A 71780-nucleotide genomic window follows, 5' to 3' on the forward strand; every position below is an offset into this window, starting at 1 on the left:
ATACAGAGTCGTCCTTCTTAGGTCTTCACATCATCTGTTTCTTAGGATTATTTAGAGTAAACTTTGGTGATTTCAGGCCAAAGGTGCATAAAAGTATTGTTGCTTAACTCTGATATTTGATGAGAGATGTCTTGAATAAATTAAAGGGGCATGACACATTCCTATTTCTGAGATTTTAAAATTATTTTCAAATATGACACCAAAGTACTATATCAAGAAAATACTATCAAAGGTCTGTCTTGCCCTGGCTGGTGTAACTCATTTGGCTGAGCATAGTCCCAGGCACCCAAAGGTCGCCAGGTCAGGGCACATACCTGGATTGCGGGTTCGATCCCTAGTCAGGTCAAGGTCAGGGTGCATATGAGAGGCAACCAATCGACGTTTCTCTCTCTCCCCTCCCTTCCCCTCTGTCTAAAATTAATAAAAAACAATTTTTAAAAAATAAAAAAGCCAGTCTATTCTCATTCTTGCAGGTAATTATAAATTATTCACTTCAGTCATTCTACTGTACATGAGCATGTATTCAAAACTGAGGTGGCACACTGCCTCTCATAAATGCCAGTTCTTGCTAAGACACCTTAGAAGTCCACCCAACAGCAATCTGGAGGCAATGCTAATAAATCAGTCAACTAAAAGAAGCAGTTCTTGCTATCAGGTATAGCTGAAAATAAACATATGCCCATGACCCAGTAACTCCATTACTAAGTATAAACCCTGAAAACTATATACACAATGAGACATGCACTAGAATGTTCATTGCAACACTATTTGTAGTAGCATAACTGGGGAAACTCTGAAAGTCCACCAGCAGGAAATTAGATGCACATATTGTGATGTAGTTATAGAATAAAATACACATACACATTAAATAAATAATTATTATATATACTAACTTAGCTCTTAAAAACATAATTTCAGTGGATAAAAGCAAGTTTCAGACTATTTCATTTAGTATAAGACCATTTATATGAACTTTAAAGTCAGATAGTCACCCGGCCGGGCATGGCTCAGCGGTTGAACGTCCACCTAAGATCCAGGCGATCGGGGTTCGATTCCAGGTCAGGGCACATGCCCTGGTTGCGGACTCAATCCCCAATAACTCTCTCATCATTGATGTTTCTGTCTGTCTGTCTCTCTCTCTCCTTTCCTCTCTCTGAAATCAGTAAAGATACATTTAAAATAAGTAAATAAAAAGAAAAGATTTTTTTAAAAAAGTCAGATAGTCAAAACAGTAAAAATTTAGAAATGACTTAAGTGCCTATAAAGAAGAGATTGGATAAATCAAGACAATATGTTTACACAATAAAGGAGACCATTATTTTTTAAATGATAGTGTAAAGCTCTATTGATTCATATTAAAAAGGTCAATGATATTTTTCTAAATGAAAAAGCAATATGTATACTATGATCTGATTTTTATTTTCAAAAAATATATATGCATAAAATATGTTAACTCTCTGGATGGTAGAATAATTGACAGGCTTTATTTTCTTATACTTTTCTGCATTTTCTGAAAATATTTTGTAATTAGTAGCATTACTTTAATAATTAGAAAAAAAATTACTGAAAAAAAATAACCAAATCACAATGTGGCAGATTTTATTTCCAAAGGTGGCATGCTTTTATTACAGTACAATATTGACACTGCTCCACAAAGAGTGGAGCCTCCATTCCCGCCCCTGGAACATGGGCCGGGCTTTTGGAATTGCTTCTAATGAACAGAACACAGTTAAAGTAACTGTATTGCTTCCAAGGGGAGCTCTTAAAAGACGAGCAGCTTCTACCTGGCTTGTTCTGTCCCTCTCTCTCCCCTCCCCCGCTCACCCTTGGAACCCAGCCATGAGTCATGAATCAGCCCAGGCCACATGGAGAGGTTTCACGGAGATGTTCTGGCCAACGGCCCAGCTAAGGCCTCCTCGGAGCGCCAGCATCCGCCACGAGACTTGGGAGTGAACTAGCCTTTGAATGATTCACCCCCAGCCTCTGAGTCTTCAGGCCAAGACCCCACAAACCTCTGTGCCTTGCCCAGGATCTGTGAGCATAATAAATGGTTGTTTTGTGCCACTGTAGTTTGGGGTAATTTGTGATGCAGTCCTAGAAACTGAAACACATGCCACAAGCAATATTACATATTGTTTAAGGCTATGTAAATATGTGATAAGAGTAAATCAATTGACAAAAATAATCGGTTCTTGCTATCTAGTATAACTGAAAATGAGCATATTCCACGACCCAAAATATGCATGTCTAGGTATAAACCCTGAAAAATAAATGCACAATGGGATATGTACTAGGATGTTATTGTAACACTATTTGTAGTAGGATAATTAGAAAACACCTAAAAGTTCATCAGCAGGAAATTAGATACATAAATTGTGATGTAATTGTATAATAGAATACTCATAGACATTAAAATAAATAAATTACTGTATGTACTAACTTAGCACGGATTGGGTACATACCAAATTCTTTATAATAATTGCTTCTAGGAGGGTGAGAGGAGAATAGGACCAGAAAGAAGACCCCAGGGGACTTCAACATGTGTGGTATTTTTAAAGGTCGAAAGGTAAAAAAAAAAAATTTTAATATCTGTTTGAAGCAAATATGACAAAATGCTAACATTTATTCTGATTATGAAAACCCAGGTGATTATAATTGCCCATGTACTTGTCTGTATTCACTTTCTCCCCACCGCACCAAAAATAAATCCAGTTTTTAAATCATATTCGTCCCTCAGAGAAAACAGAAAAATCAGGTTATCCTCTATGCTAATGATATAGTTTTGGGTTTTTTTAAATTTATCTTTATTGTTGAAACTATTACAAACATCCCTTTTTCCCCCACATTGACCCCTCCACCCTGTACCCCTCCCCCCAGGCCTTCACCCCACTGTTGTATGTGTCCATAGGTTATGCATATATGCATATAAATTCTTAGGTTAATCTCTCTCCACCCACCCACCTACCTCTGCCTTCCCTCTGAGTTTCGTCAGTCTGTTCCAAGCTTCTCTGGATCTATTTGGTTGATCAGTTTATTTTGTTCATTAGATTCCGCATATGAGTAAGATCATATGACACTTGTCTTTCTCTGACTGGTGCATTTTGCTTAGCATAATACTCTCCAGTTCCCACCATGCCATCTCAAAGGGTAAGGAATCCTTCATTTTTACAGCTTCTTAGTATTCCATTGTGTAAATGTCCGAGAAGATGCTTGATATGATTTCAATCTTCTGGAACTTGTAGAGACTTCTTTGTGTCCTAACACGTGATCTATCTTTGAGAATGTCCCGTGTGCACTTGAGGAGAACGTCTACTCTGCAGCTTTCAAGTTGGAATGTTCTGTAAATGTCAATTAAATCCATCTAATCTAGTGTATCATTTAGAGTCACTGTTTCCTTGTTGATTTTTTGTCTGGAAGATCTATCCAGTGAAGTCAGTGGAGTGTTAAAGTCCTCTACTATGACTGTATTGCTGTCGATCTCTCCTTTAAAGTCCTCCAGAAGTTTTTGGTTTTTGTTGTTTTTTTTCCCAGCCTGTGTGAGTCTTTTGTTCTGAGGTGGGTCTCTCGTAGACAGCATATATTTGGGTCTTGTTTTCTTATCCATTCAGCTGCCTTATGTCTTTTGATTGGGACATTTAATCCATGTATATTTAAGGTTATTATTGATAGGTACTTATCTATTGCCATATTATTTCTTTATTCCTATGTTTCTCATTCTTTCTATTTCAACTTCTTATTACATCAGTCCCTTTAACGTATCTTGCAATGCTGGTTTGGTGGTGATAAACTCCTTTAGTCTTGTTTTGTCTGTGAAGCTCTTTATTTCACCAACTATTTTGAATGATAGCCTTGCTGGATAGAATAGTCTTGGTTTCAGATCCTTCTTTTGCGTTACCTTGAATAAATACTTCATGCCATTCCCTACAGGCCTGTAGATTTTCTGATGAGATATCAGCTGACAACCTTATGGGAGCTCCTTTGTAGGTAACAGATTGCTTTTCTCTTGCTGCCTTTAATATTCTCTCTTTGTCTTGGATTTTTGGCATTTTAATTTTGATGTATCTGGGCATGGGCCTCTTTGGGTTCTTCTTGCTTGGGACTCTCTGTGCCTCCTGAGCTTGTGTGACTTTTTTCTTCACCAGGTTAGGGAAGTTTTCTGCCATTATTTCTTCAAACAGGATCTCTAACCCTTGCTTACTTTTGACGTCTTCTGGTATTCCTATAATGCGAATACTGTTACGTTTCATGTTGCCCCACAGCTCCCTTAAATTGTCTTTCTATTTTTTAATCGTTATTTCTTTTTGGTTCTCTGATTGAGTGACTTTTTTCTACTCTGTCTTCTAATTTGCTGATCTGATCCTCAGCTTCCCCTAATTTGCTATTCATTCCTTCCAATGTTTTTTTTTTATTGTTATTTCTAATATGTCGTTCTTAATTTCCTTCATAGTTTCTATATCTTTTTTCATGCTGTTGAGTATCTTTATGATCTGTATTCTGAACTCTATAATCTGATAGACTGCTTATCTCCATATCATTTAGTTCTTTTGGAGAATTCTTTCATTTGGGGCTTGTTTTTTGTCTCCCCATTTGGGCTGCCTGTTTGGATTTGTTTCTATCTATTAGGTAGATCTGCTAGGACTCCCAGTCTTTTGAATGGTCTCTGGTGCAGGCCAATGGCAGAAGCTATTTGTGACTGGCCTCAAGTACCTTGTTTGAAGTTTTCCACATTCCACAGCTTCTGGTTTCCTCTGCTGGGTCTGGGTGTGTTTGGAACAGGACCAAGATGTGCCCCAAGGTCTGCTTTTCCATGTCCTGGGTCTAGAAGCAAATTAGGCAAAGACTCAAAGCACCCAGAGGCTGTTATTCAGTCTCTTAATGAGCTTCACACTGAAGAAACTCCACAGGGTGGGGCAGCTGATTGTTATCAATCTCTTAAAGAGCCTCAGGCTGTAGAAACTCCACAGGGTGGGGCACCTATTGTTATCAGGCTCTTAAGGAGCCTCAGGGTGAGGCCAGAGGTTTACCAGCAGGGTGGGGCAATTGCTGGAGTGGCATGTTCATATCCACCTCCTAAGCAAGTCTGGTAGTCAAGGCAAAATTTTGTCCAATGTTGGCAGCTTGAACCTAATTTTTCTGAGGTCTATATTGTGCTTGCCAGGATACAGACTCTGTCTGCTGCCCTCTCCCCTACCCTTTTTTCCATTTAACAAATATTTATTGAACACCTACTATATGCCTGGCACTGGGAATACAGTGGTGAATGAAACAGGTGATACCCTATTCTCCTGGAGCTTGTGATTTAGCACTGAAAGCACACACAAAACCATTATTATGTTCTAAGTCATGTCTGTGGTGAGTGCTGTGTGAGAAGATATTCTTGTGTTCACTCATTCTGCCCTTCCTGCTTGGGTGCTGGGTCTTTCCCTCCCTAATTGGGATAACTCAGGCAGCCTTGTTTATTTTACTTTATTTGTAGCCCCTTTTATAACATTCTACCCTCATCTGTAAAGTTTTTCCGTTCCATTCCTTGTATTATAACAACTGTCCACATGTCTATTAGCTGCTTGGAAGGTAAATGTCTACCTGAGAAAGATGTCCTCTGATGCATGGGGGAATGATAGCACCAAGGTCCAGATGGGTGCCTTCTGATATGTATTCCCCCAGCCAGCCCCCCTGGATTCTCCTCACACTGCTCTAGTCCACTCTGCCTTCCCTCTGCCGGAGCCCAAGATGAGTGACTGCACTCAAAACTTTGTGTGTTGGCTCTTTAAGAGGGTGCCTGCATTTCCAGCAGTCTCTCTCTGGCAGACAAAAATCCTGCTGCTTTTCACAGCCAGATGTTGTACCTTTCTCAGTTCTGGTACTCTTGGCAGGGAAGTCCAGCTTGGGGTTTAGACCCCAGTGTTCTCAGTGGGAACCCTAACAGCTGAGATATCCTTCCCGACCTTCAGCTGCTGCCTGTAGGAGCCCGGCCAGCCCTCTCACACCTCCACACTTCCCACCAATCTCTATGCCGTCTCCACTTTTTATCCTTGGTTATGAGGGTGCTCCCCAGCTAGTCTTCACTTGCAGTTGATTATTCAGGGTGGTTTTTCTATATTTCAGCTGTAATTACAGTTTGGTCCTGGGAGAGTGTCAGTGTAGCTTCCGCTCAATCTGCCACCATCTTGGATCTCCTGCTAATGGTATAGTTTGATTGCCAAAACGTACAAGTGGCAGAGAAAAGGGGTGAAGATAAATATTCTAAAACCCCCAACTCCATGATCTGTAGAAAACCTACAGAACAGTTCATGTGTAGGAATACCTGGTTACTTAGGAAAACAGTTGAAATCATTTTTAGAAGTGTACTGTAAGTTAAATTACTTAACATTGGCTATTCTACTGATTGCAATTCTATTATTTATTCTATATGTTATATAGACAGATAAATAGATATAGATAGACAGAGATAATAGATAGGTACATAGATAAAGATATAGTCATAGAACATATAGAAAATATAGAATTCACTTTATATAGAAAGAATATATAAGGTTACACATTATATATGTATATAGAAAAAGCACATCATATATGTATATATATTTCTATAGATAAAAATATTAATGGCTGTAGGTGAGTGATTGGTAACTTCTGCTTCATAAAATAGTCAAGCTAAAATGACTGCATGCTGGGAATGGAAATTAATATGACCTTTCTGTCAGATAGTGGAGCAATGTATTACCAAAAACCTTAAAAATGTGCACACTAAAAAAAATTTTCATTGATAATGTCCAATGCAAGCACTCTTATAGGCTGTTAAGGGAAGTATACATTGGTGCAGCTTCTCTGGATGTCAATTTAGCAGTGCCTACTAAAATTTTCCATGCATATACATTTTGACCTATTAATTTCACTCTTAGGAAATTGAATATGTGTACAAAATGCGTGTATAAGAAGAATGCTTACTGTATCATTGATTATAATAGCGCTAAGTATGTGTGTATGCAAGTATGTGTGTACGTGTGTAAATATACATATATAAATACATATGAAAACCGTTTAAATATCCATCAATAAGAGAATAGTTGGAAACCTGATCTTCGAGGGTTTCCCATTTCAGAGATCATGCTATCCATTCCCTTGTGCACCCTGAAAACTTAAGACACAACCTGCACCACTCAGTGTCTAGAAGAGAGAGTGGCTGGCATAGAGAAAGTGTTCAATCAATATTTGATCAATAAGTCCACTCTTCACCTGGCTTCACCCCATCTGCTGCGCTTCTCCTTAGCCTTAATCCAGGATATCCAATCCATTATAAAAATGTCTCTTGCCCTAGCTGGTTTGGCTCAGTGGTTTAGAGCGTCAGCCCTCAGACTGAAGGGTTCTGGGTTTGATTCTGGTCAAGGGCACGTACCTTGGTTGCAGGCTTAGCCCCTATAGGGGTGTGTGCGGGAGGCAACCAATTGATGTGTCTCTTTCACAGTGATGTTGCTCTCTCTCTCCCCCTCTTCCTTCCACTCTCTCTGAGGAGCAATGGAGAAAATATTCTCAGGTAAGGATAAAAATAAAAATGTCTCTTAAATCCATCCACTTTTTTCCTCCACTGCCAGAAGTGGAGTCTATTCATTTCTCACCCAGATTATAAAATAGCCTATTTGGTGTCTATACTTCTACTCTGGCCGCCTTCTAATGAATGCTCAGCTGTAGGCAGGCCATTCTTTCCAAAACAGAGATCTGATCATGTCACCCTGAAACCTTCATGTTTTCCATTTGTGTTTGCTGTAACAAAATACCACAGATTGGGTGGCTTAAACAACAGAAATTAATTTTCTCACTGTTCTGGAGGCTAGATGTCCAAAATCAAGTTGTTGTCAGGGTTGATTTCTTCTGCGATCTCTCCCTTTGGCTTGTAGATGGCCACCTTCTCTCTCTCTTTACCTGGTCTTTTCCCTGTGAACATCTGTGTCTTAATCTCTTTGTATAAGGACACCAGTCATATTGAATTAAGGCCTACCCATAAAACTTTATTTTACCTTACTTACCTCTTTAAAGGCCCTATCTTCAAATACAGTCACATTCTGAGGTACTAGCTGCTAGGACTTCAACATCTGAATGGGGGATGGAGTGTACAATTCAGCCCATGACACCATGCTCTTAGGATAAAATCAAAATTGTGTCTACAGGTGTGTTGGAGATCTTTACTTTGTTCCTTCAAGCTCACTCTTCACCTGGCTTCACCCCATCTGCTGCGTTTCTGAAGGCTGACTTATACGGACAGCCTCCAGGATTCCCATGCTCTTTGGCTTCCAGGAGGGTTTGGCAGGTGGGAGGTACCAGCAGGAGATCTGGAAGGTGGAAGGAGAGTAAAGTTGAGGTCCTTTTCTCCTGCTTCCTCTCTGCCAAGTTACCCAGGTTGACTTCGTCCCTCTACTGAATGCCACAGCTCCCATCAGGCAGCCTTCTCCACAGGGTGCCAGACTGGATTCCAGTAACTACTCCTCCAAGTTTGGTCCTGAAGGACTCCCTGCTGGATCCAGCCCCAAGATAATGTTTATCCTTCTTGGCCTTTACTAAACCCTGCCCACAGCTCTGTAAATTGTCTCTACATTACACTGTCTTCAAATTACCTAACTGAATGTGTTATCTGCTTCCTGTCATACCCCTCATACAACAGGTTGCAAAGTCCTTTATGGTCTGGTCCTTGCAAAACTCTCCATTTTCTTTTTTTCTTTTTTTTGCAAATACCTCCTGAGTTCAAGATCAAGCATGGTGCTAAGCAGAGTAAAGAAAAGAAGGCAAGGCATGGTTTGTAGTTGAGTGAAGGGAAAAGATGACTGCTGATGAAGCCACTAGAGAACCACAAAAAGTGGTTTAATCCTGTGGTAGGTGCTATGGAACTTTGGATTAGGGACAGGCCAGTAGGATGGGAGAGGTCATGGGGAAGGATGGGGCTTTATTGGGGCCTTGTTGACAGATGGGTGGAATATAATCCAGCCTGCAGGGGATGAGGGAACACAGGGACAAGTAGATGAAGAAAATGTTTTGTCTTCCTATAGATGGCAGAGAAGGGCCATACAATGCATATTTCCCATTGAGCCCCTCAACAGGGCCATCTTTGTGTTTAGAGACCATGTACCACATCTTGCTTTGGTTTTGTCTTCCAGGAGTCCACCTGGAGTCTATCAACCAGGAGAGGTAACAGATCGAATAATTCTCAATGTGTATAGTGGCTATAGAGTGAGCTGAGTGCATGGCTACCTGTTGGATAAATACAAGGTAAGGAACTTACGTTTTATTACTGTTTCCAGTGTGATGTCCCTGGAACCTGAAGTGTGGAGTGAGTTACTTATTCTTCTCTTGTGAGACTGATTGTGAGTGAAATGAATGAATATGCATTACATTGCTGTTTATTAATAATAAACATGCTTAAGTGCATATGTAAATATATGCCTTGCATTGCTATTGGGTACCACTACATTGTTAAAAGAATTTTTTTAAATGTTAATATCAACTAGTTGTCTTTTGGTTTGATTTTTAAAGTTTGGTTATAAATGATATAATTGAGGTTTTTAAATTTTTCTTTTTTTCCTTTGGGAAGGGTTAGATCTTTGGAGGATCAGTGGTGCCAATGTTGTGTTCCTTTGTTTTTATTAGATGGGAAAATTAGAACAAGAGTTTTACAAAGATAGTGACCTGTCCATGGGAGCCACCATCAATGTGTGGGGAAGGAAAGTGCTCCTTTCTGACTGTGATGAATTTATGAAGACTTATTAAAAGACTAAATATGGAATTAGTAAGTGATACACCTATCAATTAGAAAATAATATTGAAAACTTAGAATCTTTGTTCCCTAGTTAAGATTTTACTTTTGAGTTTTAAAATTTCACTTTCATCTCACACTTATCTCTTTCTCACTCTCTCTGCTACAATCACTCTAGCCTTCTTTCAGCCTTCAATTGGGCCTACCTGTTTGAGATATTAAACAAGCATACATTCCTGTTATTTTAAAACTATGTAAAATTATATAAAGATGCATGTAACATTTTGTCTTAGGTCAGGTTCCCAGGGAAGCAGGTGCTGAGAGGAGATTTGTGTGCAGGAAGTTTATTGGGAAATGCCCTGGGGATCAACACCTGTGAGGGGGTGAGGGGGGCAGGGCTGGGCAGAAGCCGCAGCTGGGCTGTGGTGCATTAGAAACAGGGCCTCACCTGGTGCCATGGAGCTGGAGCAGAATGGCCCTTCAGCGCTGACCAGGATTAAGGCAAGGAAGCTGGGCCTTTGGACCTCCTCATCCACAGTCACCAGAAGTAAGCTGGCCTTGGGAGGGGCAATAATCCAAGGTGGTCTTGGGAAGTGAATCAGTTGTGAGCCATCAGCAATCAACACCCCAGGAAGTGGGGAAGTGAGTCCCTCCGTCCTGAAGGGAGGGTCGAAGTAGCATACAATCTCCACAGGGAAATCCAACTCCTAAGAAGTTATAAAAAGGAAATACAGTTAAAGGTAAAGAGCTAGGTACAACGATGTTTATAAAATATTATTTATTTATAATGGAGAGAACATTAGGTACCATCTAAATATCTAATAATAGGAAGCTGATTAAATTAAGTAATAGTACATTGGAAGACTATAATACCTCGTAGCTATTTAAAAACCATGTTGCAAAAATGAATAACCACATGATATATTATTAAATAAAAAAGCAGGTTATATAACAGCTTAGTTGAAATATATATGTTTGCATGCACAAGTACGAATATAAATGCACGGGCGAGAGAAGAGTATACATCAAAATGCAAACTGTTGTCATTGACAGGTGGTAGGATTATAGGTGGCTTGTAATTTCTTCTTTGTACTTCATTTTTTCATATTTTTAGCAATGGACATTTATAGCTTACGTAATCAGAAACAATAAATTTAGGAATTTAAAAATTGTTGTGGTTGTGATGGCACAGAACAGTCATTTTCAATTTGTTTTGCCTTAGAATTTGTTAATTAATTAAAATTTACATGTAAGTCTCCAAAGTGACAGAGATCCCCAGGGCAGTGCACTACAAAGGTGGGGCTGGGGAGGACTGGGGAAGTCAGAAAAACGGCTGTGGGGCACAGGGGCTGAGAGTCTGCTCAGGCCTCTCCTTCACTGTTTCCCCCCACCCCCACGTCCCCTTGTTGGGTCCTTTCACATCCTGTTTGAAAATCATAGACCTCTGTGACCTGCATCACCGATTTGCTCGACACCCCAGTGAGGACATGCTATGGTAGCTATTCAACCCTGAGCAGGTTCTTTATTTTCATGACATGATGTCAGTTTTACTGCATGTTTAAGTGGAAAACTTATGCAGTTGTTCTTAAACAGCAAATGGAAAAACCCAAGTCCATGATCCTATCAGAGAAGAGAGAAGATAAGATGTGCTGATGACAGTGCAGTGGCCAAGAGCAAGGAGTCGCACGACCTGGGGTGACCTTGGGCAAGCTACCAAGCATCTTTCTGTTTTGGTTTCCCCATCTGTCAAAAGGTGATGATGATGCTTGTAGCACTGACCACATAGAAATGTCTCAAGTATTAAATGAGCAAATATCTGTGAAAGTATTTAGAGTAGTGACTATACATGGCATTTGCCATTATTTTCTCCTCAATCCATATCAAAAAGCTCAGTCACCAAAGAATAATACTCATGGAGGATGTTGTCATATATTCCTCTAAATATTCAGGTTTTTTTCCTATAAATATTCAATTTCAGAGCTGCATATTTGGTTAACATCATTTTAGCTGCTAGTAAAATGACTTCTGCTAAAGTATGCTTTGCTGTGTCACTTGTTTTGATGAAAATGATAAGAAACAGACATAAGAAACTTGCTGTTGCGCTCACTGCAGGGATAGTGCCAATGACAGTGACCATATTTATTGAGAAGACACTTCCTAAGGACCTGTAAATAAAGTTTTCCTCAAACCTCAATACTTTTGGTTTAGCCTCTTGTTTTAAATGCATAGACAATTTAACTTCCATTTCTAATCATAGCCCCTTCCTTCCATTAGCCCTAGTAGCTACTCAGGACCCCATGACAGGCATTTTTGAATCTTCTCCATGAATTTGTGGGGTTTTTCCTACCTTTATTTATACTCCACCTCAAATTCTTCATCTATTTGTAACCTGGTATATAATGCATAATTTTTCTAAACTGACTCAAAATCTCTCTTTTTTTTTTTTTTACTGTAATGAGACATAGAGTAAATAAGCAAGTAATAAGTAAATGCAAAACCAAATGCATACTAATAAACATAGGTATGAGGAAGCTACAAAGAGAAACTGTTTCCTTATTGTATTCATACCCTAGTCTCAACAGGGTTGTGTCACTGGTTGTATTTCACAAGCCCCATCAAACAGTTCGAGGTCATTGCAGTCTCACTTAAGGTATCAGCAACTACCAGTTAGACTGTTCTAATTTCTCAGTAAGAGGAACCCTTTCCAAGTCTTCAGAAAATGCAGTAGGCTGCAAAATGACAACCAAAAAGCAGAACAAATGAATACAATGAGTGCCAGTGCCTTCTAGAGTAATAACAATGAAATCGCATTAATTTTTGTAGGCTCAGCAATGGAATGCTGAGCCCAATTTTTCATGGATGGGAGAGCAAGCTTACCAAGCTCACAGAAAAAATATATAACATTCTGATTTTTAAAAATTTGGATGGAATCTTAGTATTTAAAACTGGAAAGTGTTTCCAAAAAGGCCAACCCTCTCAAAGCCCAGAGACACTCACAGGAGCTATGCAGCAAGTTTTCAGACCCAGGGCTGGGATGTGGTTCCACTGATGACAGCATCTCAGGCACTGGACCCAGCCAACTCTGGTATGAATTCATGTGCTCTCTTTGAGCTGGGTAGAAATCCAGATGATGGACTGAAGGAAAGGGACCTTGCTTGTCTCTAATCACAGCCCTGGTGTGAGCACCTTTGTCAGGCACAAGGATTTGGAGCCAAGGGCCAGGACCATGTCTTACTGTGCAGCCCCTGCCAGTCAGTTGGTCTAAGAGAGCCAAGCTACCCTCAGGCCTGTGCTTCTCAACTTGGCTGTACTTTAGAATCTGGGGAGTTTTTAAAAACTACTGATGACTGAGCTCTGCCCAGACCAATTAAATCAGAGTCTTCTAAGTAAGTAGAGGTGGCAGACATCACTAGTTTTAAAAACCTTCCCAAGTGATTCTAATATGCAGTCGGCATTGAGACCATTGCTATGGATAAGCAGGTTGCCTATCCGATGGAAACTGAGCAGCTCTGAGAGACCAGCCTGTTTAGAAATAGTCCTAATCACCTTCTCATGACCTAATATATCATCCAAGGTCTGCCCCCCCCCCCCCCCCCAGTTCCCCAGTTACTCTGGTACCGAGTTGCTGCTGTCTCTTCTACTTACTCAGCATGAACTGAGCACTTACTCTCAATCACACATCAGGAATTTAGACATTAATATGGCACAGTTCCTAAGTCACGGAGCTCACAAGTGAACACAAAGTTCATATATTAATAGAAAAAAATGCTGGCCAGTGTTCGTCAAGTACTAGCAATGTACCAGACTTTGTTCTAAAACTCTGTGTTATTCATTTAATTCTCCCAACACCCTTATGAGATAGGTACCATTACTATCAAGCCCATTTATAGACAAGACTCCTGGGCCACTGAGAATTTATGTAATTGCCTAAGCTCCTTCAGCTGGTCATAGCTGGGCCGAGAGTCCAACTGAAGCAGCCCGGCTCTAGCATCCCCACCTTTAACAGCTACCCTGAGCTGGAGGAGCGGGTGTATTCAAAGCCACTGAGACATGACAAGACCTTGTGGATCCCGAGAGAGATGAGCATGGGCTGAAAACGGGGCTGAAACATTGAATTGGCACCAGACTGTGAAAAGCCTTACGGGGAGTGAATGGGGGTTTCTATTTTATCTTCTATAGGCAAAGGGTAGCCAGCCAAACTTTTTTTTAAACAATTTTTTAAAATATGTTTTTTATTGAATATGAGAGAGAGAGAGAGGAAGGGAGAAGAGAGAGAAAAACATCGATCTGCGCCCCCACCCTGCATGCACCCCTCCCAGAGATCAAACCCCAAACCTGGGCATGCACCCTGACAGGGAATGGCACCGGCGACCTTTCGGTGCCCGGGAGGACGCTCAACCAAGGAGCCAGCCAAACTTTTAAAGTGAGGAACAAATAATTAGATCTACATTTTTTAAAAAATCACCACCACAGGGTGGAAAGACTAAGGGCAAGAAAGCAGAGCTTGGAGAGATGATGGAAATCAGGGGAAGGGACCAGGAGGGGGAGGAGAAGCAGGGTGCCGAGACATTCCTGACTCACAAGTGACAGGATTTTGTGGCTGATTGGAGATGGGAAGAGAAGAGGAAGGCGGCTCCCAGGTTTGTAATGAGAGAGACTTGGCAGGTTGGTGCTCTGAACAGAGAAGCAGATAATGTGGAAGGAAGGTAATGAGTTCCGTTTTAGACACGTTAGGTTTCTCCAAATCTTAGCATCTGCCAGTTGCTGAGAGGCATGACAGTTAGACCACTGCAGACCCTTCGGGCTCACAGAGATAATTCTTTGCAAAGTCATAAATATGGAAACTTCCTAAAGTGTCTTACAAATGCATCCATCTTTAAATTTAGGTATAATTTGAAGAGAAACTGAAAAGCAAACCATGATGGTGATTTGGTTGTTTCAAAAAGTGTCATCCTACCAAAATTAGGAAAAAATACTCCCTTTATACCAAGGAAGGAATCCAAAAGTAATCAAACCAACCCCAAATGAGGTCTGCGAGAAATGAAAAACTCATACTTTTTAGCTACCTAAATATTTGAGTTCTATTTTAAGGATAGTGGTGGCATTGGGTGTGTGTGTTTAGAATATGTTTAGATCTAAATAGATTTTTCTCATCTTAACTTTATGGCATAGTGCTTCAACTATCTGCTTGTCTCTAAACTGTTTGCTTTTATCTACTAAGGCTAAACTTAGTTCAAGAGACACCCATACAATGGCTACTCATTACTGAATTTAGCCATAAATTATATAACTAGTATTTAAATGTGAATATTTAAAGTATAAGCGCCAAATAGATTGCTGAGCATTTTTCTGATAAATAAAACAGCCCAGGGTTGTTTAAAATCATGTTCAAAAAATAGTTGAAAAAGTAATTGTTTCTTCCTGCATGAGCACTGATGATCACTTTTAAAAAGATAGTCCCAAATTTTGTATTGCTTTTCTATAAATTTATATTAGATCAAAGGTTGCTGTGATGGTTAGTTTTAGGATTTCAGAGCAAAGTCCTGCGGGTTACTGCAGACAGCAACTGTTCGTTGAGAAACAGGCTTTGATTTGTTACTGAGTTTTAGTAAAGACTAAATGCTTAACCACGAACCACCATGCAACCTGAATGTCCAACATGAGCTGGGTGTGGTCTAACCCCAAGCCATAAAGTTGGGTGTGCAGAGCACCACGCTACTATCAAATGGAAGTGGCATTTATGATACTGGGCTTGAGCAGGCTCTGAAGATACAAGTGAGTTACATGAGGAAGTTACCCAAAATTACCTTGGTTCCTATTCCTGCTACATTACCTTTTCTAGCCCAGTCTGCACCCATGGCTTCATGGGGAGTTCCCTATGATCAGTTGCTGAAGAAAGAGAAGTTGGGCCTGGTTTCCAAAAGGTTCTGTACAATATGCAGGCATCACCCCAAAGCAGAAGCTCTACAACTCCCTTCTGGGACATCCCTGAAGGACAGTGGTGAAGGAAAACACTCTTAGTGAGCAGAATTACAAGCAGTGAACCTGGCTGTTCATTTTGCTTGGAAGGAAAAGTGGCCAGAGGTGTGAGTCTGTCCAATTCATGGGCTGTGGCCAAGTTTGGCTGGATGGACTTGGAAGAAGCATGATTGGAAAATTGGTGACAAGGAGTCTGGGGAAGAAGTATATGGGTGAACCTCTTTGAAGAGGAAAAGAGCATGAAGGTATTTGTGTCTCCCATGCAAATGTTCACCGAAAGGTGACCTCAGTAGATCTTAATAATCAAGTGGATAAGATGGCTCATTCTGCGGATACCAGTCAACTTCTTTCCCTGGCCATCACTGTCATCACCCAACAGGCTCACTAATAAAGTGGCCATGGTGTCGGGGGTGGAGGTTATGCAGGAGCCCAGCAACATGGACGTGTACTAAAGCTGACCTGGCCGCTTCTGAGAGCCCAATCTGTTGCAGCAGAGACAACACTGAGTCCCCTATATGACACTATTCCATGAGGTCATCAGCCAGGTGAAATGTTGATTACATTGGACCACATACACCATGGAAGGGGCATTTTATTCTTACTGGAATAGATATTTATTCTGGATATGGATTTGCCTTCCCTGTATGCAGTGCTTCTGCTAAAGCATCATCCATGGACTTAAATACCTTACCCACCATCAGTGACCCACACAACGTTCTGATCCAGGAGGATGTGTGGCAGTGGGCCCATGCCCATGGCATTCACTGGTCTCACCACGTTCTCCACCATCCTGAGACACCTGGCTTGATATTACCGTCGCCTTTTGAACTCCAGCTAGGTGGTAATACCCTGCAGGGTCAAGGTATTGAATTCCAGGAGGATATATGTGCTCTAAATATGGTGCTGTTGCCCTAGCTGGTTTGGCCAGTGGTTAGTGTTGGCCTGAGGACTGAAGGGTCCTGGGTTAGATTCCGACCAAGGACAGGTACCCCAGATGCAGGTTCAATCCCCGGCCCGTCGGGGCACGTGCAGGAGGCAACCAATTGTTGTCTCTTTCACATCTGATACTTCTCTCTCCCCCTTCCACTCTCTCTGAAAAAGCAATGGAAAAAATATCCTCTGGTGAGGATTAAAAAGTGAATAAATAAGGAGCTGCTTCTCCCATAATCAGGATTCACAGGTCCAGGAATCAGGGGATAAAGATGAGAGTGGCTCCAGTACCCCTAAAAAGTGATCCAGTAGCAAACCTTTTACTTTCTGTCCTTGAGACCTTCTATTCTGCTGGTGTAGAGATCTTAGTTCCAAAGTGAAGGATGTTTCCACCAGGAGACATAGCAGTAGTTCCATTAAACTGGAAGTGGAGACTGCCACCCAACCGCTTTGAGCTCAAGCCTCTGAATCAACAAGGTGGGAAGTTACTGTAGTGACTGTAGTGACTGCCTACCAAGGGGAAACTGGGCTGCTGCTACACACTGGAGGTTAGGGAAGCGGATGTCTGGAATACATTATCTGTTAGGGAGTCTCTTAGTACTCTTTACTGTGATTAAAGTCAGTAAAAAACTACCATGACTCGCTCCTTCAGCCATTTCTTTTTATTTACAGTTTGTGTTCAATGCAAATCAATTCCATAAGATGAGAAGTCACTATGAATCAAAGCATAAATACACAAACACAATATACAATCCAAAATAGATGTACAGCATTCAGGTATGAAACAAAAAGGAATGTTCATTCACACACACAGTAGCTTGAGATCGGCTGAGTATGGTGTTCCTGGGTGGGTTTCTAAAGATGGGAAAAAATGACTTTGGTTATCAAGACTACTGTGGCCGTATCAGATACTGGAACATCTAAGCATCAGTGTGTGACCATGCGAACAAAAGATTTTAGGGAGTGTCTATCTTTAAAAAGGTTCTGAGCATCGAGGAAGTTGTGAAAAGATTTCCTTTCCAGAATTAAGCCCCCATTAGGCTTTGGATCAGGTTCTAACTATCTAAAAATATTGACCAATAACAGAAAGTGTTCCAAATGTAGCTATTCTGATTCATAGTTTTTAAAAAAAAGTATGTACAGAAAGAGTATAAAAGTTTTTCTGAATTTAATGTAGGCTTCCAGTCTTCATTTCCCAAACACCTAATTTACAGTTTTGGCTCCTTCATATATTTGCCTTTTCAATTTTAAATTTGTCGATTTTACCTTCAAAACCAATCATTTTTAAAATTGTTAAATGTATTCAACATATGCAGAAATAAAAAGCATTTTGAAATTAGTTGAGTCAGTGTACTTCTCTTCGGAATTAGTTTAGCTAAATTAATCTGGCACTCTTGTTGAGTATCAGCAAAATTTACTCATTATGCTTGAATCCAGGGTAGATTCCAATCCATCATTGCCCTGGGCACATATCAATTACTACACAAAAAGTCAAATGCTGTGTCAAATCCAAAGCCTCAGAGGAAAGAGTTCAGATCCCAAGAGAACAGCGATAGCTTAACAATGTAAAATTTTATTTAGACTTACACGGGCATTAAATTAGTACTATGAAATAATACATTGAGGATTTATGGGACCATCTGGAAGTTCCTTCTAATGTACACATAAATAGAACCATAGCTTTGTGCATTACCTAACTGTTTTATGGCCTTATAACTTCAATGAACCAAATGAAAACTGACTCTGTTCCAAATTCCATCCGTTATCTCTAGATAAAATCTATTCATTTTCAAGGTAGAAGTGTATGTGTCCATACTTCTTAAGCCACATTTAAGGAAATCATCTCTGAACTAATTTTGGATCTGTCTCTCTTCATCTTGTACATGAAAGTCCAGCAGATTTAATATTGGCATTCATCATCTATTCAAACCCTGCACATGCTCTTCAAACCAATCATATCTGAGATCCTCAACATTTTCTGTGTCAATAAAATTAGGTGTGGAATTAGCAGATTCAATGAAGACCTGTTTTTTTTCCTTGTCACACTGGATGTCTAGGTGCCATTTGGATTGGGTTTAGAAGATGGAGAAGTATAGACATTTCTTGGCCCGAGTCTTTCAACAGTAGAGATGTAGGAGAGCCAACGAGATCACGAAGACACTGGCTGTTGACTGCAGAGCACCGCCATTCGCCTTGGTGGTAGCATTTGCTGGACTCTGGGTAGTCGAGGTATTGTGGGAAGGGTTACTTGCAAGTGTTACAGCAGTTGTTTGATTTGAATAGATCTAAAAAATATAAAAAGTTACACTGATAAATTTCCACTTGCCCGAGTTGCCTCCACATACACTTAATATGCAAATAAGACAGATGTCTTAAGTTGCTCTTTGACCATTATTTCCTTACCCACACCGTTTAATTCTGAATTCTTTCTTAGTGCCACCAACATTATTCTCTCTGGTTTCAAAACAAACTACCTAGAGGTGCAAATGACTGCAACACCCAAAAACAAACAAAAATGTTCTTCAATAACTATAACTCCTAAGAGTTTAACTTTAAAAATAAAGTCAAATAAATTAATATAGAAGTTTCTGTAACTACACTGACTTACTGGCATTGCAAAAAGGTGTCCTTTATTTTCCCAGGAAAGGGTAGATTTTAAAGTGCACAAATAACTTGGATTTTAAAATACTATAGTTTGAGACTTATGGTACTAGAATTGAGTCATGGTCTATACTGGATTGGCTAGGTATCTCTCACATTCCGGTTTAATAACACCTTGGTTTTAACCTAACTGGAAATAGGGTATCTGCTCCCTTGAAATCTTTTTTTTTTTTATTTTATTGGAGAGCGAGAGGAATGGAGAGAAACATGGGTTGCCTCCTATACTCGCCCCGACAAGGAATCGAACTCGCCACCTTCTGGTGATGGGACAACACTCCAACCAACTGAGCCACACACGCCAAGGCAAAGATCTTGAAATTACATATAACCTTTCTCAAAAATGGCCACAATATTTGTATTAAATTGAAAAATATAATGAACCCTTTCCTTAAGGCAAAATAATTTCACTTAAAACACCAAGGAGTCAGATGGCTTCACAAAAGACACCACGAGGGTTTGGTGTTGTTTTCACCAGCAGCCGCCAGCCTCCTGCCTGGTCACTAAGCCCCCAGTGCTGTAGCCAAGAACTAAGGTTTCCCCAGTGTCCCAGCGCCTGAGTGGCATCATTCACCACACAGATTCTTCCAGTCACAAAATGCACAGTCCAGTGGGGCACGTGATAATCTCTCCTTTGTCCCAGAACAAAGGCAGATGGGAGATTTCAGCGCTCACTGCAAGGGAGGGTTTACAAGGGCTTCTAATTACAGGCAGGACGGAGGATGTGGCACCAAGCAGGTCTGGTCCATATGTACTTTTGGCTGCCTGTTAATCCCAAAATAAAACCAGTCTACATCAGCACCAGCTCCTTTTGTCGGAAAACCCATAAGGTCATTAAGCAAATATTGACCAAAGTGATGTACAATTTCCATCGCAAACAGACTAATAAAAAAGTCCTGAGCAAGTCAAATATATTTATTGGGCATCTACTGTGGTGCAAGATTCAGCTTGTCCTACCAAAAACAGCACTCCCTCTAAAAGAAAAGCATTAATAATACGGGAAATTATTTAAAACAGGGCACTCTATTTGGGGGCAAGACCTGGCTTGGGATCCCTGAAGGTAATCTGTTTTTATGCATACAAAATATTTTGGTGCAGCAGGTGACTTTTTAAATAGAGCCTAGAGTATCAATAGGAGAATCTCTGTAAGGGCCCTCTGCACCACCAACAAAAAGCCAAATTGTAATATGTTAAATTGACATTAAACAAAAAACTCCCTACCAAACTAGACTGATTTGCTCACCTAGAACCTTCTTTATAAAAATGTTTGGGGGGAAATCTGTTTGGAAAGGAAACGGGGAGGGGGTGGGGGGATCAGTTGGTTTTTGGCGGCCGCGCCCCTCCCCCACCGAGGAATTGTGAAAGCCTCAGGGGCGCAGCCGACCGGTAGGACAATAGGGTACAGTCACCCGCCTGCGGAGGGGAAGCCGCTCAGCGCTCCACGCTCAGGCTGCGCTGCCCCGACAGCCGGGACACTGTCCGTCTGGGGACCGAGGCCGGAGCACCCAACTTTTCGGATAAGCTCAGGAGACGCTCCTCACAAAGCCCCAACTGAAGACGGTGGAGAGCCCCCCCGCCCCCCAAGCCCGAGCTGCCCCTTCTCGCCACCCCGCCCCCACCTCCGCACCTCCCGCTGGGGTCTCCCAGGCTCGCCCCCCGCGTGCCTCCAGGCCGCCGCGCCCGCACTGCCACCCCCCCCCCCATCCCCGGGGCGGCGTCGTTCCTGGTAACTGTGCTGGGACCGCAATCGGATCCCGGGATAGGGGCGGGGGAGACAAAGCCCGGTGGGGACTTGGGACAAACCGGCCGCCTGCCCAGAGCTCGCCAATCGACCTAACACGGGGCTCCGAGGTGACAAGAGATGCACAGGTAAGGTCGCCCCCGGGACAGGGCAGCGTCAGGAGAGGGTCCCCGCCCAGGCTTCAGCCCCGAACCACGCGGACTGGGATGGGTTAATCGGGCCAGATAGTCGGGGCTTCCTCGGGATCCCCAAACTAGCTGAATGGAAAATGGTCGAGAGCGGCGCCCCCCGAAGGGGATCTTCCCCTCTCTTTGTGTGATGCGCTAGAGGCGCGAACACAACTAGAGGGAAGAGGGGCGCTCGGGGGATCCAGGGACAACCTCCCCAAAGAGTCCGAGGTCTCGGGGCGCTTAGGAGGTAGGGAGCGCATTCTCTTCCCCGCTAGGGCCTCGGACCCCTGGAGGAAAGCAGGTGGTGATCACCAGGCTGCCTAGGAAGGGGCGACGTGGAACCTGGGGTGGGGCAGGGTCCTCCCAGCCCACGCGCGGACCCGCATTGTTCTAGGGGCTGTGAGAGGGGTGGGGACAGCCCTCAAGGAACTGGAAAGTGGGCTCCACATCGCCCTCCCCCAGGTCAGATTATGTTAGATTCTCTGAGTCGCAGTCGGCAGCCCCAGGTAGGGGCTTAGGCCAGTCCCTGGGAGTATCTCCAACGGCTGGGGCGCAGCCCCCCGAGTCCCAAGGTCTCACCTGCGTGGGTAGGAGCAGCGCGAGAAGCAGCAGCCCCAGCCCGAGCCTGGCTACCATGGCTCTGCCCATGTCCGCTCCGTCGGTGCGCCGCGAGCCTCGCTGGATGCCGGGTGCGTGGAGAACCACTGGCTCCGCGCTGGCCAAGGCAAAGTGGGGAGCGCGGTCCGCTGGAGGGACCTTATATACCAGGACAATAGCCGTGACGTGGCGCCGCCCGCCCACCTACCCGAGCTCCCCTCCTCCGAGCTCCCCCCCCGCCCCCGCGACCGCCCTCCGCGTGCGCCCGGCCGCCTCCCCTCCCGCCCCGCCCCGCCCGGCCCGCCCGGCTCCCCGGCACCCCGGCCCTCCGCAGCCGTCCTGCCCGTCGCCCGCCTGGAGACCCGCGGCTGCCGGGCCCCGGCAGGTGGGCGGCCGGGCGCCGCCTGCTCCGGGCGGGTGCTTTGTGTTTCCCCGAGCGCGCTGCGTGCGGGCTGGCGCGGGCCCCTGGAGACTCCCACACAGGACCCGGGGCGCGCTCGCTAACCACGCACACCGCTCTCGGGCCGGGTCCAAGTTTCCTTTGTTTCCCTGACCAGCCATCTTATCCCCAAAAGAAAAGTCGGAGCCTCCCGCGCGGCGGGCCGCCTCCGGTTCCGGCTCGGACTGCAGGGGGTGGCGGGGCGCGGGCGGGAGCTCCCTCGGCTTGGCTTTTCTCAGATCCCTGCCGCAGAGGAAGGGGAACTGTGCGGGCTTTGTGGGTACCCCGAGCCTGGCGACGGGAAGCGGGTGCCGCCACGCGCGTGCCCTTTCCGAGCTGATCCGCAGGCTCAGCCGCGTGGTTAGCGCCCGCCCCTTCCCGCACTCGCCCGCTTTGTTTAACGAGCCCCTCACTTTCGCCAGGCTGTGAGCGCGATGGGACGTCCTGGGTCCGCATCTTCCCGAGAGCTGGGCAGCCGCCCGATGGGTGCGGATCCTCCGCCGAGACGCTGCCAGCCACTGGGTTTTGGTCCCCGGCGCTCCTCCCCGATGCGACCCGCAGACGAAGGCGAAGAGGGGACAATCCGCTCTGAGGGGACAATCCCCCGTCCCCACGCGGCTTTGCTCCCAGATGCCACCCAGGGAGCAGAAACCTTTCTAGCGGTCCCACTAGAACTCGCTGCCCCTCTGGAATTCCTGGGGACACACTCCTTCGGTCTCTGTTGCAATGCGCTTGTTCGTCGTTCGTTTAAAGAGCAAAAGCTTTCCGCATGAGGCATTTACTTTTCCATAGCTGCCATTAGGCAGTTTAATGAACTGGCGCAAATAGGAAATTAGTCGTCATTCTGCAGGTTTTAGTGGAATATATTTTCCAATCATTAAATTGTGAAAACTTCTGAGCATACATCAAAAGTAGAAATAATTTTACTGGTGGAATATTTTTTATTTAATTTTTAATTGCTGGATGTAATCCTTTTACTTTAGGTTTGCCCTAATGTTTTGCAATCTTGAAAGCAAACAATAAAGACCAAACATAATAAGATTGTAAATTTGCTTAAATTTAACTTTTGCAGAACAGCCTTGTTAAGAAAAAAAAAAAAATTATGGAAACAGATTGGCAATGTAATCCGCCAGTAGCTGGTCTGTGACTGAATGAGCCTGTGTCCTAATGGTCAGTCACTTTAACTCCGTAACTTTCCACGTTAGCATGTGCCCGGGAAAACAGGAATTTCTGTCGTGCATGTGATCACATTGTACAGAAATAACCTGTTTGTGTTCAGCTTCTCTAATCTTCCAGGGCATGAAGGGACTGTGGTTCCAGGGTGCCTAGTTCAAGGCGGAGCCCATAGTAGGGTCTTCAGGAGCTGCGTGTAGAAAGCCGCTCATGTTCTCCTTCATTCTGCTCTAGCCCTCTCCTCCCTCTCTTTTTCTTCTGCTCCTTCCTCCTTAGTAGTTTAAAGAGATGGACTAATGGAGCGACAAAGCGTACAGTCTCTAGAACCAGATTGCCTGGGCCCAAATCCTGGTTGTGGACTTTGAGGCAAAAAGCCTCGGTTTTTGTCATCTGTAAAATGGAGATAATGGAACCATTATGAGTTAGTTATTAAAGGGTTATTGTATATAAAGTGTTAGAACAGTGACTGCCTCATACTAAGAGCTCTCAGGTGATATTTGCTCCAGCGACTTAAGGTCCCGGGAACCAGACCCTTGCAGCCGTGTGATTCATGAAAGAAAATATCAAGCACGAAAGAGTACCCAAACTTGGTAAGGCCCTTGGGATCTGTGCTTCGTGAGCCACCTCTTCGCCACTAGCTAATGAGACTGCATAATTCACAAAGCAAGGTCCTTCACTTCTGCCTAGCAGTTCCCCCTAGCTGGCAATTAAGAAACATCCAAAAGGGCTGTTGCCCAAGGTTTGGTAATTCTCTACCCTGAAGGCTTAGCCCTGGTAGTGAAATCCACCCCATTCGATTTCCTATATGTCAAGAAATTCAAGAAACCTGCCTAAACCTTTCCCTTGGGATTCTTTTTGTTTATAATTCCTTCTTTTGGTTCATTCTCCTCTTCTGTTGGTTTTCCATAGTTATTCGTTTGATTTTCCCTTAGTCAACAATAGCTCATGCTACTACAATAGATTAACTAGTGAATCTCATCAGTATTCCTAGAATTTTTCTTAAGACACATGGCCAATTTCCATTTTTAAAGAGAAGTTATTTCATGAAATAATTTTGAAACTGATTGAGTCCATAAAGTGATGTATGTATGGAAAGCAAAGGGGTTCAGAACAGTTTCCCCAATACGTGCCACTTTTGCATGTGGGTTGTTTTGAGCTGAAGTTAATTGAGAGCCTGCAGGCTCATGAAAACTTTTACCTCTCCCTTAAAGAATTTAAATTAGGGGCCCTACCCATAATAAGAGTTATAACAGAAATAATTTTTGTGACCTACCTATAGGGCAGAACAAACATCCAATTACTGGACATCTGAATGACCTTTCCCCCCTCCGAAGCCCCAAGGCATCTTACCTCATCCTTAGCTCAGAATGCTGTATATGATAGCATGTGACCTAACTTTCTGATGCTAGTCTTTTATGAGAAAAATTAAAGGAGCAATACCTACAACTTTTAAGTGCAGAACTGTGAGGATGATGAAGAACCAGACTGACACACCTTGTAGTGGACTCTGGAGTCAGACCTGGACTTGAATCCTGCTCCACCACTTGTAACAGCCTGGCTTTGGGCAAGTTATCCAACCTCCCTACACCTCAATTTCCTCATCTGGAAAATGGGTGAAGGGAACCAAATGGTTTGCCACCCTGAACCTACCTTTTAGGATAATGATTCTAAACTGGTAATTAAGAAACAAGACTCAAAAGGAAACTTTGACACCCTGCCCCCATTCCTGTCCAAGAGATTCAGACCAAAAAAACAACAAAAAGACCTGCTTCAAGAAGATCTTAGGATGTTAGCCTTAGCCTAATTTGACTTAATTTATGGTAAGTAGGAGGGCAGCAGGTGGGGTCTTGTTAGCTAGATAGCCCCTATGTCCCATTGTTTTTAGTTGCCTGGCAAGAAATTGCCTGCCATGGATGTTCTGCTCTTCCTCAACTGCCTATAAATCTCCCACTCTCATTTCTCCAACCTAATACCCTGTACCGCCCACCTTTTCGCCTTTGTCCAAAATGTCATTTATACCCAATGTTGCCTCACTGTCTTTGGAATTTTCATGCCTGTGTGAATTCTCCATGCATATATATTAATTTCTTTTCTCCTGCTAATCTGTCTCTGTTAATTAGATTATTTGCCCAGCCAGAAGAGTTTATAAAGTGGGAGAAAAAGTATTAATTTGTTTTAGCCCCCCACATGGGCTAGTAATACCTACCTCATAGGTATATGATTTTAACAGAGATAACTGAGATAATGAGAGTGTTTACTGGAGTTCCTGGCACATAACAAGAACTCACTAGGCTGCCACTTCTATCGGTGTAGGGTACGGTCATTCCAGTGTGGCTTTAATAATTTTTTTTTATCCTCACCTGAGTGGAAGGGGAGTGGGGAGAGAGAGAGGAACAACGTTGTGAGAAAGACACACAGCAATTGGTTGCCTCCTGCACACACCATGACTGGGGCTGGGGGTTGAGCCTGCAACCGAGGTATGTGCCCTTGGCTGGAATCGAACCTAGGACCCTTTAGTCCGTGGGCCAACACTCTAACCATTGAGCCAAACTGGCTAGGGCCCAGTGTGGCTTTTAAAATCTTTTATTTGTATAGCACTAGCTCTTTTTTTCAAGCATCTTTGCATGTGGTATTTTATATGTGCACTTATGGGGTCAGTAAGGCAGATGGCATTCATTTTATTTTCATTTCTAAGGCACAGAGAAGTTAAATAACTTGCCCAAGTCCCCAGAAGAGGTTATGGTGCCTCCCTTAAAGCTAGAACCACAGCTTCCTGCCCCAGGCCCCAAGTGTTTCTTGTTTTGCCAACTAAAGCAGAGGCCATGACTTCTCTGCCCCATATCCTTTGCACCTAGCACTCAATCAATACTTGCCAGTTGAATGGGCTAATATTAAGAGAGCAGGTTAATTTGCTTTTTGAAGTAAAATAATAAATCTATTTCTAGGGAAATAGAAGATATGATTTGACATTTTTAGCATTTCTTAGCAAAATGGATATGAAATATAATATTAATCCAATAATGGATATTCCTTTTGTGCTTTACAGCAGAAATAGTGGCTGGAATAATCAAATATTTCATTTAAATTCTATTCTACAATATGGTGCTATTGTTATTTATGTTCGCAATATCCCCTTATTCTGTGCTACCCTAGATTTGGCTGGCATTTAATATTTTAATTTATTCTGTTTTTTTAGCTAAGCTTTGTTCTGCACTCAGAAACTCCAGCCAACTCCAAGCCTGAGATGGCAGTGAAGGTAAAGTGAAACAGTGTTTCTGACTGAATACTACGTTCTGAGTCCCAGAGCTGGAGCTGGAGTTGCAACCTGACACTCTGTGGGGACATGCTGCCCCCTGCTGGCCGTCAGAACCTATCAGCGCTCACCGTCAAAAAATAAAAACTGCTTTATGCTGACTGTATTTGAAGCCTTATAAAGCTAATAAACCACAATAAGCTTTTTTGACTATTTCTTTATTTCATCTAAAAGTCTCTCAAATTCTCTCAGCTTTTAAGCTTCATCCAAGTAAGAAAACAAATGTAAAGTGAATGAACTGTGACTATTTTCAGATGCAAATTGAGTAGTAAGAAGCCTACCTCCAAACATCCTGGGGATTTTTTGCTTGAGGAAATGAAAGAAAAAGAAGTAACTCTTAATCCCTTTGGCCAGAATTTAAGAATGGGGTCTCCACTGTGTTGTCAAAGATGGGAGAAAGCAGGCGCTCTCCCAGAGGCTGATGGGATTATGGAAAGGAATTTTATATCTATCGATGTTAACAATACACCTCCCCTTAGACCTAGCAATTCTAATTTAAGGAATTTAGCCTACGGACATACTGCAGGAATCAAAAGAATATATATCTAAGGGTTTGTTGCAGCACTGTTTTAACAGCCCAGGATTGGAAATCACTGAATTAGTCAAAGGTAGAGGCCCAGTTAAAGAAGTGATAGCATATCCATGTCATTAAAAAGAGCAAAACCACCTGGCCGCGTGGTTCAGTTGGCTGGCGCATCCTCCCACGCACCAAAAGGTTGCGGGTTCGATTCCGGGTCAGGGCACATGCCTAGGCTGCAGGGTCCATCAGAGGCCGGGACAGGTATGGGCAGCAACAGACGGATGCTTCTCTCTCTCCCTTACTCTCTTAGTCAAACATATCCTTGGATGAAGATTTTTAAAAATCTCCAAGATAAATTCTTTTTTTTAATTCTCACCCGAGGATATTTTTCCCAGAGAGAGTGGAAGGGGGAGAGAGAGAGAGAAACATCAATGTGAGAGAAACACATCAATTGGTTGCCTCCTGTGCTCACCCCAACCGGGCCCGGGATCGAGCCTGGAACCAGGGTACATGTCCTTGGCGAAAACTGAACTCGGGGCCCTGCACTCTGCAGGCCGACGCTCTAACCACTGAGCAAACTGACTGGGGCTCCAAGATAAATTCTTAAGTAAGGTGCCAAACAGTGTGTACAGTATAGTTCTATCTGTGGTTTAAAAAAAAAAAAGCCTAGATGGAAAAATAATATTTCCGAAGGGATCCACAAGAAATTGAGAGCCGTGCCTGCCACTGATGGGGGGAATCGGCTGGCCAGGGCACAGAAGTGGACCCACTCTTCATTACATACTAGTGTGCACTCTCAATTTTGTACCATTATTTATTCGCAAATAGATAATATTAGATAATTTATTCGCAAATAGATTAACAAGTCAGTGTACTCTGTGGCCTTCCTTCCCTGACTCCCACAAAACAAGTGAGTGGAAAACCAACATTCTCCAGCCCCTGGGGCCTCAGAACCACCCTCCCCTCCTTGGGAGCCCCCCTTCTTTCAATCACAGGTTCCTGAAAAGGATTTATAATTTTGCCTCAATTCATCCATCCTGTGATAACTGTGAGAGTCCAGATGGCACACACAAAAAAATCTTTCAGGAAAAATCAAGAAAAAAACTGAGTTGTAGAGAAAATAATAAGAAATCACTTGGCAAAGCACGTTTCCTCCTTTTGTTTCCCGTCATCGCCTCGAGTTAGGAAGGCTGTGGGGCAGAAGAGCTTGGGGTTGGGCAGAGTTTGCCACAGAGCTGAAGGCCTGCGCTGGGTGGGCTCATTCCCTTTAAGGGATCTTTTTAAGATCCCCCCTCCACTCCTGCGCAGGAGGTGGAATCAAGGCCTAATTGGGTTAATTAAATTCTAGTGTAAATGAAATCCCACTTCCACCTCACAGAGATGAATCCTCAGGCTACGAAAGTGCTACATCCGTTACCATTTATTTGCATATGAACAGGTCAACTTAAGAAATGTCCAAACCTATAGAGAATTTTTATGAGTTTATTTGAGCCAAACTGACGACAATTGGTGGGAAGCAAAATCTCAATGGATTGAGAAAATGCTCCAGAGAATGGCAGTGTTGCAGCTTATTTCATACACTACAGCCAAAGGAGGAGATGTAAGGAGGGCAGGTTACATGAAGTCCACTGGTGACAGATTAGGAAGGCGGGAGAAAGCAGAGAGGCGGAAATCTCTAGGATTGGATAAAAAAGTAAAATAGAGAGACACTTCTTTTACATTGGCGGGTACAGCATAGTTAACGATCAACATTTACAGCATGTAGAGATGGAATGTGGGGGACTAGACAATGAGGGGTTCTGTGGTCTTGTGCTCAGGTGTGGTGGGTATAGAGCTGGGGTATGGAGGAGTCCAGGCGAATGCGATCACTCTCACACTCCAAGGGCTTGTTATCTTAGATGCAAAAAGACAATGGACAGGCTTATCTAAGGTAAAGACTGACCTTTGTTAAGGAAGCTACAGGACCAGGATGTGACTACCCACCATGACTCACCTTTAGTTAGGAATTTTATGTTCTGACCATCCTATGTGGTCACTTTTGGTCTCTGAGTTTGTAGGGCCCACGATGCAGGCCTTCCCTAAGCTTGTCAGACTTAACATATGGCCCCCTTTTCATCCACAACCCTAAATGATCTTTTGCTTGTAAATAATGAGATTGGAAATGTGGGAAGGTATGTGTATTTTTCGTACTGGTCTGATTTTTAGTCTTATTTCCACGTCCCTTTGTTTTCCCAGGTCTTTCACTTTATATTAGGTTTAAAGCAGAAGGGTTCCTTATGCTATTGGAGATTAGTAACATTTTAAGGGGCCAGGAAAATTGGATTAAATATTATATAAACCAAAGAATGTTATAACATATCACACAATGGTACGTGTAATGAAATGTTATGTTGAGACAGAAACAGGGACAGAATTTTGAGACTCTGTGAAATCCTTTCTAAATCTGTAACTGCGGTTGTTGAAGATCCCACTCAGCAATATCTAAAGCAGAAGCAGCTTACATCTTACCCAATATAGCCTTACTATGCCACTCTAAGGAAGAAAGAACACTCTGTATTAAAATAAGACCAGATGAATTTAACTAGCAAGGTTGATGAGGGATTTCTCCATTGAGAGCCATATATTTGTATATAGATATTTGAGTTTTTTTAAAAAAAAAACTCCTTTGCCTGGCCAGGAGTGGCTCAGCGGTTGAGCGTCAGCCTAGGATCCAGGCGATCAGTGTTCAATTCCTGGTCAGGGCACGTGCCCAGGTTGCGGGCTAGATCCCCAGTTGGGAGCATGCAGGAGGCGGCCGATCAGTGACTCTCTCATCATTGATGTTTCTATCTCTCTCTCTCTCTCCCTTCCTCTCTCTGAAATCAATAAAGATATATTTTGAAAATAAAATAAATTTTAAAAAACTCCTTTCAATATTCTTTTACAGCCCTAGCCGGTTTTGCTCAGTGGTTAGAGCGTCAGCCCATAGACTGAAGGGTCACAGGTTTTATTCCAGTCAAGGGCAAGTACTTGGGTTGCAGGCTCAATCCCAGGTCTCAGTCTGGGTGCATGCAGGAGGCAACCAACCAATGTGGCTCTCTCACATGGATGTTTTCTCTCTCTCCACATCTCTTCCACTCTAAAAAAAAAAAATTTTTTTTAATTTAAAAAAAATTCCTTTACATAGTTTTTCAGATTTTAAGAGTAATATATGTCCAAATTTTTTAAAAATTGGAAAATATAGAAATTATAACAAAGAATATTAAAATTACCCATAGCCCACTAACCAGAAGTAACCACTAATAAATTAATACTTTCTTTTTGTGTGTGTATAATATATATATGTTTAAAGTTTGCTTATTTGTTTTGCTGAATTAGAAACAAATGTACATAAAGTTTTTATCTTGCTTTTTTCACTCAATAGAAAGTAGAAAAACAATAAATCACAAAATTTGAGGTCACATTACTACAAGTTTAATGAAATAAGTGAGGTTGTAACAGTGAAATGCTGGTCTCTCTGACTCCACCTTGTTCAAGCCTGCTTTGCTCCTGTGGCCTCCAGGCTAATAGCTTCTGCTTAGTCTTGTATATGGACATGCTCATCATTAGAGGAATTCTGCTTGTGGCGTGAGGAGATAAGGGAAGTATGTACCCTTTGTCAAAGATTTTCAGGAACCACATGACTAAACTCACATCAACTAGCACCAGATGTTTGCTGGCGCCCAGGTGTCTGCTGTGGTCACTCGCCTTTTGCCCCACACCCATTTCTCCTTTTCTTGACATAAAAGAAATCTGAACTCTGTACTTTCTTAAGATGAATTTGAGGTACCACTGGGAGGGCTCCCATCTTCTCGGCTGGCACCTTCTCAATCAATAAACCTTTCCTTACTCCAAACTCTGATGTTTTGAGTTTTGACCTTTTTCAGTGTCAGGCACAGATATTGGACTGGTATCAGGGTGACCTGTACAGGTGGCCAGCCAGGATTTCTGCAAGATGCAAATCCACCCAGGTCCTGGCTTCAGTGGCTTTGGACAGCAACAAGTCCCAGGTTGGGAGCACATGCTAGAGGAAATCAGACCCTTCTGAGGGGGTGTGGTTTTAAAGAGTCTCCTAGAGTTCAAAATCACTAGTCATGCCACTATAGCTTTATTAATTAGCAATAAAGGATGTAGAATACATTGTGAAGCATTAATCAGTAAAAGGCGCACATTTGATTCAATGAGTAAACAAATAATTCAAAATAATTAGCATTTATTCCCTGAATGTGTAGCTGCCATTTCGAATAAGGAAGTTTAAAAATATCATGCTTAATTTGCCATTGTTGTTTTTTTTCTCTTTAATTGCATCTGCCACCTCCTGTTAATTTGAAACAAATTAAACCCTGAAGGCAGGATCCAAAAATAAGGCACCTAAGCAGATTTCACTTTGGGGCAAAATTATACAAACAGCTTCTTCCATCTTCAAAAGGGTGAATCATTCTTTTCCAGAAGTGATAGACTATTTTCTGTCTCAATAGCATGCCCCAGTAAGTGACATCCCATTTCCTTTGCCATATTCTGTTAGTTAGAAGCAAGTCACAGGTCCCACACACATTTGAGGAGATTCCACAAAGGTGTAAGGCAAGAATTATTGGGAGTGTGAGGGCTAAAAAAATAATACTTTTCCTCCCACCTTCTAAGTTTTTCTAGCTAGGTTAATAATCCATTGACAGATAGATTAACAAGAGAAAATCAAAATTTTAATACATGCTTATGGGGAATTCCCATAAGCATGCTAATTCCAAAGACAGTGAGGCAAAATTGGCTATATTTTGGACAAAGGAGAAAAGTGAAGTGGGAGTCTTAGATGTTAAAAGTGAAAATGGATGATTTGCAGGTAACTGAGGAAAAGCAGAACATACATGGCAGGTAAATTTTGCTAGGCAACCCAGACACAGTGAGACATAGGGAGTGATATAGTAAACAGGCCCCAATTTAGCCCTCCCATTCACCACACTCAATTCAAATTAGACTGCTAAGGCTTTCCCTCTATTGATTTTTAGAGCCCAGCCAGCTTGGCTCAGTGGTTGAGCATGGACTCATGAACCTGGAGGTCATGGTTTGATTTCGGGTCAGAGCACATGCCTGGGTTTCAGGCTTGATCCCCAGAAGGTGGTATGCAGGAGGCAACCCATCAATGACTCTCATCACTGATGTTTCTGTCTCTCTCTACCTCTCCCTTCCTCTCTCTGAAATCAATAAAAACATTTTTTTAATTGACTTTTAGAGAGAGAGAATGGGAGAGAGAAACATCGATGTGAGAGTGAAACATCCATCAGCTGCCTCCTCCATGCCCCATACTGTGGCTGGAGCCACAACGCAGGCATGTGCCCTGACCAGAAATTGAACCAGCAACATTTTGGTGCACAGGGCGACACCCAACCAATTGAGCCACACGGGCAAGAGCTCAAAGGTTCTTTCTGAGTTTTGTTTCTTAATAACCAATTTAAATTGGATATCCCTCAAAAAAATAAAAAATAAAAAAATAAAATAAATAAAATAAAATAAAATAAAATAAAATGGATATCCCAAAAGGCAAAACTTTTGGTTCCCTTCAGAAACCACCTTAGAATTTGTCTTCTAAGTCTTTGAGATCCACTGAGTATTTTACACTTACAATGCATCTCAAATCAGAACAACCACATTTCAAGTGTTCAATAGCCACAAACTAGTAGCTACCATATTAGAAAGTGCTATTCTGGAACAACGAAGCCCAGAGATCTGGAAATTATATGGGACCAAACACTGGTGTAAGCAATCATGTTTTTGTATAGAGAATTCAAGCTCAAAAACATTGGAAGCATAAAAGTATAGAAGGTTAATAACATTTTGTTGTTTTTAGTAGGTAAAGAATTTATTACTATCATTTAAAATGTCAGTTAAAATTCGGATCCTCAAAAACAAATAGAGCCTGAAAGTAGGTTTTGCATTTGTTTTTACTTCACGCTTGCCCTGGTTTATTGGGCAAGTGCTATAGGCTGAAAGAGAGTTAAACAAAGAATTTACAGAGAGCTAGGCAACCATAATATCAGAGGGCTCCCAGGAAGATATCTTGGTAAGTAATCTTACACTTTCCCCCTCTATTCCTAGCAGGACCACTTTAGCCAGCCAACACAAAGAATTGATCCCTTCCTTGCATGACATTTTACCAGAAACAGAAGACTCAGAGGAGGGATGAAGATGGGGTATTTTGCAAGCAATTCTCCAGTTTCCCACTTGACTGCTATGTGAGGAACCACTGTATAAAGAGGATCTGATCCCTGTTAAATTAATTAAACAAGGAGGCCGTTAAACTAAGGTGCTCTAGTGCCTTAGCAGCTTACATCAAACCAGAATCTAAGCCTGCCAATGACTCAGGGTTATGAAATTAAAACCTAAGGACAGCCAATCACAAACAGCCAACTAGGTTTTTTCAAATAAGACAAGTGTTGAAACCACAGCCAATCAAATAATTTTCTGGCTTTGCTTCTATTTTCGTTGTTATTAATCCTCACCTGAGGATATTTTTTCCATTGATTTTTTAGAGAGTGGAAGGGGTGGGGAGTGGGGGAAAGAGAGAAAGAAACATCTATGTGAGAGAGATCCATCTATTGGTTGCCTCCCACACAAGCCTGGACCAGGCCAGGGATTGAACCTACAACCCAGGTATAAGCGATCATGTGTATGTATAGAGAACTGACCGGGAATGGACCTGGTGACCCTTCGGTTTATAGGCTGATGCTCTATCCACTGAGCCACACTAGCCAGGGCTGCATCTATTTTACAAAAGTCTTAACCTGGCTCCTCTCTGTGGAGCTCTCCAAACAGCTTCCGGTCTGGAGTTGTCCAATTGGAACGGAGGCTTCACAATTTTAATGTGCCTCAGTTTATCTTGTAACACCTCAGAGCACGAGCTAGCATTCTGAATATGAGTGCCTGTTTCCTTACTAAACCTGGGCATCTTACGTGCAAGCCAGTGGGCTCACTCCAGCTCCTCCCAGCTCTTCCTGTGCCACACAGCACTCAGTTCAAACATTGATTATATGTGCAAATGTGCGCTAGCTTTGGTTCACATAATATATTCATGCATCTGTTCTCGCGCCTTCTTTGTCACCTCTCTAAAAACACCTCTCCAAACCTATCTCAGCTTCTTGTTGGAATTTCCAGTGCCATTTCCCCACCTGCCTCCTTGATGTTTCTCTCTGAATATTCCCCTTTCACATTCAGCTCAACATATCTAACTACGCAACAGCAAATCTTCAGCACCCTGCCGTGGCCTGTCAGCCTCCGCAGGGACTGGAGGCATTCTGCAGAGTGGAAGCTGGGGGGCATCAGAAGAACGCAGTGGCACCGTCCAAGTCAGGGCTGTTTGCGCACAGAAAGTGGATCCCATGAGTCTGAGTTAGTTTAATCTTCTCAATGTACATAATCATATGTGCAGGCATGAATGAATCAGAGTTATTTTCTCCTATATCCTAAAAAACCCTTGGCTGTGGGATGGGAAGTAATTCCTTTAGAGTGCCTCAGTACAACCTAGGTAACCCCTTCCGCCAGCTCACACCAAGGCTATAGGGTATTCAAAACCAAAATCCGAGTACATTTAAAAGATCTTACTGATTTTATTTAAGGATACATGAGTTGGGCAGCATCCCATCTAGCACATAGGAACATAGAAAGGTGCTCTGAAAAGCTATACAAATGAAAATCTTTTGTAGGCAAAAGGGGCAGGCAAAGGACGTTTCTAACAAAGAGGGGATTGTTTCAGGTGAGGTTACTTCCTACGAGGGACCCAAGGGGTCTATTGGGTGGGTTACCTCACGAGAGCTCACCAGGCAACTAAAGATTGATTGGTTAAAGGCTATATTCCAAGGAGATGCTGAAACAAGTTAAGTGAGGCCTTAAGTCTTGGTTTGATGATGTGGACTTAGCACAAGTGACTCTGTTTTGGACCTACTGTTTCTTTTTTAACAGGGGGCATTCAAGACCTACAAAATGGAATTAAAAAACTCCTTAGTCATGGTTCCCCCAGTGACTATAACTGGTAATATGAAAATTACCTCCTAAATCTTTATCAGTGACTCACAGTAGGATGAAATATAAGACTCATAAAATGTATATTGGAAGTGGGATAGAGAAATGATAGTACCTAATTTGATTTTATGTGACGAGTAGGTAAGTGGGAAGACTAGCCTATTTATAAAAATGCCCTTGCTCATTAAATTCTTGTAGAAAGAGTAACATTATTTTTTAAATTGTGCAATTCAAAGAGTATTATGATCATCGATACCATTGTTCTCTCCTACTGATTCACCTTTTACCAAAGAATTCTAAGAGGCCAAGATTTCATTTATTGCCTAGATCTAACGTAATATATTTGTAAAAAATAAAATTCCAGACTGAGAGTGTTATAGACCGAATGTGTCTCCCCAAAAATTTTTATATTGTAGGAGAGGGAAAATATTCATTCTAAGTTTCTGGCTGAGGCCTCTATAACAAAAGACAGATTAACAAGAGAAAAACAAAAGGAAGTTTTTTAAAAGTATGTATACTTCATGTATACATGGGAGATACCCAGGGAAAAATCAGTATCTTTCAAGGAGGTGGCTCAGAATTTAGGTTTAAATACCATCTTCAACTAAATTAATTTTTTTTTTTTTTTTAATAAAGGAAGGTTTGTGGGGGAGGCCAGTTTTGAGTAAGTGCCTTCTCCATTGATAAGAGCCTCTTGAGATTTAGAGTCAACCTTCTTTCTAGTACAGTAGAGAGAGGGAGACTCCTTTACAAGTGGGGATTTTCTTGATAAATATAAATTCCCCTTACAAAAGACTAACTTCTCTGTTTCTAGAGCTCCTCCTGTGTCTGCTGTTTCCCAAAATAATCCTTATGCCAAAGAGGCGTATTTGGGGGTGGCACATTCTGCCATCCTTTACTATGCTGAAACATAGCCCCAAGGTGGAGGTGGGCCTTTGGGAGCTGTTTAGGCAATTGGGGATTAGTTTCCTTATAAACAAGACCCCTCAGAGTTTCCTCACCCCTATGCCATTGTGAGGACACAGTGAAAAGAGGACTGTCCAGGAACCAGGAAGCAGGCCTCACCACACACCCAATGTGCTGGCGCCTTGATCTAGGAATTCCCAGACTCCAAAACTGTAAGAAGTAAATTTGCTATTTATAAGCCACCCAGTCTATTGTATTCTGTTATAGCAGCCCGAATGGATTAAGACACAGAAGGGTATGGGCATATCCAGGCCTGCCCTTAAACCCATGATGGGGTGGGGGGAGTCTGTCCCCTGCCTTAGTACGTGCATCTCTAGGATGGGCCCACTCTGTAACTAACAGGCCCAGGAAACACTTCTCCACATCTCTCACCCTTTGTCCACAAAACAAAAGGCACCTGAGTACAAATGCCAGGATGGCTGTGCCACCGCCAAAGTGGAAGGCGGACACTGCTTCGGGTTTGGGAAAGGATGTGAATGGCACAAACACTTTGGGTAAGAGAAAAACAGAATAAATTAACTTGTCGCTTCTTCTGAGATATAGTGAATACAGCAGTTTTTTGCACGACATTATAATTTCCCAGGGGCTGAAGGTCCATTTTCTTGCTTTTCTTCATGTTCTAACTTGTGGTTCTGGAGGTTCTCATGTCTTAGGGTGATATTCAGCACTATTGCCCAGACTGCTGAGGAATATCTTGCCAGAATAAATATAAACTTGCATATTCATGAATTTGTTATAACAGGCATGAAGCATATTTACACTGGTTGTAAATGAAAATGTAATTGATACCAATTATTTACACTGGAAACAAGATGACATTGAACACAAGAATTTAAATTGCTTTGTTTTTACTAAACTATTTAGTAGTGTTCAATTAAATTTTTGAAAATTTTTATTTATTGATTGATTTTAGAGAGAGAAAGGGAGAAACATCAACTTGTTGTTCCACTTACTTATGCATTCATTGGTTGATTCTAGTATGTGCCCCGACTGGGAAATCAAACCCGCAACCTTGGAGTATCAGGACGACTCTCTAATCAACTGAGCTACCTTCCCAGGGCTTTAGTTTTTTCAAAACAAATTTTTAATGTCAGCTTTTTTTTTTTAACTAGAAGAAATTTTATCTCAAACACCTTAGAGTAACCTACTTGCAGTTGCATTTAACTGAGCTCTGTTATGAAGAATACAGCTCATGCACAGGTATGGATGAATAATTTGTACATTTTTCAAGTATTCACTGAAAACTACCTTATATATACATATACATCAAATTTGAAAAAGATTTAGTTGACAATCCCCAGATATACTTCATTTTTGTTGATCTTTTGGAAAAGGTCGTCTAAAGAAAAGAACACGGCCTGGCCGGGTGTGGCTCAGCGGTTGAGCATCGACCTGGCATCCAGGAGATCAGGGTTCGATTCCCGGTCAGGGCACATGCCTGGGTTGTGGGCTAGGCAGCTGATCAATGACTCTGTCATCATTGATGTTTCTATCTCTCTCTCTCCCCTTCCTTTCCTCTCTCTGAAATCAATAAAGATATGTTTGAAAAAAGAAAAGAAAAGAATACGTGGTTCTGGCTCATGAATCATGTCATGAACCCAGCCTAGACTCTTGGACACCAAGTCTCCTCCACTCCTCTTCTGCCATCAGCTGCTTTTTGGGTACTTGTTTGGAAAGTTCTCTGGGTAACATGACATGCTGGTACTCACACTGCTCCTACTGCTCGTGGGAGGATTTGTCTGAGTAGCAGATCTGCTTGTGGGCCATCCTGCCAGCAGGTGAGCGGAGCCCAGGAGAAGCTATGGGGCGAGAAGAGCGGGGGCAGCGAATCAACCGTCCACGTGCTACTAAGGAAACAACTCGATTGGGACCAACCCTAATGTCAGCTTTTTAAAAATTTTATTAAAATGTTGATCTTTGTCAATAATTTGTTCTTTGCTTTTTAATTTTAGTTGAATATTTTAGAAGAAAAACAACTTTTTAAAATACATATATTAAGTAATCTTACTTTTTCTATTGTTTGTGTTTATTTTAATATACATTTTAATAAAAACCTATTTAAATAATATTTAAATACAATTATACTTTTAAAAAATTTTTAGATCATTGCTAAAAATCTTGATAACAATGATTTCGCTGAAGTGAAAGAAAAATAGATTTAAAGAAATATTTATGAACTATGTATGTTTTTTTGGTCTCACCTCCAAATCAATAGCCAATCAATAGAACACTCAGATATATGCAATAATAATTAGATTTAGTCATATTTACCAACTTTCTGTCCCATGAGAACCAGTGCTTTCAATATGTTTTATTTTTTGTCATTATGAAGGTATATTCATCAATGTAGGAGGGTGAAGCACATTTTATTTAACAGTTGTTCACTTGATTTATAGCTTTTAAAAACTTAGACACTTGGAATGTACCTTCATTTGTATGCTCACCCTGCATGTCAGTGACCTAGAATGAATTAGGTGCCTGTTATTAATCCATCAGAATTAAAAGCGTGGCACTTTTACTCACAACTGGCATCCCTGCAGTCATTCAGAAATAAGAGATGCCCTTTTAAAAATGAAGCTATTCCTGAAAGCTGCCCATTTATAATGCTGTCTTATGATTGTATGTTGTGGACAGTAATGGATAGACCAAAGACATCCTTTGTCGAGTTACATGCAGGAAAGTCATCTATCACAAAGGAAAGAGAAAAACTCAGCAGGAGAAAGAAAGCAGATAAACTGAAGTAGACATTTTAACTGATGTTGAAAAGACCATATCAATGAGCCCATAATAGATAAGAGGGTGAGATTTTGTCAGATTTAATGGCCGGGGAAACAAGAAGAGGAATCAGTCACTCCTAGAGACAGAAACACGCTGATGAAGAGCCAGGAACTTGTTCAGAGAAAGGAGGAGTGAGCACACACGGAGAAGAACAAAAATCAAGATTTGTAGAACGTCCCCCAAGTGCCAGGCCCAGTGCCAAACGCAAACATACTTTGATACCTTCAACTGCACAACACAGCAGTTTTTAATAGGATTTAATATATGAAAGCTATATGAGGGGGACTACTCAACACCTGATGCAGATAGGGCAAAATTCAAACCTGTTAATAAAGCACCACCACCTGACCCCACGGTCCCCTCCCCCAGACACTGCACTTCTCACTGTCCCCAGCACAGCAGCCGTTCCATACCTCTGTGCCTTTGCACGTGCTGGTCGTGCGGCTGGAGGTGCCTGACCTGGCAAGCTCCTACTCATCCTTCAAGCCTCGCCATAAATGTCACCTCGGTGAAGTCTTATCAAATCCAACCAGCCCCGGCAAGTTTTTCCTTTTCCCGCTTCCACAAAACTCTCCATATCCTTATACACATTAGAACGTAGCATGTTGCATTACCATGCGTCTAGCTCCTCCTTCAGTACTCCTCCCGGGCAGTGCAGTCCACCGGCACCTACACTGTTCCTGGAACATGGTAGGGATGTAATAAATGCTCACTGACTGAAAGAATAATTGAATGAATGAACGTACACAGGCACTATTTATACACACACAACAGACGTGTAAGCAACCAGCTAGACTACCTCAGTGTGTGTTACTTTCGTCTTAGTTCGGTCTGCTGGGTAAGATCTGAGCGTTACCCTCCTTTCTTGGCAATGTGTTTGAGACACAGGAAACAAGTGGATGATTCAAATGACATATGACATGTGTTAACATATAACATGACAACAACAGATCACTTGAGAGTAGTGTATCCGATTGAGCTCTCTGCAGTGATAAAATATTCCATATTTGCACTTTCCGATATAGTAGCCGGTAGCCACATGCAGCTACTGAGCACTTGAAATGTGGTTAAGCGCGACTAAGAAACTAGATTTTTAAATGTTAATTAATTGAAAGTAATCACATGTGGCTAGTAGCTACTATATTGGACAGCACAGCTCTAGACTATCGTTAACCCACAACATGAGGAAGCTCTAACTCACTGTAATTTTTCTCAACGAAGAAAACCCCAAAACTTCAGCCACTGACAAGCTGATTAATCTTAAGAACTTCCTTAATCTTTCTGTTTCTCATTTCACTCACCTGTAAAGCTAGCAAGAGGGACTAGATGATAAAAGAAGACTGACAGCTCAAAGCTCCGAGAAGGTGTAAACCTTTGGGCTCATTCTCCCTGCCACAGAGAGCCCTCTGGAGGGACAGCTGAAGGGAGCACCCCTTTAATGCTTCTCAAAGTGGGGGGCAGACGAGCACCAATGCACCCATGTAGATTCCTCCAGAGAATTATAGATGGCAGGTTCATTCCAACCCAAGAGTCAGAGGACCATGCTGAAAACAGCTAAGGGCAGGGGAGTCCCGCGCTCAGTCTTAAAGGAGAAGGGAAAGGCCTCGCTAGTCAAAGCAACGCATCCTGGGGCCCTTTCAGTTCTCCGGGTTCCAGCAGTCAGCTGCCTTCCCGCGGTGGGGTAAACCACTTGGCTCCCTTCCCTTAGGAACTTTTGTGCCTAGAGAGAGCGAGGCTTGCAAATCCAGCTGCGTTTATAATCAGGTTAACTTAAGCCTAATTTTCTCATTTTCACCTCTGAAAAAAAGCACTTTGCAATTCCTAAACTTCAGGGAGAGAAAATGCTAAATCCCCTCCCCAAGTTCTCTGAGACAACTGGGTTCATGTGTGCATAACTTGGAAAGACCTATTCAGTCCCTTTTTCTTAAAAAGGTAGAAGGAAGTCAGAGAGAGGGAGGAAGAGGGTGGGAGAGAGAGGAAAAAGAAAGAAGGAGGAGGAGAGGAGGGGAGGGGAGGGGAGGGGAGGGGAGGGGAGGGGAGGGGAGGGGAGGGGAGGGGAGGGGAGGGGAGGGGAGGGGAGGGGAGGGGAGGGGAGGGGAGGGGAGGGGAGGGAGGGAGGAGGAGGAGGAAGGGGGAACAGTTGCTGTAGCTTTGGGCTGGCCGTTCTCAAACTTGAGTGTGCATGTGAATCACCTGAGAGCTTGTCAAACCAGATTTCTGGGCCCTACTCCAGAGTTTCTGACTTGGTAGGTCGGGAACAGGACCCCCCACTTTGTGCATTTCTAAGTCCCCAAGCGATGCGAATGCAGATAAGGATCCCGGTGTCACAGTTGGAGAACCACTACTCAAAGTCATCAATTGCTTCGGCCCTCAGCTCCTTTTCTTGCAGTGCCTTATAGGGTTTCAGTCAGTTCCTCAAAATGAAAAGGCGTGTAAAAGTGTGTGCATACAGAGAGGGGCTTAATTATATGTTTCCTGGCTGTCCTCCCGCTGCAGGTCAGCTCTGCGGCCTGGATGCGTGGGGGCTGCTGCCAGGAAGGTGACCCAGTGGGAATGCCTGGGCCACCCATCAGCCAGTCCCAGGCACCTGGCCCGCACCCTGCGCACAGAGGGGCAGCGTTTTCCTCAGAGCATCACAGGTCTGTCTTGGTCATTTACAAGAGGAAAGTTCATATTTTCGTGCAGAGGCCATGGGTAAGGATGATTGAATGATCTGATTCGTTAAAGGGTGTTAGAGAGAGACCCTGCCTATCAGCAAGGACCCAGAGCTCATTGCTTCTATTTTTTTAAAGCTCACATTTACATATTACATACCCCGTGCCATGCACTGTTCTAAGTACTTACATATATTAACTCATTTCATCTTCGCTATCCTTTAAGATAGATATATTATCATGCCTACTTTACAGTTAAGGAAACTGAGGCATAGAGATTAAATGGCATGGGCAAAGTCACACTGCTAACGAGTAGCAGAACCAAGATTTGAACCAAAGATATCTGGCTTCAGAATTCCTGCTCATCGCCATCCGACAGAATTCTGGTGTTTTCTGTGCCTCATGCCCCCAGCTCCTCTTACTATGTCGACTGGAAAATTTGTGTTGAACAGCCAGCCGGTGCTGAAGGCATGGCCAGCCTTTTAACTGGTGCTTGCCTGAATTTCTAATGAACATTTATCCTGGAACTGGAACTGGTACATGCGGAACTCATTGTGGATACTAGGGTAGGAAAACGGGAATAAAACATGGTTTTCACCCCCCGGGAGCTGACAATCGGAAGTGGGTAGAGAGGTAAACAGCCAGCTGGAATTTATAGTTTCTCTTACATCAGTGACAATTTCGTCTGCTGGATTAGATTTGTGAGGTGCCTTCCTACTTTAACAATGTCCTTGAAGGAGACATGGAAAATAGCTCTTACTTACTTGTGTCAGGCACTGTAATAAACACGGTACACAGGTAGGATTGCCACGTAAAATAGAAGCCACTAGGTTAAATTTCAATGCATATGTCCATTGCAATATTTGGACATACTTATGCCAAAAACGTATTTGTTCATCTGAAATTCAAGTTTATTTGGGCATGCTGTACTTTTATTTGTTAAATCTTGCAGCCCTATACACAGACTGTCTTATGCTCACAATAATTCTGAGGTAGGTACTATTATTATCTCCATTTCACAGATCCAGAAACTGAGACATAGTCAAATTAAATAACTTATCCAAAGTCATACATCTATCTGTTAACACACACTTTAGAAGCCAAATTCTTAGGCTGCTTTGTTTCCACCAATGGCAATTTTGTGCATTTATGTTGAAAACTACCATCACCTGTCTCACCGAACCTTGTTTTCTGAACTTGTTCTCAAATTATCAGAGTATACCTCATTCACTGACCAATATAAAGCTCTGGGTCCTAACTGTCAGAGTTAAAAAAGAGATTTAAGTATTATATAAATGAAGGATAGAAACAGCACTCATGATGGCAAAAATCAGATCTGTACTTTCTAAGGATGTGTTTTATTGCCGTAATACATACAAAGGGAAGGGAGAGAAAGACCAGATGCTGGAACCTCGTGATACCAGAGAGCTGCAAGCTCAGCCACAAAGCTGCTCTGGGGGACAGATGGCATTAATGGCATTGTAAGTTTGCACACTGGAGCATCTGAGATTACTCAAACAGCAATAATCTTGGTTCTTCTTATGACAATTAAAACTGCCTGACAGCAAATAAGTGAGTTTAACTTGATTCTGTGTGATATTGATTCATTCTGCACTACCCCTCCCCTTACCAATCGTTTTTCTCCAGCTGTTTTTAAAAGAAAACAAAGCCCATCTAATACTGTGCCAAGCATTTAAAGCACCACTGATCTTCCCCTTTAGACCCAAAGCAAAGGCTATTTCCTGATCAGACTTACAGGCTTATCAAAAGGTCAACATTAGATTACAGGCTTTGAACTTTATGCTTTACCAACATGATACAATTACTTATGGTAGCTCTTTCATTTTCTCTACTTGTTTCCCTTAGCAGAAAAGGGAGTTTTCATGGCCACGCCATAGGATTTGTTTCTGTTTAAGCTTTAAATACACAGGGTTGCACCATATGAAACTGTTATCTTTGTAGGTTAAAAATGGACAAATATCAGCAATCTCCTATGATTCAACTTAATATAAATACACATGACATATCTGCCATTTGCAACAACATGGATGAACCTAGAGGACACTATACTAAGTGAAATAAGCCAGACACAGAAAGGAAAAAACCCCCTGCATGATCTCACTTATATGTGGAATCTAAAAAAGTCAAATGTATAGAAACAGAGAGTAGATCCGTGTTTCCCAGGAGAGGGGAGGTGGAGGAAATGGGAGGTGTTGGTCAAAGGGCACAAAGTTGCAGTTATGTAGGGTGAATAAGTCTGAAGATCTAAGGTACAGCATGATGACTGTAGTTAATGCTATACTGAATACTGGAAGTTTACTGAGAAAGTATGTTTCAGGTGCTCTCATTGCACACACAGAAATAACTATGCGAGATGATATGCTAATTAGCTAGACTAGTAATCATTTCACTCTATGTATATTTCACTATATATATCAAACCATCACATTGTACACCTTAAATACATACAATTTTTATTAAAAATAAAATTTTAAAGAATGCACATGATATATAAATCAATGCAACCATCCTTTGTTCTTCCTGGTTATTGTAACAATAACAAAAAAATTCTCTAAAAGTTTCTGGTTACCTGTATACTATGCACCCAAATATGAATCTTAGAAATTGTGGGATAGCAGAGAATGAGTAGTGGCAAGGGGAGTGTTCCTGGAAAATTAGAACAAATTACGGATTCAGAGCTTGAATGTAATTTCACAAAATATGAAAAGCTACCCTAGAAAATATTCCAAACCACATAGTTTGAAGAACTGAGGATACTGCTAACCAAAGAACTTTTCCTTTTCATTTTACTAGTAAGCTATAATTTTTGGTTTGTCCTTCGGGCTAAGGTAGAGAACAAATGAAAAGCACATTTCTTTTTAATAAGTGCCATTTTCCCCAACGTAATCTTTGATACTTAAATATACATTTTTGGGCCGAGACTGTTTTCATTGTTTCACATTTTGGGTCACTTGATGCCTTATTATTATTGGCATTGTCTTACCATCCCTATTGACTTTAAGATCCTTATAACAGGGAACACTGTTAGGTTTGTACACCTTTGAGAGGGTGGGGGTCCAGAATGAGTCACCCCAAGATGTGCCTCTGTGGTCTGCAAATTGTTTTGAGCTAAAGGCAACGTTAGCCTTGGGCTCAAGAGAAACTCCTGTCCCTCTCTTTAACTACCTAGAAGAACTTGAACAGAGGCCTTGCCCATAATAAGTTTATCAGCAATAAACTTTTTGACCCACTTATCTGGCAGGGAAAACTATTTTCTAAACATCTGCTCTTCTTGTCACCCTGCAATGACCCTTTGAAGCCCCAGGTGCATTACCTCAGCCCTAGCTCAGGATGTCTTGCATACCTCCATCCCCTTCCGCCCAAACCTCTCATGCATGCGGGGTCTCCGACTCTCTCATGTGTGTGGGGTTCCCTTACAGAAGTATGTATGAAATTTGATTATTTTCTCTTGGTAATCTGTTTCATGTCTATTTGATTATTAGACCAGCCAGAAGAACTTGGAGGATAGAAGAAAGTTTGTTTCTTTCCCACAAGGGAATGAGTCATAATTAAAATATGCAATCGATCACTTTACATTTGCATTGAACAGTAGTAGCCCTTGCAGGTTTCTCAAAACCTGAGGTGATTACCATAGTGATCTATGCTTAGTAAATGATCAACAAATCAACAAATTTAACATACTGTACCAGTAATCCCAACCGTGATCCAAAGAATGGCATTGAAAATACTTGTGGGAGGCAGTTAAAGCAGTTCTTAGAGAAAGATGTATACCCTTAAATGCTTATATTAGAAATTAAGAGAGGCTAAAAGTTGTTAAGCATCTAGCTAAAGAAATTAGAAAAAGACAACAAAATAAACCTAAAGAAAGTAAAAGGAAGAAACTGATTAAGAAAAAACAAAATTAGAAAACGAAGATAAAATGAAAAGAATTTTTTAAAAGCCAAAAGTTGGGTATTTAAAACACTATTAAAAATGACAACCTCTGGCAAGATAGATGAAAGAAGAAAGAAAGAAAGAAAGAAAGAAAGAAAGAAAGAAAGAAAGAAAGAAAGAAAGAAAGAAAGAAAGAAAGAAAGAAAGAAAGAAAGAAAGAAAGAAAGAAAGAAAGAAAGGAAGGAAGGAAGGAAGGAAGGAAGGAAGGAAGGAAGGAAGGAAGGAAGGAAGGAAAGAAAGAAAGAAAGAAAGAAAGAAAGAAAGAAAGAAAGAAAGAAAGAAAGAAAGAAAGAAAGAAAGAAAGAAAGAAAGAAAGAGAAAGAAAGAAAGAAAGAAAGAAAGAGAAAGAAAGAAAGAAAGAAAGAAAGAAAGAAAGAAAGAAAGAAAGAAAGAAAGAATAAAGGATGCAAACAAAGACATTAGAAATTTAAAAGATAAGAAAGTATTAGAAATTTTTTAAGTTCTTAGTTTATCGGTCCTCTCATGAAAAATCTGCAGTCACCACAGATAAAGTCATTAAATAATTCTGTTCCTCTGTTGTCCAATCTCCTGCTTACTTTACCAGCACCAGCACTGCCCTTTGCAGTCCCCTGACTTTCTTCATTCTGTTCTTGTGTTCATTTCTGTTTCCTTGAGGTCTTTTTCTCATACAGGCGTATCTTGCAAGTCTATGTTTGGGTTCATTTTTGTGTAACCCAAGGAATCATAAATTATGCCAAAGCCAGTTGTCTTTCCAGCACCCAAATGGGTTCTGAATCCAAACACACAGATGACATCCCGTGTGATCTTACACATTTTAGCTAGTTTTTCCCAAATTTCTGTCTTAGATACTGTTGCCTCCCTGGGGTAAAGGATGTTAATGACCATTTGTTTCCACAGAAGTAGTCTATTGGTCATGAACTCCTGGTCTGGATAGTTACTGTGTCATTCATGATGGAGGTTGATCTTCAAGCAGCTGGGGTGTGGGGTGTGGGGTGTGGGGAGAATGGTACCAGGTGTTAGACCAGTGGGGTCAGACCAGACCTGGGTTCAGCAATCTCAGTACTTAAGTCTAGCCAGGAAAGAATTCAAAGCCAAGACTCAAACTATAAGACAATATTCATTTATTTAGAAAATCACAGAGGTAGAAGAAGTATTTCATAGAAGAAATGGGCTTAGGGCCCAGCCATCGTGACTCAGTGGTGGAGCATGGACCTATGAACCAGGAGGTCACAGTTCAATTCCTGGTTGTGGCACATGCCCAGGTTGCAGGTTCGATCCCCAGTGGAGGGCATGCAGGAGGCAGTCAATTGATGATTCTCTTTCATCATTGAGGGTTCTATCTCTCTCTCCTTTCCTCTCTCTGAAATCAATAAAAACATATTTAATAAATAAATAAATAAACAAAAATGAAAAGAATAGGCTTAGGAAACACGTTATAGAAGTAAAGGAAGAACCCTTGGAGCTTAGAAGAGAGGAAGGTAAAGGTGAAGCCTGGGGGGATGAGGAGGAGGAGGGGAAAAGGGAGACTCCCACGTGTTCCCAGGAGGGAGAATGCTCTGGGTCCTCTGTCCTAAGAGTTTTAAGGGTGGAGATTTTAGGGGAGGTCCCAGGGGAAGATCTCAATAAAATATTCAGCAGTTTTCCAGGTGTGTCCTTTCAGTTTCAGGGTCTCCTCTGGACTGATTGTTCAGAGCCAGGGCAGGGGGTCATTATTCAATGCAGCTGGTCCTGAGTTCAGTTGTGGCATTGCTTGTCTGATTTTGCTACTTTTCTAGGCCTAGATGTTATCTCCAGGGAGGAAAGGTCAGGGGGTCCAAACAGCACCACCAGCAATATGCTAGGGGAGTAAAGGTCACCCTGGAGACCAGGTAACACCCTACGGTTGTCCTTTTCTAGGAACCCAAGGCTTTCCGCCCTGATGGCCTCCTGTACTTGACCCATCACCCTTGGTCTGCTCATGTCTGCCTATCACAGAAACAATTTTTAAAAATTGATTTTTAGAGAGAGAGGAAGGGAGAGGGAGAGAGAGAAACATCAATGTGAAAGCAACATCAATTGGCTGCCTCCATCAGACCCCCTACCAGGGATCAAGCCCATTCCCCAGGCGTGTGCCCTGACCAGGAATTGAACCAGCAACCCTTCAGTGCACTGGATGGTGCCCAACCAACGGAGCCACACCAGCCAGGGTGAAACAATAAAAAAAAAGTCTTTATTGATTTCAGAGAGAAATAGAAACATCAATGATGAGAGAGTTATTGACTGGCTGCCTCCTGCATGCCCCCCCACTGGGGATCAAACCAGAAACCCAGGCATGTGCCTTGACTGGGAATTAAACCTCAGTCTCCTGGATCATAGGTCGATGCTCAACTCCTGAGCCATGCCGGTCAGGCACAGCGAAACAATTTTATGCCATTTAATTGGGAAGCACACAACTAAATAATTCATGGAAATTTTAACTTAAAACTAACTCAAGAAGAAACAGAAAGCTGGGAGAGTCCTATATTATTATTTTCAAAAATTATTGAATCAGTATATAAAAACCTTCACACACATGCCAAGACATATGCAGAGATCAGAACGGTGATTATCTGTGGGGGTTGTTCACTGGGAAAGAGCATGACAGAGCTTTCTGGTATGCTGAAAATGCTCTGTGTGCTGATAATAGGGATAATACATATGTACAAAGTCACTGAGCTTACACTTAAGATTTATGCACTTTACTATATAAATTATACATCAATAACAATGTTTTCAAAATGTAATAAATTATACAATTTGAAATGGCAACAAAAATATATGGTACTGTTACATACAAGTTTGGGTTCCTGATATACAAGAATTTAGACCAGGGACACTGATAAAAGCAAAAGCAGATTTATAGAGGCTCTACAGAGAGTGAGAACACTGAGATAGGGTCTCAGCTTCTGTGTGCAGAATGTGGGGCTTAGATATTTTTATTCCATGGGAACAAGGAAGTTGATGGGGTTAACCAATTAGGGTGTAGATTGGCTGGCTTTTTCCGTTTTAGAAATGCTGGAGTCATCCGGCAGGGGTGGTTCAGTGGTTGAGTGTCCACCCATGCACCAAGAGGTCACCGGTTCTATTCCCAGTCAGGGCACATGCCTGGGTTTCAGTCTTGATCCCCTGTAGGAGGTGTGCAGGAGGCAGCCAATCAATGTTTCGCTCTCATCAATGTTTCAATCACTCTACCCCCTCCCTTCCCCTCTCTCTAAAATCAATAATAATAAAAGCCCGGCTGGGAATGGCTCAGCGGTTGAGCGTTGACCTAGGATCTAGGTGATTGGGGTTCGATTCCCGGTCAGGGCACATACCCGGGTTGTGGGCTTGATCCCCAGTCGGGGTTGTTCAGGGGGCGGCTGATCAATGACTCTCTCATCATTGATGTTTCTCTCTCTCTCTCTTTCTCCTTTCCTCTCTCTGAAATCAAAGATATATTTTTTTAAAAATAAAATAATAATAAAACCATAAAAAAATGATGGGGTCCCACTGAAGTCTGGGTACACATCGGTAACACAAGCCATTCTGGGATTGTACAAGACTTATTATGGGATATGGGAAGGGACTTTCCCAACCAGGTATTGAGTTTGTCTCTGGGGTTTGTGACTTGGCTTTAGATCTGAAAAACAAACTTAAAAGATGTCAGGTTAGTTCCTGGACTATTGTTTTACAGCTACCTATTGATAACTGTCATAGTTCCAGCAGGGCTTAACTCAATGGAGCAATTTTGGGAAACATTTTATTCTACCTATTTCAGTACCTAGAAATAAATCTAATAAGAGTTGTATAAAATCTTTATATTTAAAATTATATATTACTGAAAAACATTAAAGAAGCTCTAAACAAAAGGAGAGATATGTCAAAAGGAGAGTTTTTTTTTTGGAAAACTCAGTATTCTAAAGATATGGATTCTTCCTAAACTAATTCAAATTGAAGGATTCAGAAAAGGTAATGATACAGTACAGGAGGAATTATCCTATCAAATATCACATCTTCACAAAGCTGTTAAATGTTATATTAAAATTACAGTATAAAGGAAGTTCAAATACATTTTTTGTTTTGTTAATCCTCACGTGAGGATATTTTTTTCCATTGCTTTTCAGAGAGAGTGGAAGGGAGGGAGAGTGAGAGAGAAACATGGATGACAGAGAGACACATGGACTGGTTGCCTCCTGATGGTGCCGGGAGGTGGGGTGGGGAGCGAACCTGCAATCCAGGTACATACCCTTGACTGGGAATCAAACCCGCAGGCGACAGATGATGCTGTAACCACTGACCCACACCACCCAGGGCTACAATATCCTTTCAAGAATAAAGTAATTAGCCCGGGCTCCTGTGGCTCAGCTGTGTGTCTGCCCATGTGCCCAAAGGTCGCTGGTTGGATTCCCAGTCAGGTCACACGCTGGGGGTGTGGGCTCCATCTCACGGTAGGGGGCAGGGTGCAGGAGGCAGCCAATCGATGTTCCGCTCTTATATTGATGTTTCTCTTTCTGCCTCTCCCTTCCTCTCTCTCTACGAAAATCAATAAAAATATTAAAAGACAAAAAGAAAAGAGAAAAAAATAATTAAAAGATTAACTGAGTCAGCCCTGGCCGGTTGCTCAGTGGTTAGGGCCTCGACCTGCGGACCAAACATTGGGTTAGATTCCCGGTCAAGGGCAGGAACCGGGGTTGCACCTGGGTTGTTATACCTGAGTTACAGGTTCGATTTCCCGGCGGGGCTGGGCGGTGCCAGGAGCAACCAGTCACTGTGTCCACACACCGATGTTTCTCTCTCCCTCCCCCTCCCATGCCTCTCTTCCAGTCTCTCTGGAAATCAATGGGAAAAGAAATCCTCAGGTGAGGATTAACAAAAAAAAAAAGATACTTTGAACTTCCTTTACATTGTCAGTAAATTCTGGCGGGTGTATATATTTTTCTGGAGACAACCTCTATAATTCTCAAAGATGTTCCAAAGCGCCGGTGACCCCACAGGATTCCAAGCCCCCTACACTGTCATAAGCTCTCTTCAGCCACGTGTAACACCCCGCGCCCGCTTCCGCACTCGGCTCCCAGCCAGGCGTCCCCCCGGTGGGCCCTCCCCGCGCGGTCCTCCGAGGCGCTGCTTCCAGCAGAGGTCGCTGAGCCGCCGCTGCCGCGCCCTTGCGCCCTGCCGGGTCCGTTCTCGCCGCGCCCGCGCCGGCGGAAGGGGCGGGGCAAGGCGGGGGGCGGGGCCTGGGCCGGAGGTTCGCAAGGCGGCGGGGGGAGGGGGAGGAGCGGCTCTGACGTACAGGTAACTGCGCCCCTGCCCGGCGCGTGCGCCCCCGGCCCGTGCCTCTCTCTCTGTTGCTTCACCGCGCGCCCTGGTGAAACAGGGGCCCCGCGAGCGCCTCTGCCCGGCCCGCGCTTCTGCCAGATCTCCGCGTGAGTCTGCGGATTCTTACCCCGACCGGGCCAGCCTCGGGGCGCCCCGGGGGCTAAAGGGGCCGTGGGAGCCCGGCGGGCCGAGACAGTCCTCCCCTGGGCTCGGCACCTACTGCTGCCTCCAGACGCATCCCGGGAGCTCGAGGACGCAGGTGTTAGGTCCCCTTGACCTTGAGGTGCCGGGGAGGTGCGCAGCCCGCCGGCGTGGGGAGGGAGCGAGGGGAACCCGGCCCGGTCTCTGCAGTCAGCTCCGAGGTCTCCGGGAGAAGGGAGGATTTTCCACTGCCGGAGACCTACAAGCAGGCAGACCAGCTTCTCCTTGCGGAGCAGTGAACAGGCTCAGGAACGTGGACCGGTTCCCGCAGGTCAAGCGTTGCCTCTTACAGCCTTCGGTTAGTTGACAGGTTTATCTGTCCTGAACATCTCACCCAAAACCGCCGTCGGTGTTCCTGCCATGATCACCCCTATGCTCAGGTCCACATTGTCGCCAAGGAAATCTTTTAAAATGCACTCCTCTCGGGTCACTTACCTCCTTAAGACCTTTTATGGCTCCCGTGCCCTCTGGGTCAAGTCCAAGGAGATTTAAGATACGCAAAGTCCCTGGATATCTAACTTCTTGCCCATTAATCCATCCCTATCTTTGTTCTGTTTTGAGAATGTTCCAGTTCTCAAACTCTGTTATACTTTTAAGTCCACGGTAATTAAGCACTTACTATGTGCCAGGCATTGTTCTGGGCACTTAGGATTCAGCAGAGGAAATAATACAGGTGAGGATCCCTACTCTTGTGGAGTTTATAGTCTAGTAGGGGAGACAGGCAAAAAATGAAAACCACCAGTAAGTTATATAGATAGCAGGTAATACGTGCTATGGGGGAAGAAAGTAAGCAGAGTAAGGGGACATTGTGAGGGGGAGATGCCTATTAAATAGAGTAGGAATGAGTAGACTCACTGAAGTGAAGATGAGTTAGCCATGCAGATATCTGGGGTAAGAGTATTCTAGGTGCAGCTGGAACAAAGGACTTATCCAGAAATGTGCCTGTTGTGTATGAGGAACATCAGGATGGCCAGTGTGGCTGGAGCTGAGTGAGCAAGTGCAAGAGAGGCTGGAGATGAGGTCAGAGAAGAAATGGAGGGGCCAGATTGCTGAGAGCCTTTAGGCCATGGTAAGGATTTTGCTTTTCTTTGTGCTTTTGTAGGGTTTTGAGGAAAGTAGTGACATGTTGTAAGTTGCTTTTTAAAAGAATCACTCTGACCACTCTGGACAGCCTTTGTAGTAACCCTGGTGATAGATGATGGTGGCCTGAATCCGTGGTAGCAGTGGAAATAGTGGGATATGGGACTTGATTTCCTGACTTAATGCATAGGGTATGAGGGAAAGGGAAGAGTTGAGAATGACTGGAAGCTTTTGTTCTTAGCAACTAGCAGGGAGGAGTTATCGTCAGGTGGGGAAGGCTGCAGATAAAGCAGATTTGGGACTGTGGATATACATCAGGAGTTTGTTTTTGGACCATTTGTTTGGGGTGCCTGTTACACACTGAAATGGAGATATCGAATAGGCAACTGGATATTGTGTCAGGGGTTCCCAAGGCCACCCTCAGGTTCATTGATTCACTAGAAAGACTCAACAGGACTCAGCTATAAGTCACAGCAAAATCGTGCAATGCACAATCATCAGTGGAGAGGATGCATGGGACAGTGGAGGAAACCAGGAGCAGTCTTCTAAACCAAGAGTCCTCTCCCAGTGCACTCACATAGGGCATGCTTAATTCCTCCAGCAACAAATTGTGACAACATATGTGAAAGGTCTATCAGGAAAGCTCTTTTAGAGACTCAGGGCCCAGGGTTTTTATTGAGATTTCGTCACATAGGTACCCTCTATCAAAAATGTACCAAAATTCCAGACTCCCAGAAGGAAAGCAGGTATTCAGTATAAATCAAGTTGCTGGTACAAACAATTTAAGCACAGTGAGCCACTCCTGTCAGTTCTGGGAATGGTGAGAACCCTTCTGAAATCCAAGTTCCTAGACACCAGCCAAGGGCCACCTTGCAAATAGGCCTTTCTAAGGATAGCAGTCTCAGGCCTGCTATATTAATTCTTTTCTGTGCAGATATACAAGTCTGGAATTTGGAAGGAAGGGCCAGAATGGTGATATAGATTAGGGAGTTGTAGGCATACAGATGGTATTTAAAGCCATGGAAATGTCCGGTGTCTTGATAAGCATTTGTCAAAACTGATAGATTGAGCCCAAGCCAGTTTTGCTCAGTGGTTAGAGCATCAGCCTGCGGACTGAAGGGTCCTGGGTTCGATTCCAGCCAAGGGCATGTACTTCAGTTGCAGGCTTGACCCCGGCCCCCTGTTGGGGCACGTGTGGGAGGCAACCAGTCAATGTGTCTCTCACATTGATGTTTCTCTCTTTCTCCCTCCTTTCTACTCTCTCTGAAAAGCAATGGAAAAAACATCCTCAGGTGAAGATTTAAAAAAAATAACAAAAAAAACCTTGATAGATTGAGCTGGATGAAGTGAATGTAGAAGAGAAGACGATTGAGACTGCGCCCTGGTGCCTCCAACATTAAGATGTCGGGGAGAAGAGAGGGAAGCAGCAAAGGGGTCTTGAGAAACAGCAGCGGGTGAGGTAGGAGGTAAACCAAAAGTGAGGAGTCCTGGAAGCCAAGTAGAAAAGAAACGAGTGTTGTTTCAAATGCTGCTGAGAAGTCAGATAAGGTGGGGGTTAACAAATAATCTTTTGGATTTAGAAAACGAGAGGCACTGAAGAGAGTAGAGACAACCCTTTTGAGGAGTTTTGTTGTAAAGAGGAGCAAGAACGAGCAGCTGGATGGTAGTGGGGTTAAGAGAGGATCGTCTACTAGAAAGTGAAAAATTATACTGTTGTAACTTGCTCTTTCCCAAAAGCTCAATTTCTGGCCACCATTTTAAAAAATATTTTTATTGATTTCAGAGAGAGGAAGGGAGAGGGAGAGAGAAAGAAGCATCAATGATGAGAGAGTCATTGATCGGCTGCCTCCTGCACGCCTCCAACTGGGGATCCAGCCCGCAACCCGGGCATGTGCCGACCAGGAATCAGACTGCCATCTCCTGGATCCTAGGTTGATACTTAACCACTAAGCCACGCCAGCTGGGCCACTTTTGCCATCAGAGCTCTCCTGAGGCGTCCCTGCTCTGGGTTTCAGCCTGCACAGGAACAGTCTCCCTCTGGACCTCAGCTTTCATTTAATGTTCTCTGACAGCCAGTTTACTCACCCACATTTCACTTAAACGGCAGTTTCTTGAAGACAAGGACCGTGTTTTATATGTAGATCTAGCTGGCCACTTGGCATATGCAGGCAAATGAATGAATATAGTGATAGGTAGGATGCTTATTTCATTTCTCGAAAGTGCATCTTCAAGTATTTGCTGGTGTTTGTATGTGTTGAGCAGATTGGGGATGGGAGTGAGGAATGGGACACAGTTATGTCCTATCACTACCCTTAGGGTCACTACCATTGGGAGATAAGAATAGTACAAAAGCCGTGGTGGAACATGAGTTTGGGAAAGGGGGAGGGTGGAGGAGGACTGTGGATTTTGCGTGGAGCCTGGAAGAGAGGAGGCCTTATTAAATGTACAGAAACATCTTAAAAAATAGTAGAATCCTTATTTTCCAATGAAATGTAAGGAACCCCAGTATTCACCAGCACTGCTGTTCTGGTTGGAGAAGGGTTGGGCCTGCCTAGCTCTCCTCTGGTACTGCCACTCCTCTGACCAGTTTCAAAGCTGCGAGGCAGGATCTGGGTTCTCAGACTCCACCCCTGTGGCCATGGGTGTCCACTGCTAACATACAAACGGTCATCTCCAGCAAAAAATTAGGTTAATGTGTTTTCTCAATTTTATGTTCATAAATTTTATATATATTTCCAGCATTTACCAACGTAGGTCTGCTGGAGAGTGAAGCAGATCAGAAAGAGAGGGAGTGAGCTAATAAACACAGAAGTAATGCTGGGCTTGCCATTTTGGTTATGTTTATTATAATTACATGAGTGTAATTATATAATTACATATGGTTTTAAAGTTATTTTGTGCTAATAAAAGCTTCCTATTGTGGGTAACTATTTGTGATGTATGCAGAGAGCACCGTCATATCCAAGTGTTCCTCAAAGAGACAACAGTGTGGTATAAGGGCAGGACTCTGGGGTGGGATATTTGGGAGTCCAGGGACTGACATAGAGACAGGACTACCCTCCCCCAGTATGTCTCCTCTTAGGATTTCTTCTAAGTAAAGGCAACACTTCCACTCCTCTATTCCTGAAATTCTCCATTCTCTCTAGTATAGTAGTCTGTGAAGGTTAGTTTTAGTTTAAAAGAAAATGAGAAATGCCCTAGCTGGTTTGGCTCAGTGGTTAGAGTGTCAGCCTATAGACTAAAGTGTCCCGGGTTCGATTCCAGCCAATGGTGTGTATCTTGGTTGTAGGCTCGATCCCTGGCCTGGATGGGGGGAGGTGTGGAAGGCAACCAATCGATGTCTCACATCGATGTTTCTCTCTCTCCCTCTCCCCCCCTTCCACTCTCTCTGAAAAGCAATGGAAAAAATAGCCTAAGGTGAGGATTAAAAAAAAAGAAAATGAGAAATGTCATAGTGTAGCAGAAAGAGCAGTGGATTTGGAGTCAGAAGATTGGTGGGCAATTCAGCGTGGTAGTAAAGAGACTTGATTAGGAGCCAGGGAGCCTGGGTTTGAGTCTACTTAGTATCTGTGTGACCCTGTAACTTAGATGGGCTTGTTGGAAGGAATAAATGAGTTAATATGTAATGCCTGAACCATAGTAATCAATGAGTGTTAAGAAGACTTGGCATTGGAATCCTGGCTATATCACTTACTAGCTGTATGACTTAGCAACTAGTTAAATTGCTCCAAGTCTCATTTGTACTCTTCTGTAAAACGAGGGACAGGCACAGTTTTCCCTGAGAGGCTGCTTTTGTCATCTCTGCAGACTGGGACAGCTCTAGGAGTATTGTTAGTTGGGGTGGAACATGAAGCCAGGTCCTGAGCTCCAAGGCATACATATTGCCTTCGGCATTATACCTGATAGCAAAAGATAGTTTGCTGAAGTCATTTAGACCAGTGTTTTCAAACTTTTTTTTTATTGTTATCCACAGTAAATATATTTTACGTGATGACCGTGTGTGTGTGTGTGTGTGTGTACGTACGTATATATGTATGTGTGTAAATGTAATAAAAGTTTCATGAAATAATATTAGCAGTATTAACTCTTATTATATGTGATGCACTGTACAATTCCCTATACCCTTCAGTTGTAGCTCTTAAAAAGTAAAAATTTTAAGAATGGCTCATGACCCAGTTTGAAAAACACTGACCTAAAGAGAGGCAAATCATTATTATTAATGTCAGTCTTCATCTTCATTACATGAGCATCTTATAAACCAGTTTAGTATAGGCCCAAGAGCAGGGGGGGTGATTTCAACCAAGGCTGTCTTGGCCCATAACTTAGACATCACCTGGATAAACTCTAATGAGTCTAGAACTTAAGCCCAACACAGAATTCCTGAGGCTGATGATAGAGAGCTCTGGCCACTTATGGTTAACCTTCCTTTGTGTTTTGGGTGAGTGGTTATGAGAGGATCTGCTTGTGAGGGAATTATTTTTCTTAAAATTTTACTGTGAAGAATATATGCCAAAAATGTTAACAGTAGTTGTCATAGAGTAGATTATTAGTGGTTTGACTTCATATTTTTTTCAAATTTTATTGATTTTTTTTTTTTTTTTTTTGAGAGAGAAACATCAACCTGTTGTTCCACTCATTTATGCTCTCATTGGTTGCCTCTTGAAGGTCCCCTGACTGGGGATCGAACCCACAACCTTGGCTTATCAATACCGTGCTTCAACAAACTGAACTACCTGGCCAGGGCTCAAATTTTCTACCATGAAAATATATTTCATATGTAATCATTAAAATCTCATTTCTCTTAAAAATTATATTACTACTAAAAATCTTTACTTGGCAAAATAAAGGATAAAAAATATCTTTACTTAGCAAAATAAAAAGTAATTCACCATTAGGTAACTTCCATGAGAGCTACTGAAATAAACTATTTCCTTTTTTAATCCCTGCTGATATAAAATTTAAAGTTCTTTCTATGAATGATTATCTGTTCTACATTATATTAGATAGACCACATGTACAAATATCAGTATTTATCTTAAAGGTGCTTCAAGTAATTTCTATTTAGTATTTTAGAGTACTCGAGGGATTTTGTAGCTTTTAAAAATCATTTCAAATTATAGTTGTGTTGAAAAACAGCCCTTAAATTGAGCCTTTTTTATTTCTCATTTAAGAGTCACATTGGGGTCCCAAGAGTACTGAAATATAGAGTTGAGCTTCTGTAGTCTGCTTCATTCATGCCAACAAAAATAAGGCCCAAAATGTTAACAAATATAATTTAGAAGTAGCTAGCTATGTGCTATTGAGTGGGCTTACAGGTAATTGCTGTTGTCAGCTTTGTGGTGAATGGAGAGTAAGGAAAAGTCATGAGAATCATTATCAGATCAGCCTGAAAGTATAGCCTTGGCACAAAGGAAAGTCATTTTCAGACTTGAAGTATGAGGATATTGACCATATGGCAACCCTTCTCACATTACTATTCACGGTGTAAAAACCATCTTGATGGACTTGGGAAAAGTCTGCCACCGTCATAACACTAGTTTCTACTGCCTTTGAGGTTCTGTAGGAATTGTTTGCTCTCTGGCATGTCAGCGCCTCAGAGCCTCAGGAAACAGTTACCTAGATTGTGAGTCTCCAAGCCTCTTCTCTGCTAGCTAATGCCTCTGCTCCACAGTGGGAAGGTGTCGAAGGTAGAAGGAGGTAAAATGCACATCTGTCCAATTGGTTCATTCCTAACTCTGATTTGCTGGGGTTGGAGGTTGAATTAAAGTTTAGATTCACTCTGGGTTTTATGAAGTAATAATCGGGTGTCCTTCCTGGCAAAGTCAGTATTGTAAGGATGTACTGCATGTCAGTATATAGTCTTTCTCTCCATGAGATTTTTCTTTTTAAAAAACAAGTCATTGAGAACTATTGTTAATGTTTTTCAGTAGCAATGAGTACTAAGCTAATTTGGGGGTTGGAAAGAGTAGAACTAGTGTTTTCACACATATTAGTATCTAGTACGACCCTCATGACATCCTATGAGGTAAGCACGCTCATTACAGCTTGAAGACTCACCGTGGTACAGTGCATGGCCCTCCGTATATTCAAACCAATATGGCCCTTTATAGGGGAGCTTCAGTACTAGATATAAAGTGGTCATGGTGTGTATGGTTTATGTTGTAAGAATGTCGGGACGTGGCACTTGTGAAGTAAAACTTATCTGTTGCAGGTTATATGCACCATGGCTATGACTAGTGTCAGATTGCCCACCAATATTTTAAGAAAACCAGATGCCTGGATTGGACTCTGGGGAGCGCTACGAGGGACACGTTCACACAAACTCTGTGCTTCCTGGAATCGATACTTATATTTTTCTAGTACCAAATTAAATGCATCAAATTATAAAACACTTTTCCATAACATTTTCTCACTGAGACTCCCAGGACTTTTAATATCTCCAGAATATATTTTTCCATTTTCCATAAGACTCAAAAGTAATGTAAGCTCTAAAAAATCCACTAAAAAGACTCTGCAAAAAGTCGAAGATGAAGAGGACTCTGATGAAGAGAGTGATCGTAATGAGCTGAGTGAGCAGGAAGAGGAGCTTGAGGATGATCCCAGTGTGGTCAAAGACTATAAAGACCTGGAAAAGGCAGTGCAGTCTTTTCGGTATGATGTCATCCTGAAGACAGGCCTAGATGTTGGCAGAAAGTAAGTGTGATGAGCATTTTATTGTGATATCACTTTCTTCTCATTATGTTAACATAGCATTACCAATCCCTCAGCCCACGTTATGGTGAAGAGTAACCACAGATATGAGAAGACTGCCTGGCCAGTGTCGCTCAGTGGTTAAGCGTAGACCCATGAATCAGTAGATCACCCATTCGGTTCCCGGTCAGGTCACATGCCCAGGTTTCAGGCTCAGTCCCCAGTAGGGGGTGTGCAGGAGGCAGCCAGTTGATGATGTTTCTCTCTCATCGATGTTTCTCTTTGATGTTTCTATTTCTCTACCCCTCTCCCCCTCTCTCTCAAAATCAAAATATATTTTTTAAAAAAGAGAGAACTTATAGGAAACCTGTTTCAATTATTTCATTCTATAGATGAGAAAATTGATTCCCAAAGAAGTGACTGCCTGTGAGTCTCATGCCACATTTCCTTGTTTGTAAAACTCCCGTAGGACTGTAAGATGAACCATTGATTTCATAACATCTTTGAGGAGAAAAGGAGTCGCCATGTTAGATGTATATAGCAAGCATAAGTGCATGTGGGTTTCACAAATGCTGCAGCAGAAAGAAAATACCTCTTAGAACCAATGGAAGCAGTGTAGCAGGGTGGCTAAGAATGCAGGTTCTGCAGCCAGACTGCTGATGCTTCCATCCTGATTCTGTGTCCGACCTTGGGCGTACATTCTCTGTGCTTCGGTTTCCTTATCTGTAAAATGGGGATAATAGAACCCCATTCTAGAAGGTAGTTGGTAGGATTAAATGAATATTTCTTTATGTATCTAAAAGTACTTATAGCAGTGCCTGGCACATAGTAGGTTATGTTACCTATGATGATGAAAATGCTTTGTATGTGTGTTCACATATAGTGCACAGAGATATTAAGTGTAACTTTCAAGATTTAATATCCTCATTCTCTCCTAGACTATAATTATATAAGAATAGTGACCCTCATTGTTCGTTCATTCCTGTAGCAATCATTGTGTGCATACTGCACGCAAGGTAAGAATTGTGGTATGAAAAATGCAGAAAGATTTCTTTGTGTAACTTGTATCTTTATGACCTAACTTAATGGCATAGTTTAATTCTTCAATCTATGAAGCTTAAGGATTCGTAAAGGCAACTCTGAGCCCACAGGCAACCTGATTGGGATTTGTTGAATGTTCTCTAAAATCTGGCAAACCCATAAGGGGACCTCTCTCAGAGTAGTAGCTGCTGCTGTTATTAAACACACACAACCTCAGATGCCAGTCACCTGGAATCAGAGCATCAGGGCACTGATTTTTGTCTGCGCCCTCCCCTGGTCTAGTTGCCCCAGTGATTAAATTCAGAGAGATCAGCAGCTGCTGGATTGGAGTTTCCCCAACTTCAGTGCAGACTAGTAGGGGATTTCTTAATGGCCTCACCATATGCATGGTGCCTCATTTTTCTCTCAGAGCAGAAAGCAGGTATGTGACGGGAAGGGAGTGCTCTCTTGCTTTGTCACAAGTCACAGGAGCTACCACCTTAAAGGGAGTTGCTGTGCAGGGAGTTAGGTGGAGAACCCAGCCCTGTCCTAAATGGGACAGGTGCACATGCCCCATCAAGGTACTGATGACCTGCCTGATGGTCCTAGCAAGTTTTTACAGCAGGTCAGCATCTAATCAGAAGTACCCTTTGATCTTGTTTTGCTTACATATGGGAGCAGTTGACTTTCACTTTCCCAGCGCCCAGATAAGATTTTGTGGGAAGGTAGGTCACTGTCAGAATAAGCATTAATGGCAGGTGTGTTTCTTAAACTTGTATAAGAATATATGACTGGTTTTGAATATATTTCTATTTTAAAGCACTTTGACTTTTTTTTTTTTTTTTAAGCAAAGTGGAAGATGCATTCTACAAAGGTGAACTCAGGCTGAACGGGGAAAAGTTATGGAAGAAAAGCAGAACGGTGAGATATTAAGACAGCCAGATATTTTTGTCTGTTGCTTTGTCAGTACTCAGTGCTGCCCCTAATTTCCCTCGGGCTCCTTACTTGGAGCATCCCTGTATCTGTCTTACCATTTCTGAGGTCTTCCTAGAGCCTGGTCATGCTACTGAGAATCACCATCCGGCTTCAGTCACACAGACCACCTGCTGTTTTGCAGCCGTAATGACTTTGAGATGAAGTTTATGACAATCAGAACTGGCAAAAATCTATTATTTAAACTTCTGAGTCATTAGTGTTAGGCCCCATGAAATCATAATAATCAGACTAGAAAGAAACATTTGATCCATGGAGAAGTTTTTTTGGCCTGCTGTTACCTGAGCAGAGGTGTGATTCTGTGCAGCCCAGCAGCATACCCCTCCCCCAGCACTTGCTGGGTACATTGCTGTGTGCAGGCAGCTATAAAACAGGAGGTGCTATGTGTTCTGACAGCTCCACCTCAGTACTACTGTTAAGTGAAAGAAGTCACTTAGAAGTGTTATGGATTTCCAGTATCTAGTGTTGTTACAGTAAATCATATATATAAATTCTGTTAAATACATGTATTTTTGTAAAAATAAATTACATAAGTACGTACATCTAGAATTAAAATATTAATATTACTAGTATTTTTTTGAGTGGGGCATTATGGGTTATATTTTCTTCATGCTTCTCATTTTCTTAATTTTTTACAAGTATGTATCACTTTTATAATTGGAAAAAACAATAATGAATGTGAAAGTTAACAAAACAAAAAAATGTGTGACACAGACCTATGGGGCATTGACAGACAATCTAACTCTTAGTGTCCAGGGAACAAGTATTCCAGGGAAGTTAGACACACTTTTGGAGGTTTTTATTTTAGCTTCTCTAATATTTCAAAATAGCCCTGAGGCTGGAGGACCTGATCTGTATCCTGTTGCCCTGGGACATGGGGAGGGGTTGGGGTTGGGGTGTTGAGCCAATAGCTCTGGACATGGGTGAGCACTGAGGCTTCCTTCAGAGTCCTTTCTCCCAGGATCAGAGTGGACAGGATAGTGGGGGGTGGTGGGGGTGGACTCCTCAGTACTGTGTCAGCCTCCAAGTCACAAGGCCCACGATCCCTCTGATGGCACCTGACCAGCAGGTTCAGACTGCAGGCGTCAGTCATTGCTCGGTGAGCCACAGGAAATCAGGCGCTCGGACTGCGCTTCTGGAGATCAGGCCCTTCTCGACCCTTAATCGCTTTTTCGTGGTTGTAGCCCAGCCCCCTTCTCTCCAGCCACAATGTGCCAAGGGCAAGACCTGCTCTTGGCACACCCTGCGTCTGTGCTGGGGTCTCATTTACAAACACCACAAGCCTGTTTTTCTCCCTCTGCTATGAGATATTGTCAACTACAGCCTAATTGCAGCTTCATTCTGCCTTGGGTGTTCTGTTGTTTCGGCTGCCTTCATATTTCTCCTGGGGGTCAGCAAAGGAAGGGGGCAGTATTAACACTCTGCTGCCTTGTTACTAGGAGACCTGGTAGCCATAGTAACTGCAGCTAAGGGGAGATTTGAAATGTAGATATTTGGAACAGCCTCTAATCCCAGCCAGTTTTGCTTTGTGTCTGCTGTGCCGTCTGCCACATTAGGAAGGACAGGACGTTGCAGGGAATAAAACACCTCCTCTTCCATGGGCTGCTGTGTGGGGCCTGTGCCTGGCTGCTGGCCCTGAAGGGTCAGGCGCTTGCTGGACGCTGCAGTTAGTTGTAACCTGGCTGCCTGCAGCTGAGCACAGCTGTCCTGTGAGCTGCAGATCAGTTGGGGCGCAGAGTGCTGTAGGTACTGGGTAACTGCTGACTCAGAGAGTGTGGATCCCGGGTATGGGGACTGAAGCCTTCCTAAATCTCTCCCTGGGATAGGCTGGGTAAAGGACAAAGATTCCTTCCTGCTTTTCAAGTACACGTGAGAGCCTGCTCTTCTCTTACGGGGCAGATGTCACCCACAGTATGTCTACGAGAGGGTATATGAGAAGGGTTGCCCTTTCGTACCTTTAAATTTCATATCATGTGCACACATTACTTAATAAAAAATGAGTTTAAGTGAAACAGAGTTATGCCAAAAAAGGTAAAGCGGAGGCCCCAAGCCTTGTATTTTTGAACATTTTAAGTGTCCACACAGTTAGAGCTGCGTGGTCATTTTTTAAAAATTGAACCCAGCAGAACTATAGGAGGATCCCCCCTCAGGTGATTCCTAGGTCAGCTGATCCTTCAAACCCAGGGGTAGAAGCGGTCTTCATGCCGAGCCGTGGTGTGAGTCTTTCTGCTTCTCAGTCCAAAGGGGAGAAAGTTAATGGTTTAAAACAGGCCCCTGTGTGGGCTGCCTGGTTTGACCAGTGTGGCATCCTGGCAAGCAGGTGTGCAGTCCCACGTTGTAGACTGAGTATTGGGCCTACAAAAGCCTTGTGTGGGTGGGAGAACAGATATTCTGAAAGCATGAAATTATGACTGCCTCAGAGAGCATTCACTGGAAAATAAGGTAAAAGTCAGCATCTAGCACTGTGCTTCTTAAACAGAAGCCTTCCAGTAGGCTTTTAAAGAGTCCATGGCCCACACATGGGGTCCCTTCCCCTTCCCCTTCCCCTTGGAAGAGTGGTGAGCAGTCTGAGATGGCCCTACTCGTCCCTGGCTTGTGTTCTAGTAGAAGCACATGGCATATGGGTTGATTTAGCCCCTTCCTGAGTTGCTAGGCACATCCCCTGGAATCTGGAATTGCTAAGACCAGGTATCCCTCCTGGGCTATCAGCACCCTGGCAACGGTGACATGACTGTCCCAGGGCATGCCCTGCACTACCTCAACCCAAAGCTCCCACCTGGGTAAGAATGGGTTTGACCTCAGCCCTTTGAACCCACTGAATCAGCATCCAACTCTACTCTCTTTTCTGTGGCATTCCATCTTTGTGAGTTGAGGAGTTCTGTCTCTTCTTTTAAAAAAAATATAATTGGTATACAATATTGTATTAGTGATATAGTTTTAGGTGTACAATGTAGTGATTAGACATTTTTATACCTTACAGTGTGATCACCCCACTAATTCTAGTGATCATCTGTCACCATGCAAACTCATCACAATATTATTGACTGTATTCCCCTTCACCTTTTTCACACACACACACACACACACACACACACACACACACACACACACACACACACACACACACACACACACACACACACACACACACACACACACACACACACACACACCCCCCCCCCCCCCCCCCCCCCCCCCCCCCTGGTAACCATCCCTTTGGTCTCTGTTTCCTGTTTTTCTGCTTGATGAAGTGGCATCACTGGGGCCAGTCAGGGCTAGAAAAGCAGTTTCTTTACTTCCATTTCTCTAAGAGATACAGCTGACCACTGTTCCACAGTGACTTCCAACAAACTGCCGAGAGCCCAATCATGTAGCTCATCTGGGTTGAAATAATGAAAAGTGTTACACTGGAAATTGTCTTCTCAGTGCACATGGTAAGTACTATGCACATAACCTCTAAGATTGTGCCCCACTTTTGATGATCAGCTGGTGAAAACTCAAAGCAGAGATGTTTGCATTGGCCTGAGTTTCCCAAGATGTAATAAAGGCTCAGTTTTCTCTTAATTTTCAGGTGAAAGTGGGAGATACATTGGATCTTCTAATTGGAGAAGATAAGGAAACAGAAACAGAAACAGTGATGCGGATTCTCCTGAAAAAAGTCTTTGAAGAGAAGACTGAAAGTGAAAAATACAGAGTGATCTTACGACGGTGGAAAAAGTTAAAATTGCCTAAAAAGAGTACAATGAAATAAATGGATTGGTTTTTAGCGATAAAGCTGTTTTTTAATGGCGGGGGAAGGAGCTAGCTCAAAAGGCAGACATTTTTATTAAAATAAAGCTCTCTTCTTATTTGTGGAATCCGCTGAGCCATTTTCTGGAAATCAAGATCCATATCTTGGAGACACACCCGTTGCCTGGATTTCCCTCCGGGGCTTGATTTGTGCGCATTTTGACCTCTGGAACATGAGTGAGATGTGTGCTGAATGAACCCAGCCCAGTGAGGGTTTTAATAACTAGCCTGTCGTTTCCCACGGTAACCACCTCAGGAGACTGTGAAATAAACTGGCCTTGTTGTTAGAGTTTTTATTTCAACTTTATCCCTGTTGGCCAGCTTCCCTGGGTCCAGGCTTCTTAAGGCAAAGCCAAGCCAAGTGAAGGTCACCCTTCATAGCCTTAAGGGAGCAGAGGGACACCCTGTGGTTCTCCACCAGCCTTTCTGAATTACCAGCTTGTTGGCCTTAGTTCCCCCTTCAGTTTGTCTTCAGAAGTCTGGATGAGTAAAGTTCCAAGTAATTCCAAATGGGCTAGTTTAGGGCAGGGGCTGGTAAACTAAAGCAGCCAGAGGCCTTTTGCACGGCACTCAAGAATGGTTTTTACATTTTTAAAGGGTTTGAAAAATGAAAAGGAATATATGATAGAGACCTTATGTGGCCCACAAAGCCTAAAATATTTACTATCTGACCCTTACAGAAAAAAGGTGGTGACGCCCCCCCTTCCCCCCCAGTGGAGGGTAATAAGCTGAGGGTTTAATTTTCAGGGGAAAGTAGAAAATACACAGATTTTATCAATGAAAAGAATAAAGAATCAGAGACTAATGCTAATTCTCAAGAGTGTGATAAAAGGGATGAAGCCTAAACATATAAAGTAGTATTAGAAAGGACATACACAAATATACATCATCTAAGGAAAGGTCATCTGCATGAGTAAATTAGTCTGTGGATTCCTAGGAGCTGTTTCTTAGCACTGGAAGGGTCAGGTCAAATAGATTTATTAGCTTGTGTAATGTCAAAAAGACAGGCTGTGTCTGGCTCCAGGAATTCTTGAGAATTGAGGTTAGCTGACAGTGGAGGGAAACATCTGTAGCCCAAAGCAGTGGGCTGTTTGGGCCCACGAACCAGCTCAGGTTTCAGATGACCCAGGGACATCAGTTTTCATTTGAAAGCTTAAATAAAGCTCTCAGGAAGAAATAATATAGTATACTGGGCACTGTAACAGAGGAAACTTTTCTATTTTACGACTTACTGGGCTTGACTAAGTCCGTAAAAATAGCACATTTAATTTTGACATGAGTTAGTTATGAATTATAATTAGGAGGTTGTATTGATAGCCATACTTTTTCATTTCCTTCACCTGTCACTTTCTCCCTTCCCCTCCCTTCTCTCGACTTCTCCTTGGAAAGTAAGAGAAAGCCTACGAAGTCTTGGATGGTGAGGAACAGCATGATCCAGTGATGTGTAGTCTTGCCATTAGCAAGTTGGATCACCTTGGTCATAGTTTGACCTTAACCTCTCTGAACTTTGGCTTCTTCACAGGTCAGATGGGGATCAGGATACTAACTGCCTTACCTGTGTCTTTGAAGGAGAAAGAAAATTAACATGTACAAGGCAGATGAGTTGGTAGCTAGAGCAGGAAGGCCCATAGGAAAGGCCTTTTGAAGCTACTGGTCATTCATACCTAACTTAGCTGCTTGGCAGGGTTTAACCCATTCCAGACTTCTGTTTTTAAAAATCAAACTAAGAAAGAAGATACCTGATGGTAGAGAATGTTGCTTTGGTCACAGCACATGGCAAAAACTGATCAGAAACAAAAGCAGTTCATAAAGATGTATGGAACTCTCGCAGCTCATTCATTATTCAACCCAAATGACAACTGCTTCATAATGCCGCCCTGGCAAAGCCTCCTCAGATAAAAAATTTGGATGTTCCTAATGCAGTGGTTCTCAGTGGGGGTGGTTTTGCTGCCTGGGTACATTTGGCAATGTCGAGATATTTTTGGTTGTAAGCTGAGGAGGTGGTATGGGCATGGAGTGGGTAGAGACCAGTGATGCTGCTAAACATCCTGTGGCCCCACAACAAAGAGTTATCTGACCCAAAATGTCCATAGTGATGAGGTTGACACCCTCCTCTAATGGGATGACAAGGAAGATTTTTTTTTTTTTAATAGTGCTTGTTTTCCCATAAGTATAAAAATGTCCCTAGTGTATGTTTGCAGTTTTTAAAGGATGAACAATTTAAAGTTATGACTGTTTGTAGAGACCTGTCTAGCCCTTTACCAGTAATGGTTAATCCTTTCAAAGAAACAGCTTTTTTTCCCTAGGAAATATGCTGCTAATTGCATTTCTCAGCCAACAGCATTTATATCTTTCCTGGAAAATTATATAGATGGCTAGGCATTAGTTTCATTGTCTTTTTAGCACTTGAGGGAGAAAAGTAGACATCTGGGGGATAAGTCATGGTTTATTTGGTGAGTAATGATTGGGGAGAGAGAACCATAACTGCCATTTTTCAAGAAAGGAAAAAGAAAACATTTCAGTTGGGCTGGTAGTGCATGGTCCCTGAGCCTTAAAGGGTGTACCATGTACATCATGACATTCTACTAAAGTTCTGCCTTATCTTGGACATAAAGATTTTGGCTTTCAAAAAGTTACTATCTGGATTATCATACAACTTACGATCTCGGAGCAGTGAAGGAAATTGTAAACTCCATCGAGGAGACGGGAGAGCAGCATGTCTGCATCTCCCAAACTGCTTTCTTTGAAAATCAGCCTTAGTAGTTGTATTCTCACCTTGGAAATCAGTAAACACCATGAATCAGGGTTTATTTTCCCTTGGAGAGCCAGTTGTTAAACATTTACCAACACACTGTTGGGTGGAATGGGGACGCACGCCCACACGGTTTTCCATTAGGAAATGCCCTCTCGCCAGTACCCACCCTCCAAGTGCTTTCAAGTTATTTTTTCTCCTCTCTTGTTTTCACGTATTTCCACAGGTCCTCCTCCCTTATTTTAACTAACTATTCTAATGTGTGTAATGTGTATCTTTGTATTCATTCTTGTAAAATGTGTTTTGCTGTTCTGTGCACATGTATTTAAATTTCATAAATGGCATTGCTATATATTTTTTTGTATCATTTTTCACTCAGAATGGTTTTTAAGATCCATCCATGACATACAGGTACATCTAATCTGTTGCTTCTCTCTGCTGCATAATAAATCCCAATGTGCATCTACCACATTTTGCCTACCCTTTTTTTTTTTTAAGAAAGAGAAACACTGATTTGTTGTTCCACTTATTTGTGCATCCATTGGTTGCTTCTTGTATGTGCCCTGACCAGGGATCAATCCCGCAACCTTAGAGTATCGGGACAATGCTCTAACCGACTGAGTGCCCGGCCAGGGCCTTGCCTGTCCACTCTTGCAGTGATGTTCTTCCAGACCCCACCAACTCCCCTCACCACAAATAACAGTGTTTGCTTACTCCCCACAACACCTGCACCAGGCTGCCCTCCCACCAGCAACACACAGCCTCGCCCAGCCCTGGCACGATCCAACTTTCCGACTTTTGCCACTCTAAGATAGGTCTAAAGAGGTGTAGTTACTTGCAACATACACTGTTCATAGGTTCTACTTTCCTGTACATGCAGGCATTTAAACAGCATGAGCAGAGCGGGAAAGATGGGCCAGGTGCAGAGGGTCACCAGGGCAGAAAGCCCTGGGTGCCTAGCAACAGGCAAAACTACAAGCCCTCGCACAACCACTCCCTTAAGCATTAACCCCTGGAAGGTGACATCTAGGCTTCAGCTGTTTCAGATACAGGCCCAGAGAAGCAGCAAAATCAGACAGAGTAATGCCAGGACATCAGGACCACCTGCATTGACTAATGACCTCCTAGCGCCGACCAGTCAGTGGAGACCCGGAGGAGATACACCAGGAAAACTGATGGATGCTCTCGAGATCCTCTCCTCATACCTCCAGATAAAAGCTCTCAGGATGGAGGCCCCAGTGAAGCCCTCTCTGCAAAGCACCCAACTCCTTTCCCTGCCCTTCTTTTCCCAGGGCATGGTCTTTTTTTCCAGAGCAGCACCCGCCTCTCCTCCCTCTTTCTAAGCTCCAAGGGCCCTTCTAGTACCTCGGTAACTTTCTAAGTGAACTTTCCCTTAAGTTCCTTGGCTCTAAATTCTTTCAAGCGGAACTCAAGTACAAAGGTTGCTGAACCGAGGCCTGACCTACTTCGTTGCTAACGCCTGGTGCTGTTTCCCCACCGCTAACACAAGCTCCCACGGCCCACTGCTCCTGCCTTTTGGTAGCTGCCACTGCCCAATCTGTTGCTTGGAATTTCACCGAGCGCTCTGAAATGGCGTGCAGCCTTGAGACCGCTGCTCTCAAAGACGTGCTTGCTGGCCCTTTTAAGTTTTTTGTTCATCGTTATTGGTTAACAGACCAGGTATATCAAAAGCAGGATGGTGGAAGTCTACGATTTTACAAGGTCCTGAGGACATGGATCACTCTTGATTCCATTGTAGAGATGTCAACCATCCAGTCAGCCTTCCAGCTGGGGACTTTATTAACACTGGAGAGACCTTCCCCAAGCAGACAAGGGGAGCTGCAAAGACTGTAGTCAGTGTAGAACAGCAAGTGTCTAAAATGGGCAGTTTCTATTTAGAGATCTGGACTGGTTATATACATTTCTGGACCCCCATTCAGAGGAATTAGATACTATTCTATACTTCCCCAGAGAATATGTAGCAGATTGTCTTTAGGATTTTAGGGGAAATCCCTTACCTCTTGATTCTGAGACAAAGGTGAGGTTGAAATCATAGCAGCCAACTCTCGATCTGAGCAACACCATCACTATTAATAACCTGAAGAGAAGGAGCCTATCCCCATGGGCCTAACATATGCTGGAGTATACGCCCCATCTGCCTGGAACTGTGCCTGTGCTGAGATTTCAGTTCGCCAAATCCAAGGAACTTGGGTTTCATACCTTGTGTCAGAAACAGCAGGAACTGAACCCCAGAAAGATCAGGGATGTGGTGTTCTGCAGCCAGCACTCACAGCCCATGTAGGAACTGTGTTCCAGTCTGAGAAACAGAAGAGTCAGGAAACTGGAAACCCACAGGAGTGCCTTAGGTCAGAGCCTCGCCCGGTTCATCCGGGATGGCTTCTGCTGTCTGCACTGAGGGGAAGAGCCCAGGCCTCAGTCCGCTTACTCCCACATGCATCTTGAAAGTCAATTTCAGGCCAGAGACCTCACGTTCTGTGCTGTTTACCATCAGAACCTCCCCTCCAAGCTCAAACAGGCTTAATTAGCAGCGAGTGAGGTTGGGACTTGTGAGTATCATGGAACAGTGCCCAGAAGGTAGCAGGTGTTTCAAATGCTTTTGCCGAATGAACTTCCTAGAGGCGGAGATGATTCCTCCTGCATTCCAATTCCATTTCCTGCGGCATTAAAAGATTTTGTGGGTCAAACACTGTCTCACCTGGATGAATTCAGAAGCTCGGAGACTGTGGACAGTTAGCAGAAGTTAAACAGTAGGGAACCACTAGGTAGAGAGACGGAGAAATGTACTTGACACAGCTACGTGAATGGCAGCACAGAAATCGAGAGCACAAACTTTGGAGTCAGCCTGGCAGTCATTAGAGGCCCCCAGCTCTGCTACCTATATGACCTTGACGAAGTTATTTACTTAACCTCTGGAAGCATCTCCTTATGTAAAACGGGGGATAAAAATATCTAGCCCACAGGGTTTCTGTGAGGCTTAAATGAAATGCTTGTGAGGTCCCCAGCACATTCTTGACCCATTACAGGAGCTCAGAAAATGGGAGCGCTTAACAGAACTCCCTGTAATTTAGGGACCTGTTGTCCCTTCTGAATACACAACAGGAGCTTCTGGAAGGAGGAGCTGCAGCATTACATGCTCTCAACCTCTGTGAAGGACACAGTTGACCATCTGGACTACAAATTCTACTCAGAACAACAAATGAATTCTTACTCCTTAAAATAAAATCAACGCACATGCCTCACCACACAGAAATGTTCTGGCAAAAGACAATGCATTTGGGCAGCGCCCTAAAGCCCCAACGCTGAAGCATCGCAAACCACCTCTTCCTACTGACCTAAAAGCTAAGATTTTGTTTACCACTAGCTTAGTAGTAGTCAGTTTTATTTGAACACAACAGGAAACCATTCACACTTCAGCTCGTATCTATTTCTAATGATCAGGAAAGTGCTAAACCTTCAGTTTTTGTATATACACAGATATTCACAGCGGATTTTGTGAAGTTGCTATAGTGCAGTTCTCAGAGTGCCGTCCCCAACATCAGCACCAGCACCACCTGGGAATGCTGAACCTACTGAATCGGAACCTGGGGTGAGGCCCCGTGATCTGGGCTAACATGTCCTCTGGTGGTTCTGCCCCTTGTGGGTGCTGACGGAGTTTCTCCGATTCCCTTTGCCGTTGTGCCCATCCTGTAACTGTTGAGGGACAGAGGCCCTTCTGGAGCCAAAGAGAGGCACCCTGTCAGGCAAGTTACCCCCTTCCCACGGGCAAGACCTCAGACACATCATTAACCGGCCCCTTTGCCTCAACTGGGACTAATTCTGCCAAACGATTCATATTCTAGAGCTTCTCAGTGGATGGGAATGAAGCTAGGCTGCCGTGGAAACCACAGTCTCACTCCTGGCCTTCCCTGGCCCCATCCTGCTTTCCCCAAAGTCCTCCTGACAGCACACCCTAAATCAATTGCACAAGAGCCACTCCCCACACACACTCCTCCATCCCCGGTCCCAGGCTCTGCTCTTACGGAATGCAGTCCACAGCAGTTAATTTCACAACCTCAAAAAATGTACTACTACCAGAACACGTCTGTCCGCAATTCCCAGTTATTTCACCCAGGGCAATTCTAAAACCAGAGCACCCATATCTAAGCCCCCTAGAGACTTAGAGGATGTGGGCGAGAGGACACAGACTTGCAATTGTTTTTGGATCTGAATCTTTGTGTATTGTATGGCTCAGGGGGTTTAGCTCCTGAGACGCTGTGATATGGTAGAGTCAAGTCTGGATTCAAATCTAGACATCACA

The 71780-nt window shown here is 43.0% G+C and overlaps 2 protein-coding genes and 1 pseudogene across 3 annotated transcripts; 1 reads left to right on the forward strand and 2 right to left on the reverse strand.

The window, feature by feature from the left end:
- Positions 1 to 17298: 17298 nt before the first annotated feature.
- Positions 17299 to 21933, reverse strand: CD24 (CD24 molecule). The gene is made up of 2 exons (XM_016217556.2): positions 21800 to 21933; positions 17299 to 18936 (listed from the first exon to the last, which is right to left on the reverse strand). The coding sequence occupies exons 1-2, from the start codon at positions 21866 to 21868 to the stop codon at positions 18769 to 18771; spliced, it is 237 nt and encodes a 78-aa protein (XP_016073042.2). The 5' UTR covers positions 21869 to 21933; the 3' UTR covers positions 17299 to 18768.
- Positions 21934 to 37564: 15631 nt separating this feature from the next.
- LOC107540680 (cyclin-dependent kinases regulatory subunit 2-like) lies at positions 37565 to 38023 on the reverse strand (annotated as a pseudogene).
- Positions 38024 to 50962: 12939 nt separating this feature from the next.
- Positions 50963 to 64769, forward strand: MTRES1 (mitochondrial transcription rescue factor 1). 2 transcript variants are annotated; one of them, XM_016217543.2, is made up of 4 exons: positions 50963 to 51044; positions 58430 to 58911; positions 60777 to 60849; positions 64493 to 64769. In XM_016217543.2, the coding sequence occupies exons 2-4, from the start codon at positions 58442 to 58444 to the stop codon at positions 64670 to 64672; spliced, it is 723 nt and encodes a 240-aa protein (XP_016073029.2). In that variant the 5' UTR covers positions 50963 to 51044; positions 58430 to 58441; the 3' UTR covers positions 64673 to 64769. The 2 variants fall into 2 exon arrangements, with proteins under 2 accessions (XP_016073029.2, XP_016073030.2); XM_016217544.2 differs by lacking the exon at positions 50963 to 51044 and adding an exon at positions 51383 to 51436.
- The last annotated feature ends 7011 nt before the right edge of the window (positions 64770 to 71780 follow it).

The sequence above is a fragment of the Miniopterus natalensis genome, chromosome 5 (assembly GCF_054644295.1).
Source record: "Miniopterus natalensis isolate mMinNat1 chromosome 5, mMinNat1.hap1, whole genome shotgun sequence".
Taxonomy (NCBI): Eukaryota; Metazoa; Chordata; class Mammalia; order Chiroptera; family Miniopteridae; genus Miniopterus; species Miniopterus natalensis.

Bases quoted from the DNA above. Each gene is read 5' to 3' on its own strand.
- CD24 (XM_016217556.2), bottom strand. From the start codon at position 21,868: ATGGGCAGAGCCATGGTAGCCAGGCTCGGGCTGGGGCTGCTGCTTCTC. The intron at 18,937-21,799 runs GTGAGACCTTGG...TATATTTTTTAG, and splicing joins CGCTGCTCCTACCCACGCAG to ATCTATTCAAATCAAACAAC.
- MTRES1 (XM_016217543.2), top strand. From the start codon at position 58,442: ATGGCTATGACTAGTGTCAGATTGCCCACCAATATTTTAAGAAAACCA. The intron at 58,912-60,776 runs GTAAGTGTGATG...TTTTTTTTTAAG, and splicing joins GGCCTAGATGTTGGCAGAAA to CAAAGTGGAAGATGCATTCT. The intron at 60,850-64,492 runs GTGAGATATTAA...CTTAATTTTCAG, and splicing joins TATGGAAGAAAAGCAGAACG to GTGAAAGTGGGAGATACATT.